At 47.9% G+C, this 72,089-nt stretch overlaps 2 protein-coding genes across 2 annotated transcripts; both read left to right on the forward strand.

The window, feature by feature from the left end:
• Window positions 1–7,003: 7,003 nt before the first annotated feature.
• Window positions 7,004–21,125, forward strand: LOC144938187 (cytochrome c oxidase subunit NDUFA4-like). The gene is made up of 4 exons (XM_078865981.1): window positions 7,004–7,171; window positions 12,961–13,049; window positions 18,411–18,471; window positions 20,362–21,125. Exons 1-4 carry the CDS (start codon window positions 7,130–7,132, stop codon window positions 20,416–20,418), a joined length of 249 nt encoding a protein of 82 aa, XP_078722107.1. The 5' UTR covers window positions 7,004–7,129; the 3' UTR covers window positions 20,419–21,125.
• On the forward strand, window positions 21,057–45,467 carry LOC144938186 (uncharacterized). The gene is made up of 2 exons (XM_078865980.1): window positions 21,057–21,191; window positions 41,929–45,467. Exon 2 carries the CDS (start codon window positions 42,078–42,080, stop codon window positions 44,742–44,744), a length of 2,667 nt encoding a protein of 888 aa, XP_078722106.1. The 5' UTR covers window positions 21,057–21,191; window positions 41,929–42,077; the 3' UTR covers window positions 44,745–45,467.
• Window positions 45,468–72,089: the final 26,622 nt, after the last annotated feature.

Genomic DNA, 72,089 nt, shown 5'->3' on the forward strand with positions numbered 1-72,089 from the left:
CGCCCCGAGTGGCCCCATAGACTTACATTCAAAGATGTTTTTTTTCGAACGGGGGCGCTGCAATGCATTCTCTATGGCTTCCGGGAGGGCATGCACTAACGTGCTTACGTCATCATACGTGCTAACGTCATCATACGTAAGCATGTTTCATCCAACAATATAATGTATCGCCACCTAGTGGAATCTTTAATAAAATAAACTTGAGTGGTTTGTTTTATAGTGAGTATATAAACAAACAAGATGTATTGTAAGAGTCACTTTATTTTTCATTAATATTAAAGAAGTGAAGTTGCCTTTACATGCTTAAGCTGTTAATTTATTCATTGCATGGGTGAACCTTATCAATCATCCAGACATTTGCCCCCCCTGAGAGATTTTGCAGGAGCCGCCACTGCTAATGATATAATTTGGATAGCATACTTGGACTGCAAACAGTTTAAAAAAATATTTATACAAAGGTTTGAATGTGGTCTCTGCAGTTTGTTGACTGTTTAGAAACATTAATTAAAATTACTTAACCAGGTAAAGCCGGACTCATATTTTATTAATGTGTTAGCTGTACATCTGAGATGCGAAGTACATGTACACGTAATGCAAATGAAGCATTTTCTTAAATCAGTTATTTCATTAAATATCAAACCCATATGTTGGGAGGGTTTTGTTCAACTTATTTTTTTATCATTTTAATCTCCACTTTTATTTTCCATTCAAAATCACTAGGACGAGGGAAATCTACTTCGATATGGTCTGAGGTTGAGGTCATGCAGCGTTAGGTTCACCACAAGGCTGTGCATTGTAAGCATATTTACATTATTAACTTATGGATTTCGTATTGGCATTTACACATTGTTCTTTAATCAGCGGTTTAATGGGAACCACAAGGTAGTTTATGCAATGCAATTTTACGATTGGCATGCTAACATAATTATCCAGTAAACATGGAATGTTAGGTCAACAGCCCAATGGTTCCAACCACATGACAAATTGGACCCGACGTTTATAATACTTTCTCGGCCATTGTATACGTTTTCATGAATATTTTGATTATTTATGTTCCGAATATTTATCCTACTTTTTCTATCAGCATCGATGAAAGTCTCTCTGAGTCTTAAGGCTCCTTTGAGAGCAGTGTAAGCTTTATTTTTAGAGAAACAGCCCAAGGAAGGGGACATCACGGAGCCAACTCTGAGATCACTTCAACTGACCTCTGATCAATCTTAATTTGGAGCTTTCGTGACTGCAGGAATTACTCTTTGGTTCTTTCGGTAAAGTCACGTATAAAGATAAATTAATAAATTAAATAATAGCATACTACGACGTTTCGATTGCAACACAAGCAATCGTCATCAGGTATAAAAGAAATAGCAACACAAATCTAACCAGAAAACTATGTCTGTCTATAGTTTCTGGTTAGATTTTTGTTGCTATTTCTTTTATACCTGATGATTGCTTGTGTTGCAATCGAAACGTCGTAGTATGCTATTATTTAATTTATTATTTTATCTTTATACACGTGACTTTACCGAAAGAACCAAAGAGTCGTGACCTTTGATCCACACAGTAGGGGGCACTACTTCCCCCACTGTGCTACCGGAAGTAGTTTGCATCGCATGACAGTCAAATCAATATTAATTAAAGTGTAAAAAACATATTAATGTGTTGGTTTCATTTGTAGTCATTAGTGACCAGGATGAGACCATCGATTCACTGCAGGTGATAGCCCAGTTCAATCACAAACACATCCCAAACAGTGCCCTCCGAAAAATGCTGCTTGAAACTCACTGGAGAGGATTTCCTGGATGTACGTAAACAAAATCCAGCAAGACTACTACCAGAGGTGGGACAAAGTCATTGTTATGCAAGTCCAAGTCGAGTCGCAAGTCATCAAATTCATGACTCGAGTCTGACTCGAGTCCAAGTCACATGACTCGAGTCCACATCTCATAGGTGGGACAAAGTCATTGTTATGCAAGTCCAAGTCGAGTCGCAAGTCATCAAATTCATGACTCGAGTCTGACTCGAGTCCAAGTCACATGACTCGAGTCCACACCTCTGACTACTACCCATTAGCCCCTTAGTGCAAGAAACTAAGAGCTTACGTGATCCGACCAAAAGATGTAATCCCAACATTATTAGACCGCCTTCTAGATACGCCACGTATAAAATATCGTTTAACTGACGATTGCGTAGAATTATCTGATGCTGGTCCTTTGATAAAAAAATGGTTCAAAAAGCCTCCTTAGGTTTAAGTATTGTGCCATCTAGTGGCCACACAAAATACATTGATGCCAGCTTAAGGCACTCTGAATCCCGGCGACCTGAGTTCGATTCGTCACCATGGACAACATCAGTGGCGGGTGACATCTGAGCACGTCCTGCATCCAGTCCTTCTCCATCCACTTGTCAACCCGCTTGTGGATGATGATCTCCCCCTGGCCTGTCGGTCATCTGTTTCACCATAATTCATCACGCTGGTCAGTGCGGGGTTGGTGATGGCAGTGAGCACAGACGTTGTAGCAGAGAGGCCACACCTGTCAACCCCTACTATTTTATTACAGACCGATCCAGGCGTCACCCCGTGCCCTTATACATCTCAACGTTCATCCTACAAAATCCCATCACAAGGGAGAAACGCAAACAAAGAGACAAAACATTTTCTTTCTTTTTTTCGATTTAAAGCTTTCGTGACTGCAGGGATTCATCTTCTTGGTTCTTTCGGTAAAGTCACGTAGAAGGGAAATAATAAAATAATAACAATACAAGATAATAAAATAACATTTTCTTTACTTAATTTCCCTGTACTAGAACACGGGTAACCCGTATGCCGCAGAGGCCCCCAACGTTGTTGGCACCAGGGACCGGCTTCGTGGAAGACAATTTATTCACGGACCAGGGGTGGGGAGGGGGGTAGTTCATCATTGGGTCTTTCCTCCTTTTCAATTAAGCTCTCCAGCGACGTTTGTTTTTGACTCATGTTGGCTACTAGGGCTTAGAGCTCGTGGGCTCACAACAAAACTGTGACTGTGACAAGTGCGCAGTGCGGGCAAGAGGCGCGGATGGAAGTGGTGAATAGTACAACAATGGGGGCGGGTTCCACACACGGACTCACCGCTCACCACTACGCGGTGTGTAGAGTGTGTACACACACGGACTCACCGCTCACCACTATGCGGTGTGTAGAGTGTGTACACACACGGACTCACTGCTCACCACTACGCGGTGTGTAGAGTGTGTACACACACGGACTCACCGCTCACCACTATGCGGTGTGTAGAGTGTGTACACACACGGACTCACCGCTCACCACTATGCGGTGTGTAGAGTGTGTACACACACGGACTCACTGCTCACCACTATGCGGTGTGTAGAGTGTGTACACACACGGACTCACCGCTCACAACTATGTGGTGTGTAGAGTGTGTACACACACGGACTCACCGCTCTCACCTCCTGCTGTTGCGCGGCTCGGTTCCTAACAGGCCACGGACCGGTACCGGTCCACGGCCCGGGGTTTGGGAACCCCTGCCGTATGGGTTGACAGGTATGAGAGGTGCATGCAGCAGCAACGATGCATTTTTCCGCTAAATCTTCTGCTGCTCACAACGTAGCTCCGCTGCATATAACACCTGGTATGCGTGGTGTTGGCGGTGGCCAATCCAAGAGCTACCCATGTTGTATGCGCGTTGAACTTTTGGAACCTCATTTTCCAGTAGAAAAATATGATAATTGGGTTTTTACCCTTTTACCTGGCAACAAAACTGACACCTTATTTTACAAGGAGTCATGTTTGCATAGACCACAATACCTGCAGTCGTAATGCAAACAAAAACATAACTCTGATAATGTATGCACTGTCCTTAAAGTTGATTGTTGCCAGATCAAAGGGTAAAAAAAGAATTATCACGTTGAACTTCTTTCGCAGCGTACGTAGCCAACCGTGATGATCGGAGGTGCGGGGGAAGGACAACACACTAAACGCAACAAAGCATAGAACTGCGAGTCTGTTGTCCACAACACACTAGCCTTTAACTCCTATTACTTTTAATAGTAGCCCATCCAAAAACCACGCAGGCTCAAACCTGCTTAGCTCTTGAGATCTCACGAGATCTGGCGCGTTCTGGGTGATGTGGTCATAAGGCACCGTGACACAAATAGACGTTGTTGGAACCGTTGGACAACAACGTTGGCCCAACGTTCCAATACTTACTTGGGTAATGATCGTGCGTGATGCCGAGCACGTGTTTACCACGGACCGGATACTCGAATACGTAATGCAGGCCGTTCTATGTCACGGGACAGGGAAAAAAAAGAGCGACTGAGTCAGAGGAAGTCGATGTTGGGTGTTTTCTCATGGGGAGTGCGGTACACGTGTGCTTACTGGAAACTGGTCTGGAGGGCATGAAGTTCAATCTCAGTCATGGTTATCTCAGCCCCAAGGGACTGGACAAATGACAAAAAACACAATCGTCAAACAGCACTGGCCCGACATAGAATAAGTATAACCCGTAAAAACAAAGTTTTTCACTATAAATCCTTTATTTGCGTGGCGGCTAGAGTCCTCTCGTCCTTTGGCTTGAGATGGCTGCCACCTATGGGTCAGATGATTGCATTGCACCATTAAGAAATTGGTAATTAAATATAATATTTTTGTCCTAAAAAGTGTAAAATTTTGGAAAAAATTTTTCACGAACATTAATTGTCACGCACAACGAGTCTGTGTGGGAAATGTCAGCTCGATTGGATCACGGGAAGTGGGTTAAAAAACGACCGAAAGATTTGCACGGTCCTAAGCAAGCAAGCGAACTTAATATAAAGGATTTAAAAATAGTTATATAGCGGGCGACGATTACGGGCAATGGTGCTAGATCTTCTTATTTAGTTTGCATCATCAAAATCATGAAGACGAAGAAGAAGAGCCGTTAAGCTGAAACATTAATTACGTGCGTGGCCTAACCTACCCCCCCACCGAAAAATACTATTACCCGAATTAATGAACCGGTGTTCGGAAATGCATTTGAGACGCACTACAGCAGCACCCCCCAGTGGAATGGTTGCGTGTGTGATTGAGTCATCACCACCACGGCAGTGGTGGGTGATGATGTTAAATCCGCCACCTCCCCAACACGGCCAATTCGTTACAAAGCTGTCAACCCGTACGGTTTACCCCTGCATTATTGTGCAGGGAAATTGAGTATGCATGTCCATACGGCGTACAGCCGTTTCAATACGGGCAAAAACATGTCTTTGTGTTTCTCCCTTGTGATGGGACTTTGTAGGATGAACGTTGAGATTTATGAGGGGCACGGGGTGACCAATAAGGTCCTGAATTAGTCTGTAATAAGGTCGGGCAATGATAAGGGGTTGACAGGTATGTAGTGAGGTTTGTCACGTAAATAAAACATGCCCCATTCGTTACTAGTACAGCACACCGGTTGTGTGTTGGAGAGCAAAAACCCACTGCAACGTTTACAATTGGGGTACCGTGGCTTTTCGGCGGTAATTACAACAGCCAGCATCATCAGGCGGATACCCAGAGTGGTGGAGAAATCCTTCTCCTGTTTCGGTCTTAAATAGAGTGATGTCTACACTTGTAAGCCAATCCGTTGCGAAGGCCTTAGGCTGAGGTTAATGTTTGCATAGACACAGTGCCGGATTAAGTTAGTACGTGACCTGTAAATAAACACGTAAATATTAAAACACACAATTTTTACTTGCATAGTAAAGTTATTGTATTTTTTCATTTGCTATTACAGCCAGATAATACGACAAATCGTTAACCTGAAATATCCATTCGTTCGTAAAAGTTGAAGGCGGTATAGTACTATAGTAATAGAGCAAGTGCAGAATCACTGAACCGGAATTGATAGCTTGAAAGCATTTAGCGCGGGGCCCTTGAAAGTGCGGTGCCCGTAGCCGCTACAAATGTAGTAGCTACTACATATGTAGCTATTTTTGCTACAAGGGTAATTATCCGGCACTGCAAATACATTACAACTGATACACATTACTGGTTGGGTCAGTCATAGGGTAATCAACACACATATTGCATGCACAGTATGCACGTACAAAGTATATTGCACAGTGTGCAATATATATACGCGATCTAACGAGAAACAACAACTTAAAAAACAAACCTCTCTTATCATGAACAATTTAAATTTCGATTTAAAGCTTTCGTGACTGCAGGGATTCATATTCTTGGTTCTTTCGGTAAAGTCACGTAGAAGGGAAATAATAAAATAATCAAAATGAAACAATAAAATTATCACGACGTTTCGATTGCAACACAAGCAATCATCATCAGGTGTGAAAACCACAGCAAGAAAAATTGAAAAAAGTGGCGTTTTTCTTGCTGTGGTTTTCACACCTGATAATGATTGCTTGTGTTGCAATCGAAACGTCGTGAGAATGTTATAGTTTCATATTTATTAGTTTATTATTTCCCTCCTACGTGACTTTACCGAAAGAACCAAGAATATGAACAATTTAAACACATTCCTGCGGAGGGAGCTGGTAGTAACGTTGGGTTGCTCGGTCAATGACCAGGGTCAACGGCGGCGTGGTGTATTCCGCAAATATGCCCGACTGTGAGGGCGGGCACAAGCCGGCGTGAGTAGGTTAAACGTTGAGTTTTATAAGGGCACCACGGGGTGACCAGCCCCTCCCCACCCAGCCCCTCCCCACCCAGCCCCACCCCTCCCACCCCCACCCAGCCCCTCATCCCTCCCCACCCAGACCCTCCCCACCCTCCCCTCTCCACCCAGTCCCACCCCTCCCATTTTTTGGATGCACGACGGACGGACGGACACAACAATCCCCTGTGGGCTGGTGTAACCAGGAGGTTCCTACACGTATCAATATAATATCGGTGGCGAATTCCCTGCCACGTGTCAATCTGGTGGGCGTTGACGTGGGATGCCCCGCCTCCTCCGGCTCCTCCCCCTCGCCACGTGACGCTGCTCTGCGTTGGAATGAGAGTGGGTGACGCTGCATCCCCCCCCCGCCCCAGAACCACCATCATCAGCAGCAGCAGCAGAGAGCAGCAGCAGTATCATCAGCATCATCATCAACAGCGGTCGTGTAGTGTCTTGAAGGAGAGAGGAAGACTCGATCCGCATCGGCCGCCGTCATGTTTCGTTTAATGTTCACGCAGGCCAAGAAACATCCAGCCGTGAGTAATGGGCGCACGCGGCTTGACACGGGACATTTTGGGGGCACTTTGGAGGACAGACGACGGTCAAATGGTCATCGTCTGCTGCTGTTGTTGCTGCTGCTGTTGTTGTGGATGATGATGGCACGGCGTGCAATGCCGACGTAGATACGAGGTCCGAAAGCCACGGGACAGATGCGTTGACTGCGTTGCAGGCGGATGGAGAGAGTGGGGCACAGTCGATAGACATTCCAATAGACATTCTCGTATGTACGTAGAGATAGACGGGCAGATGGACAAGCAGGCGCACCAATACAGACATGATGCATAGACACACACATAGACAATACTCTACAGAGGACTAAGGCTTGCTTGCATACAGAGACGAGGCAGAACAGGCGTAACAATATGGTGACATACGACAAAGACACATTTAAACATACAAGGGCAAACGAAGACATATCCTTCGGGGAGACGACGAGACGGACAGACAGACATGCAGGCATACCAATGGATGTTAGATAGACATGTACAGATGAGGTTATTGGCGTATACCGAGTAGAACACATTGTACTGTAACGTCGCGACACATGCGTGGACACACAATGCAATGAAAAGCAGACACACACTCACACGAAGACACACGAAAACACACAAAGACACAAAGACACACAGACACACACACAGACACACACAAAGACACACACACAAAGACACAGACACACACAAAGACACGCACACACACGCAAACACAAAGACACGGCAAACCACACACACACAAAGACACACACAAATACACACAAACACACACACAAAGACACAAACACACAAAGACACACACAGACACTAACACACAAAGACACACACACACAGACACACTAACACACAAAGACACGGCAAACCACACAAAGACAACGTCTGCGTCTAACGCTGGTTGTGCCTCTGGGTCCACACACGCAACTCTTGATATCGACTCACACTGGTTACAAAGACACACGTGTACAGACACACGGATATACAAAGACGCAGAAACAAAGACGCGTAGGCAAAGGCAGTCAGACAGGGACACATTTATACAGACGGGGTTAAAAAAAGGAGTTTAAAAATAAGCAATAATAGAATTAAAACCTCGGAATTATTCGCCCTTGTAAGGTCCGAGCCTGGGGCCTACTCAGAGGTCATTCAACTTCACGAGGGGGGAATTGGTGCGGTCGATCGCACGCATCGCGTCTCTCTCTCTCTGGCGATCGACTTGCCGCCGGTTTAATGTTCGATCAAATGTGTTGCTTCTTTAATCGATGCAACGGTGATCATCGATAGCATCGATTCCGACGCTCCTGACCGCGTGTTTGATGTTGGAGCGCGCCTAAAGATGGGTGGGGCCTCTCCCTCCCCTCGTGTACACGTGCGTTGTCTTGAAATCCTCATCAACATAATCGATAATCGTTACGTCTTCATGATTCCTGGTTGACTTGATCTATATTTGAAACAAACAAGCCATTTGAGGGAGCGGTGTTTCGTACGCGTGTTACGTTAGTGGCACCTAGCCTGGCACCGGCCGATGCGCTTAAGGAGTCGTTTGTGAGCTGGTGCCAACATAATCGATATCTCAGAATAATTGGGGTTTCATTTGAGAGGCTGTATCAGGGAGGGTGTCGTTGATGAGGGGGAGAAGAGGAGAGGCCCCATTTTGCCTCGGCCATCAAATCCCCCGCAGTGCGCTGCTGCTGCTGAGCCTTGTGGCATTCACGTAGAGGAGGGCACTTTGTGCCAGGGAAGACGCCCTCTTGCGGATGTCCTTGGCACAGCAGCGATGTCTCTGTGTGTGTGCTCTTGATCGACGCGTAATGCTCGAAGGGCACCCGCCAGCGAATGAATGTTCGCGGGTGTGTCCGCCGTTCAAATCGGGAGTCAAAAGCCAATTGTTGGCCGGGAAATGTGAACCGGGTTTTTGCCGTTTGTGGGGTTTTTTTTGATGGGCGATGGCGTTTGTACATCTGGATTTGTCTGGTCCGTGATTTGTCTTATGTGTCTGGTCCTCTATCTTTATTGTGCTTAGTAGTAGTAGGGTTTTACCCTTTTATCTGGTACAAAACTGACACCTTTATACAAGGGATCATGTTTGCAATAACCACAACACAAGCAGTCAAAATGCAAACAAAAAGAAACAACTCTGATGATGATAATGATATGCACTGTCCTTGAAGTTGATTGGTCCACACCCGAGACAGCTTTTATTCGAGCTTAGTCTCCATTGGTGTTGGACCAGATGACGCTAAAAGGCTTGTTTACACGGGAACGCCTTGCTGTGTGTGAGTCTCATGGCCGTTTTCATGAGGATCCTGGCGAGTTTTTTTTTTACAGGAGGGGGGTGATCATTTTGTATTCCAATAGATACATTTGCCGGTAATATTTTAAATTCGGCAAGTGTGGACCCGTGACCCACACAGCGAGTGGGACTACGCTGGAGAATGACTTTGGATGATCTTTACTGTCCACTGTGGTGATGCAGGTGGCGCATACACATCTGTGGTCAATCGGGGCACCCGCACTATAAATCAAGGGCAGCCCGCTGGATTTGCCAACTGGAACAGAACGTTGCCCTGACTTAACTGAAACCACATTGTCGACATGTTTTACACCATCGTTCCGAACAATTAAGTGTACTTTGCAGATGTGCTCTGTGTGTACTCGGAACTGATATTGAAAGTTTAGTCTGCCGCCTGTCAAATTCTTCCAAAAACTACATAAAATTGCGCGATTGAATATCTCCAGATGAAAAAAATAATGGGTAAGGTTTGAACAGTGACGTAGTTAAAAATGTTCATCATGGCTCAGTCCGCTGCTTGATGAATGCCTCCCCAAGTCGTCACAAACCCTCGTGGTCTCGTCGGCTGATTCCATCGCTCCATTTCTGCTTGTGCAAGTTCTGTCAGCTGTGACCTCTCTCCTTTGGCTGCCACTTTGTCTTTCATCTCAACTACCAGCCAGAACCCACTTTTTATCGATGTATCCTACCCAAGCCCACTTAAATTTCTTCAGTCAATAATATGATGCAAACTTTCGTTTATTTCTCCAATCCACGTGTTCTTCTTACTGTGTCTCTCGAGTGAAGTTTCCCAAATGCATGTTTCCAAATAGTTTTGTAAATCCAAACTGTTGCATGGTGGTCTTTGTTAATGATGAAGCCTTGAAGGAATGTCCAGCCTTGCTTCGCCCCAAAGCCCCTTTATGGTGTCGAATGGCCAGAACGTGCGTCAACACCCAAGGAAACGTAAACAGCTTGAAGTGCATTGTCAAATTCCAAGGTTACATTGCCTCTGTTTTTTTGCCGGCTGTTCGGAAATCTGCCCTTATTTGTAAAAAGTAGTGCAGTGCCGTGCTTGGCGATGCTTTTAGACATCATCGCCAACCTTTCCGTGGAACAGTTGCACGGCGATTGCTTTTTCAGTGATGTGTTAAATCGGAGCTAAATGTGGTTGACAACGTAGCGGAAGAACACTTTCATAATTTTAATAATGAAGCTGAGAGGATTCAAAATCAATCCGTATGATGTGACCGGGTAGCTCAGAAGCAAGAGCACTGAGCTCATAAAAATAATAAAATAATAATAATATAAATAAAATAATAAATCACGACGTTTCGGAGGCAACACAAGTCTCCGTCATCAGGTGGGACCGTCACAGCTAGATTTACTGTATCAAGTGGTTAACGTTCTCAATCGTAATGATTGTTGCAAAACCGTGGTTGCTCATACAGATGGGCAAAATTACACCTGAGAATGTAGCTTCAGAGCTTAGCAGTTGGACCATGGCTGACGATGAATTTTAGTTAAGTTTCAAGGTAATAAAAAACGCTACTTTGGGATTTGTCATTGTAATAATGGCACAGTTGACATTGGTAATGGTTGGCATTTGAAAACATTTTTACCTTACCTTTTTTCTACAATTGATAAACAATCTTACTTTTGTCCTTCATTAACTTTGTAACCAAGTAAGAAACCATTCAGAAAAGATTATCTCGAGCAAGGGAGACAAGGTTAATATAAAAGTATGTACTGCAATAAGAACATTGGCAGTTACTCACATTGCAATGCAAGCTGCGTGCGTGTAGATGAAATGCGAACTAAAGGATTTATCGCTGATAACATTCGCCATTTGTTTTGTCTTTTTATGCTTCTGTGGGCTTTATCTCCGTTGTCTTGACATTGTGGTCTTAGGGCTGCAGCTGAAGACTTATGGCAGGAGTATCCCCCCCCCACCGCCTCTTGTCTACCCAGCAGTATAAATGGGTACAACCACAGTCAGTCGGCAAAGGCTGCCCTGATGAACTTTAATTTGACTGACTGCGCTATGAACCCTGTTTGACCCCGAGTTTGATTCCCGGCCATAGCAAACATCAGTGGCGAGTGATATCTACACTAGCCCTGGACCTTCCTGAACCAACCCGCACTGACCATCGTGAAGTGTGCTTAAGCAGCCCCCATGACTGATACTGTATGGCGAGGCCTTCATACAGAAGTTGATTGACAGGGCGCTTTGAATTGATTCTTCATTAGTAATTTAATTAACTTATTGTAACTACCAATGACAATGACTACGTTGCAAAGTGGGGCACAAGATAAAATGAGCAAACCAAAAGTCGATTACAGCAAGTTGAGCAAACACATGATTATTTCCACGTGATTATTGCAGTCACTAGAGGCATTACCATTCACCACAAACTTAAACAAATATATAAATAACATCTATTCCCAAATTGTGATGTGACCTTGAATCATGACAATTGGTTGAATCTCCAGGGTGTGTGAATCCTGGACTGTCAAATCCACGGGCTGTACATCTCTATAACCGTACCATGCGTTTAAAACACCCAATGGCTCAATAAACCGAGCCAGTAAAAGTGTAGCCAGCTTTGCACCGTTATTGTAGGTGAATGTTTACATTTGTGCTTTCCCTGGGTGTGTAATGATTATCTGTTTACAATAAACTAAATGAGGGGCCGTTCAGAGGCGATTTGTAACATGGTTATGCTGGATAACCAGATTGCTTTACAGGGCAGCAGGCAATAATATCCTATTATGAGAGACGTATTGCCACAGTTTGACAGCTACAAGTGCCAGTTACGTTCAGGGTAATTCTGGCGAGAAGAGGGGACTGGCCTGTCATGGTTTTTGTCTCGGAACACAGTTATGGAAACAAAGGGACAAATAATCGAGATAACGCCTGTTTGTTTACAAAATGAAACGCATTTTAGCATCATAGTACGTTGGCAGCGTTGCATAAGCATACTGACAAATTGCTCAATATACATGTTTCCTTTTGTGGCAGTGGTACTGGTGAATGTATGTTTCTCTTGGTTTACAGACTTTAGTGATGTGCTTTTAAAATTGTTGTCAGTTGTACTGTTCATAAAACACGAATCAATTCTCATGCAATGGTTTGCCGAACACCCACTTTGTGATTGCCGTTATTAATCGTCACGATTCTGAGGGGGGCAGGAGGGGGGAATGTTTCAAACTAAGGAATGTATTATTTGCCGTGTTTGGTCATGCTGTTTGTTTCACTGCACTACACTAGATGTGTCCGTGCATGTTACTGGTGAAGGTGGTGGGGGGGTGAGGAAGGTGGGGGGGTGTAGGATCAAGTCGGACTGATATCACTCGTCACCGATGTTAGCCGTGGCCGGGAATTAGACTTTGAACTCGGGTCGCTGGCGCTCATACCTCAAGTGTGCTGACGACTCTGTCACACAAGACTGAACGGAGGGAACTTGTTGTCCCCCTGCCCGTGCATGTGTTATCTCTGCAGCTGATTCCGCTGTTCGGCTTCCTTGGCCTGGGCATGATGATGGCGGGCACGTACACCATGCGGCTGGCCCTGTTCAACCCCGACGTCAGGTTTGTGCTCAACGCACCAGCCACCACCAGCTTGCAACAGCTACGCCAACGTCACGTGCCAGCCACCACCAACTTAAAACAGCTGCGCATGCATCACGCGCTAGCTACCACGAGGTTGAAACACAGCTGCATGCTAGGTTTAAGTTCGGTCTTCAGGGTTGGGGTATGTGTTGAGCGGCAGAGTTTCATAGTGGCTAAGACTTGTGCCGCACAGCAAGACGGACCTGTGTTCGATTCCTGACTTGGTTGCCTCTCTGTGTTGAGTTAGTATGGTCTCCCCCTGTTCTACATGGCTTTCATTCGGGTTCTGCGGTTTCCTCCCATAGTTAAAACCATACACGTGCCTTAACCCTGAAGACCACGCTTGGTTTACGAGTGGCTTGGAAAAAAACCTACGCTGCTGTACATTTTCCCAGTTCGATAAGGCATCGAATTTCATGATATGAAGTTCATCGCTATATCAGGACAGCACCCTCGATGGATTTTGCCGCATTGCCGTCCCCTGTCCACCGCATAACCCCATGCAGTTATAGACTCGGTCCGTTGCTTTTCAAAAGAAGTGATGGTGCTCGTGCGATGCAGGGACCTATTTTGCCGTAGGGTTTCTCTGATTGATGCCGGTACGGGGAGACCCGCAGCTCTAAGATGATAGCTGTGTGCAAGATAAGTTTGCTTTGAAACTGGTCTGTGTTATCGTAGGCAGACTGTTCAATATATCTGAGCACTTGACATCGTGTGCCCCTTGCGTAGTACAACATGTACCAGGGGGGGGGGGGGGCCCTTTTGTCAGTCCACGACTGGATGATGGCCTCCCCACGTCAGGCGGGTTTGTTCGGGGTTATTTTTAAATCCTTTATATTAAGTTCACTTGCTTGCATGCTTACGACCGTGCAAATCTTTCGGTCGTTTTTTAACCCACTTCCCGTGATCCAATCGAGCTGACATTTTGCACACAGACTCGTTGTGCGTGACAATTTTTTTTTCCAAAATTTTCCACTTTTTAGGAAAACATTTTTTTCACTAACACAATCATATATTGTTCCTAAACACAGAAATTATTCAAGAAAACAACAAAAATGTACAATATAAACAATCATACAAAAACTGAAAACCTTATAATCCTTATATACGACTTTCCTTATTTAATTTAAAATACCAATGTGATAAAAATGAAACTCTTACTCAAGAAAAACAGAAATGAATAATAAAATAAAACCGATGCCACGCATATAAAGGATTTATAGTGAAAAACTTTGTTTTTACGGGTTAATTGTTTTACAAACGTCAAGATGCCATGGACAAAGCCGGTGATGCCACACTTTGACAACATTTCACACCACATTGGTCAGTGCTGGTTGTTGGGAGGTGGGGAGTGTGAATATGGGGTAACATAGTACAGTATAAGCATGGATTTTGCTACACTGCCCAATGCTGACTACAATATAGCCTCACAAGCTCCAAAGCAATCTCTCTTTTTTCATACGCCATTTGAAAACCACTTGCAACGTATTATGATCGTACACCCGAGTTCGGTCAGCCATTTGATGGGATCACGAGTTGCTTGCTGTGTAGCATCCCTGCCTCCTGTGGAAGCGTATGATGGGCAGTGGGGTCCACTATTTGATGGAACAGATGGACAATTCACCACATTCGCAAAAAGGGAGGACGACTCTTTAAATTTTCCGCGTTGAAGGATCTAGCCACATGCTGCCACATGCTGCCGCATGTTGTTTGGGATCCGATTTAAGTGCGGGCCCATTGTCCTATTGAAAGTGTCGCCAACCTGTTTGTGCATTTTTACACGTAAACTTTGTGACCAATCTTCTTGGTTCTTTCGGTAAAGTCACGTAGAAGGGAAGTAATAAAATAATAAAAATAAAACATAATAAAACAATTCTCACGACGTTTCGGCCACAACGCAAGCAGCCGTCCTCAGGCGAAGAATGAGAACATTATCAAGCTAGGAGCTTATGTAGGTGTAGCGAGGAGGAGCGCCTTAACAAAAGAATGTGCATATGAAGAGGAATTTAGCATACCAATGGGCAATGAGTAGGAGGTGGGCGGAGGGGTTTCAAAGTCCCATTATGCCCATGCATTATGCAGGATAAACAGCACCACGGGGGGGCGCAAGGAACAACGTTAATAAAGGAAAGGAATGTTAATGATATGTAGCTGCATTTACCCAACAACCACGTAGAAAACCAAAGTAAAAACTACATAAAAACTAAAATATAAACTGATACTTACTATACTCTACAATAAGCTGAGTTGCGACTTTACCGAAAGAACCAAGAAGATGAATCCCTGCAGTCACGAAAGCTTTAAATCGAAATTTGTGACCAATATCCATAATACAGGTTATATTTTTTTTGGGTTAGATCGCGTAAATATATAAATGTGTCGTTAAACCCGCCACCACCCGACGCAGCCAATTAGTAAGGTTTGTCACGTAAACAGAGCGTGCCAATTCGTTACTAGTACAGCACCAACCGGTGTGTTGGAGAGCCAAGCCACAAAATTTGCAATTGGAGTACGACGTTTCACCAGTAATTACAACTAGCTTCATCATGCGGCAACCAGATGTTTGTGCATGTTGGTCACACCATCAAGATCTAAAGGAACCCCCCATGCTCAAGGCTAAAATTCAGGAAACCGTTCTGGATACACGCCTCTGCTCTAGCAGCCGAAAATTAAAGACATCGCCACTCGGTGGTCTGAATCGTGGACGGCTATGGACGTGGCAAACAAAAACATCATTCAAGATCCGACGGTGGAAGTACCGGGATTCTCTCTTCCACGACAACTATGGACCACGCTGAACTGCGCTCGAACACGACACGGCAGATGCGCGTACACGTTACATAAATGGAAGATCAAAGAATCGCCCGACTGCGACTGTGGAGAAGTCCAAACCATCAAGCACATCACCGATGAATGCTCCATCCATGCACATCCTGGCGGTATTGCTGAAATCCACACTGCGTCAACCACATCATTGGACTGGATGAGGAACCGTTGCGTTCATTTATGAGGATTATTAAGAACAGGACCCTGCGGGGTGGGCTGGTAGGAACGAATAACCAAAGAATATAAACATAATTTATTATTACACTTGTTTAGCCAGGAAAGCCCCACTGAGTCAAAAGGTTTTTATAGGGTTCTGCCAAGTGTTTGCAGTAGGGGCGATGTTGCTACACCTAATCGGACCATACGAAGGGAGAGATTGAGGCCTAGTTCTAGGCTTTAGGCCTATCTGTAGGCTTTATGGCGCTGCGAGTTAATTTTTAATTTAAATGTTTTAATTATTTATGTAAAAGCTTTAAATTTAAATGTTTCTATTTAAAAACATGAGGGAATGTAACATTGTTAAACATTAACTCCCTTTCACACACGCGGGGGTACGATACGAAGGGAGAGTTTCAGGCCTAGTCCTAGGCTTTAGGCCTAGCTGTAGGCTTTAGGCCGCCGTGAGTTAATTTTTAATTGAAATGTTTTCATTATTAATGTAAAAGCTTTACATTTAAATGTTTCTATTTAAAAACATGAGGGAATGTAACATTGTTAAACATTAACTCCCTTTCACACACGCGGGGGTACGATACGAAGGGAGAGTTTCAGGCCTAGTTCTAGGCTTTAGGCCTAGCTGTAGGCTTTAGGGCGCTGTGAGTTTTTTTATTTAATTTCAAAGTTTTAATTAAAAGCTATCTCAGGGAATTATAAGGGAATGTTACACGTGTTTAGCCAGGAAAGCCTAATTAATTTAAATGTTTTAATTAAAAGCTATCTGAGGGAATTATAAGGGAATGTTACACTTGTTTAGCCAGGAAAGCGTCACTGAGTCTAAAGGTTTTTGTAGGGTCATGCCAAGTGTTTGCAGTAGGGGGCGATGTTGCTACACGGACGGACGGACGGACGGTCGGACGGACGGACGGACAAAATAATCTATTGGTGGCTGGTCCACTTCGTTCCTACCAGTAAAAAAGAATAAACTTGCTTTTCACAATGCCTTGCGAAATGAGAAGAAAACCGATCAACTATCCAGGGGGTCCAACCCTGCTTGGCTTTAGAGGTCTGACGGCATCGGGCGTTTTGATTTTTGGTCATGGGGTGTTGGGAGGAGAATTACGACCGGAGGAATTCGGCAGGTGATGTGTTTCTTTGGAGATGCATTGCAAGTGTGGGCCATTTGCATCTTAGGAATCCTGCTTAAGGACAAACTGGTTCCCAGTGGACAGCCCTGATCTGGTTGAATCTTGTTTACCATTGTTTGTATTTGCTGGGCAAAAATGGTAAAGAAAAGAAAAATGCAATGGGTGCTTAATGCGGCTAATTCACTCATGCTTCACATTTGGTGTAAATGGCAGCGTTATTGCGCAGTCCTTCACCGGCACCTCGTAATTAACCTTATGGAAAGGTTATTGCTGTTCCCAAAATGTAATTGGTGTATTGGCTAATTCTGAAAAATGAGCTGAACAGCTGTTATGCTGCTGCTGTTACACCAAAGTTATTTTTTTTCAACTAAAGTTCCATTTCCACTGATGCTTTAATCATTCTCAAATTTCATTGCAAATGAAATCATGCTGGAAAAAGAAGACAGTAGCGGCAGCAGCAGAAGAAGACTTAATGCAACTCCTGAGCCGGAACGCGATATGCGTTATCGACTGACATTTTACAGAGCGAACCCTTATATCCTTATTGTAAACTAATCCGGGTACATTTGCCAGTTGCTCATATGCAATGTTTGGTAGGTTTCATGTTTCACAGCTTGACCCATTCATTAAGGTGTCTGGTGGTAGGTGACTGGGTGTCCAAGGTCAGAGCTCTGAGAAGGCACCGCTGAGTTCCTAAGTTCAGATCCAGCCGGCCGCATGTGATTAAAACCGGGTTCTCAGGTGTAGCAAGGTGATTGTCACACCAATCGCCCATAACTGCAAAATCCATCAAGGTTGGTTCAATTAATTTGGATAAACACCAGCTATGATAAGTACAAATACAACTGACTGTCTTGTAACGAACATTACTCTGTGGTTGGGCAGGTGTCCCCTGCTTTGTGAACCGGAGGTCACTTGAATGGATCTCAGAGGTAGTTCTACAGTGTTCGCTTCTGCAGGCCGTTTTTAAACATGAATGGATCCACTGCTGTGTGAGAGATCCAAATAGTGACTTTGTCTCTTTCCATTGCAGAATATTTTTGCTTGAGGTGTATGGCCTTTATTGCGTGCCTGCAACTGTCGTCTTGGAGGAAATTTGTGACCCATGTGTACAACTGAAACCGCTCGAGTTTGTAATCCGACTAAATTAAGCGCATGCGTGCTCGGTGCGTGTTGCGCTTGTGCTGATCACGCGCTTCTGTCCCCACAGCTGGGACCGCAAGAACAACCCCGAGCCCTGGAATAAACTGGGACCCACCGACCAGTACAAGGTGAGGCACGGCACACCATACCGGCCTACTGGCCAGCATGACCAGTGGCGTCATCATGCGTTCCTAGTTTCGCCTCCTTGTGGGGGCTCCTGTGATAGTGCGAGATGGGTATCGCGTGACATGTTTTGCAACGCTGTAGACTATTTCGGTGACCCGCACGCTCGATGCGACATTGTTGTTTGTGGGCGGGGGCTCACGGTTTATTGGCAACAAAATAAATCATCATGCATTCTAGATTTGAAGTTTTCGTGACTGCAAGGATCCATATTCTTGGTTATTTCGGTCAAGTCACGTAGGTAAAAAAATAAATAAATCATCATGCGTCCATTCCATCGATGCAAAGACAGGAATCGTGTGACCAGGGGCCCGTGTGATTTTGATGGAAACGCTCATCCAAATAACATCTGGCAACACAGCAGTATTTGCATAACATGCTGGTGAGGTCTTATAGGTTGAAGCAAGTCTAGATTTGTTCTTGTTTTAAACATGCTGTTGGATATAATTGGTCTGAAAGCCCGTACATACGTATTTTATGTGTTTGTGGCAAAGATGGAATGCAAGTCCGTTTTTAACGATGCCTGTGGTTTTTACAATTACCTACTATAATCGCCCAGAAATGTCTGTCCGCCCCGCGCGTGACGTCACTCCACATGAGGCCCACACCCCCTCATTAATATTCATGAGTGGGTGTATTTTTACACTAACGCAGAGGAAGGTTGAGCTGAATTAAATAATTTTTTACGCAAAGTCGCTTCAAATATGACGTTTCTTTGCAGAAAGTGACGGTACAAAATTAATCTACGCAGCACAGTGCTACATCCGTGCGTGACGTCACTGCAAAAGAGCCCCCCCCCCCCCCCTTAATTAATATTCATGCCCGCGTGGAAATTCACACTGACGCACAAGAAGGTCGCTCACTCCACTTGCCGCACCCCTCCACAATAACCATGAGGGGGTGACGTCACTCCACATGCGGCAACTCCCCCTAATTAATAATCATGAGCAGGTGACGTCACTCCACATGGGGCAACTCCCCCTCATTAATAATCATGAGCAGGTGACGTCACTCCACATGGGGCAACTCCCCCTCATTAATAATCATGAGCAGGTGACGTCACTCCACATGGGGCAACTCCCCCTAATTAATAATCATGAGCAGGTGACGTCACTCCACATGGGGCAACTCCCCCTCATTAATAACCATGAGCAGGTGATGTCACTCCACATGGGGCAACTCCCCCTCATTAATAACCGTGAGGGGGTGACGTCACTCCACTGGGGCAACTCCCCCTCATTAATAATCATGAGCAGGTGATGTCATCCCACATGGGGCAACTCCCCCTCATTAATAACCGTGAGGGGGTGACGTCACTCCACTGGGGCAACTCCCCCTCATTAATAACCGTGAGGGGGTGACGTCACTCCACTGGGGCAACTCCCCCTAATTAATAATCATGAGCAGGTGACGTCATCCCACATGGGGCAACTCCCCCTCATTAATAATCATGAGCTGAACAATTTTTCTATTTTTCTAAATTTACTGCAATCTACACCCGTCCTTGGACGGGCAATAAAGCTGGTTTATGATAATAGTCCGTCTGCTTTCTCCATTAGCTTGCAGATTCCTACCCTACCCAACCTGCCCGACCTCCCTCCCTATCCCCTACAGCTGATAGATATTTGATCAAAATTAATTTGACCAAAACATTTGCTTATCTACTGAATGTTGCACAGGATATTGAACATCTCCCCGGGTCCAACATTAGTAAACTAACACAGCCTTCTCTCGCTGTAAATATAGTTTAAAACAAAACTAAGTGTTTTACCTTGCCGATTATAATTGTATTTAATGACGTTTTCTCGGCCCCCCCCCCTTCCTTGTTTCCCCAGTTTATGGCTGTCAACATCGACTACAGCAAGCTGAAGAAGGATCGCCCAGACTTCTAAAGCAATATCTGATACAGGCTCAGCACTTGGGGCATATAATTGGAATTTAGATGATTTGCGCTTTATTTAAGTATCCGGCTGTCATTCTCTCACACTCTTTGACTGCCACCTGACCACCAAATCTTTTGGGGTATATTTTATTATTTTATTTCAAATGATTTCAAGGGTGGGGTTTGGGGGTGTCAGTCGATTTAATCTTTCAAAGTTCGGTACAGAATTCAACTTGCACCTGGTGCACCTTTCTCTCTTGATTTCATTCATCACCACCGCTCTTTCTTCTCGCTTGATTTTGCTACATATTGCTCTAATCAATTCCCAATTTGAGCACCGTATCCTTATTCTTAAACTTGTTCCAAATTGTTGGAAGGAAGCAAAATCCGCACAAATCCCTTCCTTATGTTGAAAAAGCCCAGTGTTGTTTTACAAATGTTTCTGAAACGTTTGGAGGAAGCAGACCCGCACAGTTGTATTGCTTTGAACGTTGCCATCGAAGGGCACCAGATTTTGTTTGTTTTTTTCCCTTTCCCCGCTGTAGATTTTAAAGGCTGTGGAGTACACTTGAGTTATTGCTACGGCCCAGTGCTCAGCTTGATTTGTGAGCTGTACTGTTTGCCCCATGGCCTCTTGAAACCATGTTTGGGCTCCTAAAGCATTTCAGCTGTATGCTAACCTTGATGCCCTAATAATAAACGCCTGTTTAACTGGAACATATTTCTTGCAGAGCCTGATTTCTTGGAGTGCAGCGGTGGCAGGATGTTAACTACCCTCGCCTGGTATGCAGGAGGTCGTGCGCTCAATCCCAACCCTGACACCTGCATATTTCAAGATTTTGCATATTTCCCCCCGTGGTTGCATGGATTTTTTCCGGATCCTTCAGTTTCGCCCTCCACGTTTAGAAATGTGCTTTTGGAGTTTTTGGCTGCTCTAAATTTCCACACGGTAAGCCCCTTTGTTGAGTTATAATTTGAGGCCAGGGCGCAGTGGGCCTTACCTGGTAAGATAAAGAATAGCCTGTGCACTTTGTGTGGTGTACATGTCTGGGGATCAGATTTTAAATACAATTTTACAGGTAGGAACAACAGGTTCCACACTGCCCACCAGGGATTATCTGTCTGTCGTGCATACTACAACCTCCAACACGACTACGGTATCCAACACAGATCGCACAAATGCACTGTCCAACCAAGTTCCTACCTGCCCACCCCGAAGGGACGTGCTTGGGTCTTGATATTTTTAGGGGTAATTCAAGATTTTTGTTTTCACAGCCATTTACACAGTTATTTAATGTGGCCGCCTGCAAACAAATGATGTCACCCGGTGCCACGTGACGCCACTCGGCAGGAAATGAGCCGCCGTGACTTCACCAGGGACCTTGCGTTTGGTGAGGTAGACGCCCCACCACCCAAACGCATCTTTCAGAAGTGCAAGGAGAAATAGGTGGGCGGTGAGGGAGGGGTACTGCTCCCGGTGAGAACGTGGGCTCCCTATTGGCTGGGGTGTTGAAAAGTAATTTCTTAAGAACTGCCCGGTTGGCTACGCACAATGTGAAAGAAGTTCAACATTCAACAATGCAAAATTTTACATGCGTATTCAAATTGATGCACCCAATGTGAAAGCTGTGCTTTTCCTGCATCCGTAGCATGTGAATTCCTCAATTAAAAATGCAAACAATTTGACATCAAATTAAAATGGAAATTGACGTGATAGTGCATAAAATTGCATGTGTGAATACATTATGCAAAAGTAGAAACAACATGCCTTTGGCTATTGAAGCTGTATACATTAATCTAGAACAATTTTGAGTGTTTAAAAAAAAAATTAACCCGTAAAAACAGTTTTTCACTAGAAATTTTTTATATGCGTGGCATCGGGGCGGCTAGAGTCCTCTCGTCCTCTGGCTTGAGATGGCTGCCACCTATGGGTCAGATGATTGTGTGCCAGCATTAACCAATTGGTAAATAAATATTAAAAAATGTTTCCCTAAACAGTGTAAAATTTTGGAAATTTATTTTCACGAAAATTCATTGTCACGCACAACGAGTCTGTGCAAAATATCAGCTCGATTGGATCACGGGAAGTGGGTTAAAAAAATACTGAAAGATTCGCACGGTCCTAAGCAAGCAAGCAAGCGAACTTACTATAAAGTAAATTCTCTAGTCGAATCGCAACGATTAATTAAATCGCTAGGGCACTGAACCGATAGAAGCCTTGTTTCATACTCTTTTTGGACTCGTTTCAAAAGCAACTTTGCGCACACACGCACCAAAAAAAAAGACACGGGCAAAGAATAACTTTTTGTTGAACAGGTTCGTTCTCAATTTGTCCTGCGCGCATGCCCCCCCCCCACCCTCTTGTAATGGATCTCGAGTACCCGAAGCGTGCCCCAACCTGCTGCTACGGGCCCTCTCGTCCAAGTTTATTTTAGAACAGTCAACATGTGCAACTTGATTTGTGTGCCGCAACCAAAGAGAGCAGCTTTTACTTTGTTTCTCCCAGCGGAAGATTGCTCTTGACGTATTAGGACTGATCGTACCAATTTAAAAGTGGCTTTTTTGTTGTTACAGCTCGCACAGGTTTCTCGAGATGCCTCGGCGTTGCTGTGTTTGTATGCGTTACTTTTGAGTTCATGGTCGTAGGCACCGCGGGTTTGTAATGACTTTGGGGCGAAAATGATTGAACCTCGATGAATTGTGACCATCGCTGCGTCGCATCTTTCTCCGCAAAAGCCATTGATGGTGGCGACTCGACCCCTTGCTGGTTTGTGTTGCACGTTGCCAGTCGTACACAGAATGTCTAATGCGATTGTTTGGGCTTGGAGAACGAATTTTATTTTTTAATGCCAAAAGCCTCATCTTGAGCTCTTTGTTTCTAGGTGGATTAACCACGGGCTTAATGTTTAGTGGATTGTTATCCAAGTTGCGAGTAGCCTCGGGTATAGGCCACAGTTTTTGTGTAAGTTATACTGGATGTGGTGTGCTGTGGGTGCAGAAATATTTTCCAGGTAATCTGACCTGAACACTCAGCTAAAAATTAAGCCCTCGTTTTAACCCAGAAGAGCTTCACCAAATTAATATTCAACATATTTTTAAGGGCTGTCCCTGTTTTGTTCATTACAAAGTTCGCTTTTTCAAACCTAGATAGCATTTTTAAGGAAACTGCTTGGAATAGAATGTGGCACAACAACAAAAATGTGGAGGAAAAAAAAAGTGAATTAAGGTTGTGATCAAGCTTCATATCTGCAGCACACAACGGGAAGGGGAGTTCACTCAACGATGCAATGCAGCGAAAAAGATAAAAGGGAAAGCGTGGAATGGCAGTGCCCATTACAAAGAGATAATCAGCTGGAAGAAGGAGTGTTGGGGTGGGAAGGGGAGGAGGTGGAGAAAGGATGACTGCGCCAAGATGATGGGGATGAGAGTGAGCGAGCAGAAGTGAGCTGCACTGAGCAGCGTCTATTTCCACGGTGGGGGGGGGGCAGGGAGAGGCGAAGGATTCATAGTGGAAGTGACCGCACAGGTCACGTGATTCACGGCAGGCTTGATCTGATCTCGATACGATGTGTAGATGGGTAGGACGTGCAGGGTGGAGGAGGGCAGGTTCAGGGTGGCAATTGGAGTGGTACCTACATCGCAATAACCACGGGGGTGGGGGGGAGACCGAAATGTTGAACTTTTTTGCACCATACGTAGCTAATCGTGCTAATCGGAGGTGCGGGAAAGCCAGGGAGTGGTCGTGATGAGAACTGTGAGAAGGGTGCTTGAGGGCTGTGTTGACTGTATGACAAGAATAAGAGACATTCTGTTTTATAATGTAAGGGCAGAGCTTTGAAGTCGCATTCTGACTTTGCAACAGCGCTGGTAATTTGTAGAAGAAAGGACACGATGGCGAGGTGTGGGTAACGTCTATGGCATTGGCCGTCATGACCTTTTGGGCCTGACCTTTAGGGCCTGGAGTAGACCAGGCCTGAGGCTTGCAATGAGTCACTCCCACCTGGCGATCGGATTGCAACGATTGGGGTCGCTCTGAGATGCATCGTGATTGGTTTCAGTTACGTGCCGAATGTAACGCCCTCTAGTGGTGGCAGAGGTCATGTAAACACGTGACGTGAAGAGTGATACACAGGGCCCATCAACAACAACAAATTAGGGGCCGTCCATAAATGACGTCACGCACTTAGAAATACTCTACGTTTTTTTTTACAGATACATCTTGATTTAAAGCTTTCGTGACGGCAGGAATTCATATTCTTTGGGTCTTTCGGTAAAGTCACGTAGATAGGTTCAAAGAAAATAACATTTCGATCGCAACACAAGCGGTCCTCATCAGGACGAGCCTATCTACGTGACTTTACCGAAAGGCCCAAATAATATGAATTCCTGCCGTCACGAAAGCTTTAAATGAAGATGTATTTGGAAAAAAAAAACCGTAGAGTATTTCTTACACAACCCATGAGCCACACAACGCCTGCTGTCAGTGCATAATTTCAGCGGCGTTGATTCAGGGCCACACTCTGAACCGGTTCCGACACGCGTGGCCTCATCAGCGGAAGCAGCCTTGCTTGAATCAATGTCGGTGAACTTCCGATTTTAGCGAACAAGGACCCCTCCTTTTACGATACGGGTCACTCGAATTATATAACTCAATGTAACCACTCGCGTCGTTGCGGAGAATATGAATTGCAAAGTAAAAAAAGCAATTTGCCTCCACCATATAACCGGCTCTTTGTATACAAATTCAACTATTTGGTTACACAGCATGTCGGACGCACGACCCTGTGGAAGTGCACGATTGCAACAGCTCGGATTCGTACAGATCACGTTGCCGGTAACCTATTTGCTGTACTGTCTGCTCCGTGCACTTTTGCCGTCCGGCATTCTAATTCATCATCAGCAAGTCGCGATCTACCCACTGCTGGATGACTGCCTCCCCACGGCGAGGGAGGTTGGTTGTTTGGCTATACTTTACCACGGTGGGCAATGCGGGTTAGTGAAAGTGGGGAAGCGGGCACGCGGCACCATTGAAGTAGAGTACAGCAGTGGATTTAACTAGAATGCCCGCTACTGTCCACCACGGATATCACTGCAGTCGATCGTCTGAAACAACCAGTCGAGCATGGTTGACACCCATCCAAGCAATCTTCAGGCTTGAACCTATTATAGTAATAGGTTTTTACCCTTTCAACTGGTACAAAAACTGACACCTTTATACAAGACAGTGCATATCATTATCATTTTCAGAGTTGTTTCTTTTTGTTTGCATTTTGACTGCTTGTGTTGTGGTTATTGCAAACATGATGCCTTGTATAAAGGTGTCAGTTTTTGTACCAGTAGAAAGGGTAAAAACCTATTACTATATTTTGGCACTGGTAAATGAGATGTCTCATAGTGTAAATGCTTGACCCTTAGTTGTCTGAGATTCGCGGTGATTTTGTCGTCGGCAATGCCTGTAACAGTAATTCCTAATCGATCACGAGAAACCTTATACAGTACTTTTAAACTGGGGTCGCTAATCATCAGCAAAGACTGCAGCGCGCCACACTCAACACTGCCCATGGCAAAGGCTCACGGACCAAAGGGCAGACGTCAATTGCTACTGGGGGGCCAAACTGCCACAGAGCAATACTTGACGGCGCATGGCTGACAACTTAGAATGACACATCTCGAGAGTTAGACACGATGGTGCCTCGCTGTGTAATACGAATCGTCAACAGAAATGGCCCATCCATTGCTGGTTCAATGTCCTTTAATTCACCGTTGCCATCCCTCTCGTGCAGCGGTTCTTAACCTGGGGGTGGTGCGAGACACGGCCAGATATTTTAAAATCCTTTATATTAAGTTCACTTGCTTGCTTGCTTGCGTGCTTACGACCGTGCAATTCTTTCGGTCGTTTTTTAACCCACTTCCCGTGATCCAATCGAGCTGACATTTTGCACACAGACTCGTTGTGCGTGACAATTTATTTTCCTGAATTTTTTTTCTCCAAAATGTTACACTTTTTAGGAAAAAAAAATTATATTTAATTACCAATTGCTTAATGGTGCCAGGCAATCATCTGACCCATAGGTGGCAGCCATCTCAAGCCAGAGGACGAGAGGACTCTAGCCGCCCGTTTCAAAGACCAATGTGGCCCATTGAACACGCATATAAAGGATTTATAGTGAAAAACTTAGTTTTTACGGGTTAATTTTTTCGAAGGTAAATAATCGAAAACACATATTAAGCACGGGCACGTAAGCACAACTACAGTAAAACCTTGGGATTGCGAGCATAATTCGTTCCGGAAACGTGTTTGTAATCCAAAGCACTCGTATATCAAAGCACTCGTACATCAGTTGTGATCACGTGACGCTCGGCAGACAAAGCGTATACACGTGCTACTCGTATTGCAAGACCTCGCTCGTTTTGTCAAATTAATATTTATTAAAACATTTTGCTCGTCTTGAAAAACAATCGCAGACCAAGTTACTCGCAATCCAATGTTTTATTGTACTTTGTTTCATCAAACTCTGCGTGTTTATTAACAGTTTATGGTCATTTTTTAACGCTTGAGAATCAAAGGGGTGCAAGGCTGCAGCAAAGGTTAAGAGCCACGGCGCTTGTGTCTCAAATCCTGTTTGGAAGAGTTGACTCGGCATTTCATTTTTGTGGTGGTGGATAAAACGAGTACATGGATTACATTGTGGGGCAGTCACCAGCGGGTGGCTTTTCTGTTAGAGTTACGATTCACGTATGTATGAATGTATGTTGAACTTCTTTCGCACCGTATGTATGAGCCATCCGTACTCATTGGAGGTGTTGGAACGCGTGGAATTTCCACGAAAAGCTCGGGGCTGTTAACAAGCCGAGCCCTGCCCCCGCGAAGTATGAACTAAAAAACCCCTCTTCAAAAAAGTGTATTTTTAATCATTATGACAGTGGACCCTCCTGTACAGGATTGGCCAGATGTCTCGTGACCACCATTTCATTCTCTAAAACGTCACATTTTGAAAGTGAGACTTAATCGTTCGTTCGTTCGTTTCTCAGTCCGTTTGTGCTGGTGAGGGTCGCGGCGGCAGCATGTTGAGTAGTGGCGGTCCAGACCTCCCCTTTCCCTGGCGACAGATCCTAGCTCTTCTTGGGGAATTCCCAGGCGTTCCCAGGTCAGCTGAGCGACGTAGTCTCGCCAGCGTGTCCTGGACCAGCCCTGGAGTCGTCGTCCAGTGGCACGTGCCCGGTAGCGTTCCAGGGGGAGTCTACCGTGGGGCGTCCTTACCAGGTGCCCGAACCACCTTAGCTGGCTCCTCTCGATCCGAAGGAGCAGCGGCTCTCACAGATACTCCTACTGATGCTCCTGCTGCTGTTGTGGAGTGACTCATGTAGCCAGCTATGGCTGCAGGGTTTGGTGGTACATGTTGTTTATGTCGTTTATTGTGAAATTTCGGTCACAGTTCCTATGATCACTGTTACATTGCTTTTATGGCTTTATTTTGGTAATTTAATCTAAGTTGTCTTGTGGTTGTTGTTGTTGTTTGACTTGCATCCCATTGGGATTTTTGCACAGCGTTGGTGTATGGTGCTTTTTTTTCTGGAAGACTTTGCAGTTTTTTCCTGGATTTTTCTGTTTGCACATAGTCACTTTAAGATGTTTTCTTGTTCTTGTTCATGTTTTTGTTTTTTGTTTGTTGCGGTTGCACCCGATTCAAGAGCCGAATGGCTCACAGGGCTATACCAAATAACTGAAACAGATTACCGTGCTCCTCATCCGATCACGGAGAGTGAGCCCGGCAAGCCTGCGGAAAAACCTAATTTCTGCCCCTTGTACCTGCGCTCTCATCCTTTCGGTGATTACTCAAAGCTCATGACCATAGGTGAGGGTGTGAACGTCGATCGACCTGTAAACCGAGAGCTTTGTTCGAGAACTCAGCTCCCGCTTCACCACCACGGAACAGCACGGTGCCCACAACACTGCGGACGCCGCACCGAACCGCCGGCCAATCTCCCACTCCCACTTACCATCACTCGTGAAAGAGACCCCGAGGTACTTAAACTCCTCCACTAAGGGCAGCTGTTCCCCCCTCACCTGGAGAGCACACTCCACCGTCTCCTGGGAGTCAACCACGACCTCAGATTTGTAGGTGCTGATACTCATCCCAGGCGCTTCGCACTCGGCATCAAACCGTCCAAGTGCCCGCTGGAGATCACAGACTGACGAGGCAAAGAGGATAACGTCGTCTGCAAAAAGCAGCGACGCCACCCACCTCCATGCCCCCGTACCGGATACTCTCCGTACCTCGGCTGCGCCTTGATATCCTGTCCATGAAAATCACAAACAGGAGTGGAGACATGACGCACCCTTGATGGAGACCAACACACGCAGTGAACGACTTTGATTTAACATACTTTTTGGTTCTTTCGGTAAAGTCACGTAGGTATAAAATAAAATTAATGAAATCACGACGTTTCGGCCGCAACACAAGCATCCGTCATCATTGCGCCCGTAACGTGGTGATTTTTTTTTTTTATACCCACGTGACTTTACCGAAAGAACCAAAGAGTATGGATCCCTGCAGTCACGAAAGCTTCAAATCTACTTTGATTTAACACCAAGAATACAGACACAGCTCTGACTCTGATATCGGCTTTACCTGGGACGCTGAGGAGTGTGGTCCCTCTGTAGTTGAAGCCCACCCTCTGGTCCCCTTTTGAAAAAAGAATGTGAACCACGATCGCAGTTTGCCAATCCAGAGGTACTGTACCCGCCTTCCATGCAACATTGAAGAGGCGTGTTAACCACGACACTCCTACACTGTCCAGCGCTTTCAACAAATCTGGGAGATTTTCGTCCACCCCAGCAGCTTTGCCACTACGAAGGCCCTACACCGCCGCTGCGACTTCAGCAGCCGTGATGGATCCGAACCCCCCCCCCCCAGCTGTTTCCATGGCTGCCTTCTGAGAGGAGCGCATTGTCCAGTGGGTGGAGGAGCTCCTCAAAGTGTTCCTTCCACCTCACGACTATCTCCTTAGTTGAGGTCAAGCTTACGTCACCTTTACTGAAAAGAGCCTGGGCCACGTCCCGTCGACCCTTCCTAAGGCGATTTTTCTTGAACATATTCGAGACTTTTTCGATTTAAAGCTTTCGTGACTGCAGGGATTGGTCTTCTTGGTTCTTTCGGTAATGTTCACGTAGAATGGAAATAATAAAATAATAAAATAAAAATAATAAAATAATTCTCACGACGTTTCGGCCACAACGCAAGCAGCCGTCCTCAGGTGAAAACCAGGTCTGTCGGGGAGACAGCGTCTGAATGAAACAGCACCACGCTTGGAGCGTATATTTAAGCTGGGTTGGAGGCTGCCTGGTAATCTCTCTCCATGGCCTATTCAAACTCCTCCCACGCCCCAGGACTTTTGCTTCAGCGACTGCTGCAGCTGCCGCCCTCTCGGCAAGCCGGCACCTCTCAATCGAGTCGGGAGACCTTTTTCTGAGCATAGCTCGGAAAAGCTTCCTTCAACTTAACAGCTTCTCTCACCACTGGTGTCCACCAGTGGGTCCTAGGGTTGGAGCCGTGGAAGGCACCAACTGCCTTCAGGCCACAGCTTTTCGCAGCTGCATGCACAATCGAGGTCCTGGACATCGTCCACTCGGACTCAATGTCCACGACTTCCGCTAGAGTGCAGGAGAAGTTTTCCCGGAGGTGGACGCTGAAATATTTATGCACTGGGTCTTCTGCCAGACGTTCCCAGAAAACCCGCACTCGTCGTTTGGGCCTTCCACGTCTATCTGGTCGGTGCCCCAAGCGTCAGATACAACTTACCATCAGTTGGTGGTCAGTTGACACCTCTGCCCCTCTCTTCAACCGAGTGTGCAGAACATACGGCCTTAGGTCCGATGACACAACTATAAAGTGAATCGTTGACCTTCGGCCCAAGGTGCTGTGGTACCAAGTACACTTGTGAGCATCCTTGTGTTCGAACGTGGTGTTTGTTATCGACATTCCATGACTAGCGTAGAATTCAAATAGCTTACCGTTCGGGTTCAGATCAGGGGGGGCATTCATCTCAATCACGCCTCTCCAGGTACTGTATCTCCATCGTTTCCCACGTGAGCATTGACGTCACCCAGTAGGACTGTGGAGCCGGTAGGCACCACTTTGTCGAGCACTGCACCCACCGTCTCCAAGAAGGCCGAATACTCTGAACTATTGTTTGGTGCAAACCCACAGACAACATTCAGAGTTTTCCTTTCCGAGACCAGAAATCTCATTGAGGCGACCCTCTCATCCACTGAGACAAACTCCAACTGAACAGCACCCAGCCGGGGGCTTGTGAGTATCCCCACACCCACCCGGGACCTCTCACCAGGGGTTACTCCAGAATAGGAGAGAGACCACCCCCGATCGAGAAGTTTGGTTCCAGTACCAATGCTGTGTGTGGAGGAGACACGGACTTTATCTAGTCGGTAGCTTTCCACCTCCTCCACCAGTTCTGGCTCCTTCCCCCCCCAATAGCGAGTGTCCATCGCCAAGGTCCAGTCCGTCTGAGACCATCTATCTCCCTGCCAAACTGGCATCGCACCCACCCCTCTCCCTTCGTCCTGCGGATCGTGGGACCCACAGGACGGCACCACGTGGCCATGCCAGGCTGGGCCCGACCTGGTTAAGTGGGTCACCCGGCCACCCGGCGCTTGCCGACGAACACCACCATCAGGCCTGGCTCCAGGGGTGTGTCCCGTTATCCCTTGTCCCGGTGAGATTCTCTGATTTATTTTTTTATTTTTGAACCATTCACCAGAGGCTTTATTTGATTTAAAACAGAAATTAATATGCATTGGAAAAACACATGTTTGGCGTCAATTAATAGGGGGGGGGGGGGTCACGCAGATATCTGGACCACCCTGTACGATTTAAAGGCCATGGCAAACCCCACCGTCAATGCGCCCCAAATCGGATCTCGTAAGTTCAGCAGATTTGGGCCTCGACAATAGGGCATAGATCGGGGACAAACATGCGGACTGCGGGCGCTCGCACTGCTGACGAGCGCGGTGAGGTATGGTCAAGCAACCCCCGCGGGGTGGGGAACGCCCTCGATTGTCGCAGCGGATTGACAAACTCTGGCTGCGACGTGCCACGCGCGCGCACGATGGTATCGTGGACGCGCGTGCGAAGTTACAATCGCCTTCTCGCGGTGCTACGTAAACAAGCGAACAAAAAAATCACGCTTTAAAGCAGGGGGTGGGGAACGTCCGGCCCGCGGGCCGTATGAGGCCCGCGAAATCATTTGGTGTCTGGCCCTGCCAAGGCAACCGCAGGGGGGACTATAACTTCAATAAATCTAGGAGCAAACCTGGAAAAGCAGTTGCGAGTAGCAACATCTTCTACGTGACTTTACCGAAAGAACCAAGAAGATAAATCCCTGCAGTCACGAAAGCTTTACATCGAAAAGTAGCAACATCATCAATAACCAGCTAACATCACACGCCTCACCAAAGAGAAGCAGTTCCAGCCATCACATTAGGGGTGAGTTTGACCAAATATAACAGGCTAATTTTTAAGTCGATAATGTTGTATGGCCCGCGAATGATGTTATAAATATCCAAATAGCCCTTGGCAGAAAAAAGGTTCCCCGCCCCTGCTTTAAAGAATCACGCCGAGTGTTCAATTTGTGATTAATCAGAGTCGGGGAGTCGTATGTCAAAGATTGGATCGTAAGCATACTCGTGCCGTGCTCGCTATCAGTGACGTCGAGTGGTGCAATTAATACAATGGGGCGGATGGTGTCCCTGTCAAGTGTCTCCTCTTCGTAGCCCGCCGCCTGAGCCAACCCCATAGCGTGAGATTACGTACAAGGTGGTCGCGCATGAAGGAGCTTCCATGGGGTGTTGTTTGTTAGCAATTCTGAGGTCACAGAATCGGAATATGCATTCATGGAGGATGAATCCGATGAGCTATGAAGCTATTTTGTCACAAATGTCCAGCGGGGACGGGTCAGAACGTTGCAGAGCCACAAACACAACACGGCAGGGGTATAGGAGAGGCAAACAAATCGTTTAAACAAATATAAAAGTAAAATACTGTTATAGTAGTAGGTTTTTACCCTTTAAACTGGTACAAAACTGACACCTTTATACAAGGCATCATGTTTGCAATAACCGCAACACAAGCAGTCAAAATGCAAACAAAAAGAAACAACTCTGATAATGGTAATGATATGCACTGTCCTTGAAGTTGATTGGTCCACACCCGAGACAGCTTTTCTTAGAGCCTCGTCTCACATGGTGTTGGACCAGATGACGCCAAAATGAGTACAACTCAAAAACAGTGCACTATCAGAGTATTGAGAGCTTCAAGGACAGTGCATATCATTACCATTATCAGAGTTGTTTCTTTTTGTTTGCATTTTGACTGCTTGTGTTGCGGTTATTGCAAACATGATGCCTTGTATAAAGGTGTCAGTTTTGTACCAGATAAAAGGGTAAACACCTACTACTATATTTTGCCACTGGTAAAGGAGGTCTCATAGTGTAAAATACTGTTGTTTAATCTTACAAGGTAAAGTCCACTGAGCTATCAACAGGTTCAAGTCCACCTCCCTGCACCCAAGGGTTGGCTGGGGAGTTAATTTCCTAAATCCCTCACACCTCTGGCCACCCAGCAGCAGCAGTGCAACTGGGCACATCCACAGCGAGTGTGGACATCTGTGAAGCTACTGGACGTCTGTGGAAAAAAGAGCTTTATTGCTCATCGGATTCTTCCGGTATAAATAAATATTCTGATTCTGATAGTCGCATCGGCAGGTCGCGTGGTGGGTTACAGCGTGGGTACTCCACAACTTAATCCAACACACGTCTAGCCAGTGTGGAATAGGAAGAGTAGGCCAAATATAATCCGGAACTCCTTGCAGCGGAGGCCATTACGCCAGCAGTGGCTTGAGCGAACAATTGCAGGGCTGGGCCATACATCCCATTTGTCTTGCTGCTGCTGTTGTTGTTGTTTAAACAATATGTATTGATGATAAACATTCAGGGAGGGCACCGCAGTGTAGACGCGAAACAAACCGTCAAAAACAAATGTTGAATGCGAAAAAACAACAAACGGAACGGTACGTACGTCTGCTTTTGTTTGTTTGTCTGGTCATTCTGCGACGAAATATTCCAGCAACATAGTTTTGACGTGACGATAACAATTTAAAGGGGTGACCTGCGTGTCTTCGCCGGAGGGGAGAAGAAGAGAATGGGGTGGGTGGGTGGGGGGGGCGGCGCAGAGCCGAGCCGAGAGCACGGCGAATCGGGGCGACAGCCCCGGGCCCCGCGCTTTGGGGGGAGCCCCGCGTTTTGACATCACGGTGTGTGAGATGTAATACTGCCGGTTAAGTGTGAGTTGCCCCCCCCAACCCCCACTTAGAGACAGATAGTGAGGGGGGGGGGGTCACTCAGGGTCCCATCCCCCACGGCGCGGCTGCCCCCCCACCCCCCCATCACCGGCGCAGTTGCACCGCCTACACACAACAAAGACAAAGATCCCCCGTATAGCCTCGACAGACTGTCGGGGCAAGTGCTGTTAGCGAGCACCTATGAAGGTCGGCACGGCGCACGAGGGGGTGGGTGGCCAGTACCATGCCCGGCCGCCTTTGTGTCCCCGGTGGCGATGTTTACTGCACACCGCAACGGGTTGTCATTTGAGGCAGAGTCGACCTAGGGGAGGAGGCGCAGGACCGGTTCCCATAATTGTCACCGGTGTTAGCCGTGAGCGGGAATCGAACTTGGGTTGCCGAGGTTTGTAGTGCAGCGCGCTAACCACTACCGCCACACACCCACCCACACACACCCACACACCCACTCACACACACACTCACACACACCACACACCCACACACCACACACCCACACACCACACACCCACACACCACACACCCACACACCACACACCCACACACCACACACACACACACCACACACACACACCCTCCCACCTACACACCACACGCCCACCCACCCACACACCACACACCTACCCACCCACCCACACCACCACACACCCACACACACCACACACCCACCACGATGATGATAACTCCACCACCGCATTTGCACCTATGCGTAAGACGCGCGTGTTCTCCGACACATTTGCATGCTCCATATTACACTCCCACACTCGCGCAAACACAACACACACGGACCAGCGCTGTGTCATAGTCACCGCGCAGGATTCCTATACCAGTCGGGTCACATTGTTGAAGAATACTAGAAAAAAAGGCGTTGTGGTGTTTTTGTGTTGCTGCTGCTCGTCGCGATCGTTAAGACAATACCAAGGCAATGGCTCGGCTTTCGCGATTCATTCGCGGATAACAAAATCGACGAACCTGCCAGGACGTAGCAGCCTCCTTCAGCCAAGCTTGTGTCCTCAACACCCAAGCCGGTAAGCGACTGTCCACGTGAGCCTTTTTTGTAAAACCTGTTACAAATAATAGCTCGTTTTTGTCTGTCGGTCCGTCAGTGTGTCGAGTGTGTGGAGGTGGGGAGCGGTGGTGTAGAGGTTAGCGCCACGCTGCGCTACGAACCCGGCGACCCGAGTTCGATTCCGGCTCACGGCCACCACCAACACCGGTGACGATTATCTAAAACTGGTCCTGGGCCTCCTCCCCTAGGTCGACTCAGCCTGAAATGAGTACCTGGCGCGGTGTGTAAACATCGACCACTAGGGAGGCAAAGGCGGTCGGGCGTCGTGCTGACCACCTACCCCCCTCGTGTGCCGTTCCGGCCTTAATAGGTGCTCGCTAACAGCACTTGCCCCAACAGTCTGTTAAGGCTACACGGAAAATATTTTATATGTGGTTATACCTGCACGAGAACGGGTGAGCCGGGGGCGTACGTGGTGTGCATTTGTGTGGAGCGGTGGCAGTGCGGTTAGCGCACTGCGCCACGAACACCGACCACCTCGGTTTGATTCCCGACCACGGCTAACATCAGTGGCGAGCGCTATCTAAACCCAGTCTTGTGCCTCGCGTAGGTTGACTCAGCCTCGAATGAGAAACCCAGTGGGGTGCGTACAACATCAGCGATGGTGAAACAAAGGCGGTCCGGCGTGGTGCTGACCACCCATCTCCTCGTGTGCCGTGCCAGCCTTAATAGGCGCTCGCTAACAGTGCTTGCCCCAACAGTCTGTTAAAGGCTATACGGGGGAGCTTCGTCTTCGTATGGTGTTTAGGGGTGTACTTCTGTATACCTGTGGCTGTGCGGAAGTGTGTATCCTCTGGTTGTACTGGACATCTGCGAAAAAGATCTTTAAAGCTCATCGGATTCCTCCAGTATAAATTAATATTTTTATTCTGATTTGTTTGTGTCATGGGTGGAAAAAACCCCGATTTTTCCAGCGGCAGGCATCGGGTTTTTTCTTTAATACAATTAAACCCGATTTCGGGGAATTAAAACCTGGTTTAATGAATACGAAACTCTGATCCAAGGCTTATTCTGCTTCCTCGTCGGTGCTGCTATCGTACTCGGGGCCGTCGGGCACGGGGTAGTCGTAGAATGCGGCGGGCAGGTTGGTCTTGATGAACACGAGCTTCTCCTCCACAATCGTGGGCGCCAGTGAGTTCCTTAGCTTGGAATGGATGAAGCCCATCGTTGAGAAGTTGGCGAAGTGCGGTTCTGCAATTAAAACCAATTAAACCGGATTTCTCCCAATCTCAGATGATCGGGTTTAATATAAAAAGACAATTAAACACGGTTTTAAAAAACCCGACTGTGCCACCCTTGGGTTGTGTGTATGTATGTATGTGTAATATCTGCGTGTGCATATATCTCTATCACAATCAATCGGCTGTTACAATCAGTGCAGTGAACCCAGGCGTTGGAATCGTGTAAGATCCTGGCAAGGATGATGATTCAACATCGTCTTGCCAGGCAGCATGCCGAGGAGGTGTCAGACCGGGGCGCGAATGCCAGCCGGAGTCTCTGTCCATCTGCGCCAGCAGAGGTGTAGGGAATTTCAACAGGAGCTAAAATCTTCTTGGTTCTTTTGGTAAAGTCACGTAGAATGGGAATAATAAAAATAATAAAAATAAAACATAATAAAATAATTCTCACGACGTTTCGGCCACAACGCAAGCAGCCGTCCTCAGGTGGAGAACATGTCTGTCATTCAGACTGTCTTCTCGACAGACCTGTTCTCCACCTGAGGACGGCTGCTTGTGTTGTGGCCGAAACGTCGTGAGAATTATTTTATTATGTTTTATTTGTATTATTTCCATTCTACGTGACTTTACCGAAAGAACCAAGAAGATGAATCCCTGCAGTCACGAAAGCTTTAAATCGAAAAGGAGCTAACATCTCTTCCTTTAAATGGCTAAGGCCGATGGTAGCATCCGGAGGTATTCGGCCTTGGGGTTGTTCATTGTGCTTTTGCGGTACCTGGCCCTCTGCTCACGATCATTTTGGACCTTCACGTTGGATAAAGCTGCGCGCCCTGGCAGTCCGAGAACATTTCCTGTTGACACGTTACGATGGCGCATACTCTTTGGTTCTTTCGGTAAAGTCACGTGGGTAGAAAAATAATAGATTACGACGTTTCGATCGCAACACAAGCAATCGTCATCAGGTGGGACAACCACTGCTGTGGTTGAAATAACTGCTGTGGTTGAAAAAACTTAGGAAGATTTTTTTGCTGTGGTTGAAAAAATGTCAGCAGTTTTTTTTCTTGCTGTGGGTGTCCCACCTGATGACGATTGCTTGTGTTGCGATCGACAAATCGTGATCTATTTTTTTTTTATACCTACGGGACTTTACCGAAAGAATCAAAGAGTATGGATTCCTGCAGTCGCGAAAGCTTCAAATTACGATGGCATAGTTTCGAGTAGCGTTTAATGTCTGTACCAGTCGAAGTTGCATCTGTTACAGCACGCAAAGTTGGGTGGCTGATCAATGTTTGGGTGCAGTCCAGAGATAGCGCCTTACTGGACATCCATGTGTATGCGTGCCGATGTCCTGGCAATTGTTGCCAATTCTTCGGAGTTGGAGACTCTGCTGTTGAACCCGGAGCTTGTTACGGAGAGTTCTGGACCTTCAGAAATCAGAATATATATTTATTCTGGAGGAATCCGATGAATTGCAAAGCTCATTTTCACATGTGTCCAGTAAGAGCAGATCAGCACGTTACAGAACAACAAACAATACAACACACGGCAGCAGTGCAGAGTATAGGTAAGGTAAGCAAATCGCTTAAAAAAATTCAAAAACTAAACTATTTTTGTCCTACAGATAAAGCTTACTGAGCTACGGTGGCGAGATGTGAACTACCTCGCATGGTATACAGGTGGTCTTGAGTTTGATCCCGACCTTGACTACTGCTGTATATTTAGGGCTCGCATGTTCTCTCTTCCCGTAGTGGCGTGGATTTTTTCTCTGGGCCCTCCGGGTTTTCCCTCGACATTTATAATCAACATCACGAGTTCAGAGTACTCGGCCGCTATGCGTTTGCACAGGATAAGCAACTTCGTTGAGTTCTCGTTTGTGATAGCCAAGTCGCTTCTGAAAAAAGAGCCATATAGCCCAGTCGGCATTACCTGGTTAAATAAAAAAAGATATATATTCTTGGTTCTTTCGGTCAAGTCACGTAGAAGGGAAATAATAAAATAATACAATTTTTTTTACAAAAAATTTAGTTTCGTTTTAGCTTCTTTTTCAGAAGCGACCAGGCCACAAACAATGGCTCAACACTAAATACACTGATTCTACAGCCAAAATGCTTCCGAAGTAAATGTATTCTAACTTTACTAATTCTGGGTCACTGAGAATGAAAATGATGCTTACAATTGTTGATTGGCTCTAGTCTTCAAGAGATGCTACTGGGTCAGTATGTACGACCCTTGACTTGGGAATGGCGGAGGATAAGTGAGTTATAAAGGGAAAATATCTCAATTTAAACCAGAAATGACTAAAATACATCTTTGACTGGATCTATGAATAAATCTATGACTGGGTTTGGACAGTACTTGCTTTTTGAGCAAAACAATGAATGATGCAATCTGAACTTGGTATTGTGTAATACATGATATCATGATCCAGATGAGTGGAGACTGTTCATTGATTCATCGAAGATGAGTCTTAAAGCTGTTTTGCTGCATAATGGAAATGTTTTGCCATCAATTCCAGTTGGTCATAAAGTTCATATGAAGGAAACCTATGACAACATGAAACAAATTTCGATTTAAAGCTTTCGTGACTGCAGGGATTCATCTTCTTGGTTCTTTCGGTAAAGTCACGTAGAAGGGAAATAATAAAATAATAAAAATAAAACATAATAAAATAATTCTCACGACGTTTCGGCCACAACGCAAGCAGCCGTCCTCACCTGAGGACGGCTGCTTGCGTTCTACGTGACTTTACCGAAAGAACCAAGAACATGAAACAACTTTTGAGGTGCATAAACTCTGACCAACATCAGTGGCAGCTTTGTGGCAATTTGAAGGTTGTTACTCTCTTGCTCGGTCTGCAGACTGGATACACAAACTACTGCTGTTTTCTCTGCGAATGGGATAGTTGTGCGAGAGATTCCCGCTATATCAAAATAGATTGGCCACTCCGACAGTCATTGGAGCCTGGGAGGAAAAGTGTTCAGCACCCACCACTTGTTGAATCAATGAAGATTGTGTTACCACCCTTACACATCAAGCTGGGTCTGATGAAGAACTTTGTCAAAGCCACAAGCAGCTTTCAAGTACTTCCGTGGAAAATGTCCAAGGTTAAGTGAAGAAGCTAAAATCCAGGAAGGTGTCTTTGTTGGTCCTCAGATTCGTGAACTTCTTCGAGATGATGCATTTGACAGCGCGCTGCGTGGCAAGGAAAAGACGGCACGGAACGCCTTCCAGTTAGTGGCAACACATTTTCTCGGGAACAGCAAGGCAGACAACTACAGGGAGTTGGTGGAAAACCTTCTCAAGGCATACAAAAGCCTTTGTTGCAACATGTCACTCAAGATACATTTTTTGCACTCTCATCGAGATTTTTTTCCCACCAAACTGCGGAGCAGTGAGGGATGAGCGTGGTGAGCGATTCCACCAGGACTTTGCAACAATGGAGAAACGCTATCAGGGCAAATGGAGCCCTGATAGCGGACTATTGCTGGACAGTGGATAAGAGATGCTCCATTTAATGGATACAAGAGACAAGCCAAGAAGCGCCGAGTAGACACTGAATAAGGACTAAACTCTGTACTTATTTATACCTAATAGTGTTTTGCCTTTTGTTTCATAATACATTTTATTTATACAACCCTTTTGCTGATTTTTTAAGTGTTACATGGACAGGACAGGCGACATGTGATCATGTAAAGCAACCACAAACACATGAAATGACATGGCTTTAAAATGTATGAGTAAAACTCTACTATCTACACAATATACATAAACGTAAAATGTAAAAAAACAAAAATCTTGTGAACAGTAGTCAATCAGTTGTTTTAATTGTCATATTTAAATTTAGCACGTAAAAATCCATAATAAACAGCACATTTCATCTCTGCAGCAGACGACATCTAAACAATTGTAGACCAGCGGTGCCTGGGTACTGGGTGACACCTTACACCGCGCAGCGACGTGACCCTCGCGGTACTGTAGCACGTTGGCCCCCTGTTGCAGAGAGAGGTTCGTGGTTTGAATCCAGCAGCCGCCCTGGTTAATACTGCGGCACTCGTGCCATTCTGCTTCACAGTGGACACGTTAAAGATCGCCCCCACCCCCCAACGTTATTCGCAAGAGTAAGCCATTGTGTGTGGGTCCACAATTACCGAATATATCAAATGTAGCCAAAAATTTAGCAATCACCTTCCCCTACTCTTGCAAACGAGAATGGTCATGGTATCTTTGAGGTCTTCGTGGCCAATGCAGTCACCTCTCTTCTCTGTGGCCGTGAAGGAACCACTGCTGGGGCATAATGTTCCAGCTGGCCTGCCTACTCGTTGATCTGTTTCAAGATCTATTACTGCGGTGGCGAGATGTGAACTACCTCGCCTGGTATGAAGGAGGTTGTGGGTTCGATTCTGACCCTGACGCTTGTATATTAGGAGTTTGCGTGTCTCTCCCCGTGGTGGCGTGGATTTTTCTCCGGGTCCTCCGGTTTTTTCCTCCACATTTAGAAACATGCGCTTTGAATATGTGGCTGCTATAGATTTCCACATGATAAGCCACTTTGTTGAGCCATCATTTGTGACCAGGTCGCTTCTAACAAAGAGCTATATAGTGGGCCTTACCTGGTAAAATAAAAAAAAATGTGTTTAGAATTGTTTAGTTTATCTGGCAGGCGAGAATGCTGATCCGCAGGCCAGTCTGCCGTATGTATCCATAGAGGGGGCTAACACAGCTGCAGCATGGGATAGAGAAGAGGGGCACCAGTGGTTTTAGAATTGGCCTTTACGGAGGAGGCACGTTCAGGACGCCACTGGGCAGTTGGTGGCAGCCGCTATCTATGAACAATGTAGGGAGGAGAAGAGACGCTCACGACAGCGAGCAGAGCACTCAACGGAAGAGTTGGGGAGCGCAGGTGGTGCATCTGCCGGTTATCTCGATCAATTATTCCGTAACACCTGGGGTCTGTTCCGTGATCTCCTGCCAGCAAAGCCTTTCAGAAACTTCCCATGGCCTCAAAGTGCACTTAGCCGAGCACCAATGCCGCGGTGACGTCGCCACCGCTCCGTTGTGAATGGCGGTTGTGTTTGTGTGTCTTTGTTGTTGTTGTCTTTGTGTGTGTGTATGGGTATCTTTGTGGGGAGTGGTGGTGCAGTGGTTTTGCGCACTGCACTCGGAGCCAGACGAGCTGAGTTATAATCACGCTCCGGGCCAAAAACTGGTGATTATTTTAACCGGTCTTGGGCCTCCCCTAGGTCGACTCAGCCTTTAAATAAATATCGGGTGCTGTGTGTAAACATCAGGGAAGCAAAAGTGGCCAGCCTTGGTGTTGGACACCACCACCAATCTCGGGTTCCGTGCCGGCTTTCAAAGGTGCTCGCTAACGACACTTGCCTCAACAGTATATTGAGGCTAATCGGGGGATCTTTGTCTTTGTGTGGTGTGAAGCTCCGAATCTTCTCGTCCACAGTGACGCCCTCCCTTCTCTACGTTTACGGAACGTAGAGCCTTTTAAAGGAACGTTTTTTCGTCTCGTCCTTGCGACAGAGCTGCTAAGCTCAACGGGGGTCTAACCAGCTTCGGCAATAATGAAGCCCCGAGTCTACGAGTCTCGGCTTGGGAACCACTTGCTCTATAGGCCACGTTTAAGGGAACCCTCTGGCCCGCGGGTCCGACGCGGCCCGCGGGTCCAATGTGCGGCCCACGATTTAACTTCACGAGGCCCGTGACCACACGAGGCCCACCACTGCCATACAGACAATATCTATCCGTCACCGTCAGCACCCGCAGCCGCCTGCCTACCAACTAACACGTCAGCAGCCGTTGCTCAAAGCCTCCCGGGTAACCCTCCCGCGCTCACCGCCAAAATCACCCCCTTCATTCCCCGTTCCCCGTTCCCGTTCCGTGCGGGCAGGTGGGGGCGACTCGCAACCGACGACTTGGGGACACCGAAGCCACGCACGCGGTCGCGAGCCGCGACGACACTCGGGCGGCCGGGCGCTGCTGCGGGAAACCGTTGAACGCCTCCGCGCCGAAGCGCCGCGAGTCCTCCCGGCGGCGGCGATGTCCGGTGGCGACGGCGAGCCGCCGCTGGGGTTCGTGCGGGTCCTCTACGAGTTCTCCTACGAGGACAGCGACGGCGGCCGCGGCCGGGTCACGCCCGGCGAGCGCTACTCGCTGCTGCAAACCAGCACGGCCGAGTGGTGGCTGGTGGGGCCCCTCGGTGGCGGCGGGGCAATGTTCTACCTGCCGGCCAGGTACGTGCAGAGGACTGCGGCGGCGGCGGCGGCGGCGGCGGCGGCGGCGGCGGTGGTGGTGGGCCCGAAGCGCGTGGAGGTCGTGCGCAAGCGCGTGCCACCCATGCCTCCTCCACGGTGCCGGACGGTGCGGAGGAACCACGTGGAGCCGCGCGTCCGCTCGGAGGAGAGCGGAGATGGATCGTTCTCTGTGGAGGAGGAGGAGGAGGAGGAGGGGTGGCGGTCGAGACTGGACGTCAATTCCAACGATCACCACAACCACCACCACAACCACCACCACAACGACCACAACCACCACAACCACCACCACAACGACCACAACCACCACAATCACCAGCAGCAGCAGGACCACGACCAACGTCGCCACGACCACCAGAGTGACCATCACGATGATCGTGACCAACACGATGATCGTGACCACCACGACCAGCACTACCACCACGACCAGTACCAGCACCATGACCAGCACCACGAGCAATACCAGCATCACGTCCAGTACCAGCCCCACAACCACGACCACGACAACCACCACCGCCATCACGACCACGACCAGGACCCCCACGACTCCCAAGATCACGTCGACTCGAGCGCCCGCGAGGACGCGGCGCTAACGGCGCTCTACACGAGCGTGTACACGGTGCACGGCCGTGCGCTCTCCACGGTGGCCGGCGAGCGGCTGCTGCTGGTGGAGAGGGCGTCGAGCGACTGGTGGGTCGTGTGCCGGCCAGAGCGGCGGGACGAGGCGTTCTACACGCCGGCGTCCTACGTCGCTCGCGGAGATGCGCCGGGCGTGGCGATGGCGGCGAGTGATGGTCACCGCGGATCCGCCGTCGGCCAGAGCAGCGGCAACAGCAGCAACGCCAACAACGACAGCGGCGTCATCGGCAGCAGCAGCAGCAACAGCGCGAGCATAGGCGGCTTCAACCACAATATCAGCAGCAGCAGCATGAACAGCAGCAGCGACAGCAGGGGTATTAGCAGCATTGACTATAACAGCAGCAGCAACAGCAAGGGCATAGGCAGCTACAACAGCAACAGCAAGATCAGCAACATCGCGGGCATTAGCAGCTTCAACCATTACAACAGCAGCATGAACAGCAGCAACGACATTGGCAGCATTAACCATAGCAGCCCCATCAGCAACAGCAGCACGGGCATTAACAGCGTCAACCACAACAACAGCAGCAACAGCAACACGGGCGTTAGCAGATTTAATCACAACATCAGCAGCAAGGGCATTAGGAGATTCAACAACAACAACAGCAGCAGCAACGGCACGGGCATAGGCAGCTATAACCACAACAGTAGCAGCATGAACAGCAGCAGCAACAACAGCAAGGGCATTAACAGCGTCAACCACAACAGCAGCAGCAGCAACAGCACAGGCATAGCAAGCGTCATGCACAACAGCAGTAGCAATAGCACAGGCATAGCAAGCGTCATCCACAACAGCAGTAGCAATAGCACAGGCATAGCAAGGGTCATCCACAACAGCAGTAGCAATAGCACAGGCATAGCAAGCGTCATGCACAACAGCAGTAGCAATAGCACAGGCATAGCAAGCGCCATCCACAACAGCAGTAGCAATAGCACAGGCATTGACAGCATCAACCACAACAGCAGCAGCAACAACAGCAGCAGCAACAACAGCAGCAGCAACAGCAAGGGCATTAACAGCGTCACCCACAACAGCAATAACAGCAACAGCACTGTCAGCGTCACCCACAACAACAGCAGCAGCAGCAGCACGAACAGCAGTGTGAGGGCGCAGGTGGCCGTGGCGGTGGGCAGCGCGCCGCTCTCGCGACCCGCGCCGCGCGCCTCGACCCCGCGGCGCATTCACCCCGGCACCGTCACGCGACCTCCACTGCCGCCACCCTCGCCATCGTCACCGACATCACCGACATCACCGACATCACCGACATCACCGAAATCGCCGAAGTCGCCGGCGTCGCCGACGTTGGTGCGCGTCGTGCACCCGTGCGACTACACGAGCGAGCGGGGCCGCCGCGTGCGCATCGCGCGGGGCGAGCTCTTCGTGCTGTCGCGCAAGACCGACGCCTTCTGGTGGCGGGTGAGGCGTCTGGGCGAGCGCAAGCCCTTCTACGTGCCCACGGGCTACGTGCGGGAGGTGTGCGGCGGCGGCGGCGGCCTCGGGAACGCGGCCCCAACCGACAGCGGAGGCCTCCGAGTTCCGCCGCAGCCGTCGGGCGGAACGGCGGCACCCGCGCAGTCGTCCCACCGAGGCCCCGGCGACCCCCGGCGTGCCGCTCTGCGGGTGCTCTTCAACTTCGAGTACGCGGGGCGCGCGAGCGGGCAGCCCGTGCGCATCGCGGAGGGCGAGGAGCTGGAGCTGGTGAGCAAGGAGAGCGCCGAGTGGTGGAGGGCCGCTCGGCCCGGCGGCGCGACGCTGCTGGTGCCGTCGGCGTACGTGGACGAGGTGGCGGCAGCGGCGCCGTCACGTTGCTCGTGATCGAGGCAGATGGAGCGCACGCGCAAGCGCGCGCACGCGGAAAAAACAAGAGACTTGGAGCTTTCCCGATGAGCAAGCTGGAAGTCATCCCAAGGAGCGTGTTTGTGATTCCACTGAGAGACAAAGAGGAACGTCGGTTTAACACGTAGGCTTTCGCGACCGATATTATTCATAATAAACGTTTTTGGGTTCGATCATTGCGTTATTTATAAATGTGTCGTAACCCTCCACCACCCGACACGGCCAATCAGCACACACCGGTGGGATAAAGTAATGAACTATTTGTCTTTTGTCTACGTGACACTTTTTTTTGCTGATTGGCCGTGTCGGATGGTGAAGGGTTACGACACATTTATAAATAATGCGATCTAACCCAAAAACGTTTATCATGAAAGAGGAACGTGTGGAACGGAGCAAATTGCAAGTTGGAGACGGCAAATCTTAAGAGACAGAAGTGGGATTGGCCAGGGCAGATGACAACGCGAGACGATGGTCAAGGCCAAGGGTCGGCAACCGACTTAACAAGAAGAGGCTTTCTTTTTGTTTTCGAATTCGGTATAAAACTCAATATTTCAAGAGCCGCAGTGCACGTGAACATATCAGACCAAGACAAAGACCCCCCGTGTAGCCTTAACCGCACCAGGTACTCATTTCACCCTAAGTTGGCGCTCAAACGCCGACGTTGTCGACCAGAGCCCTCCCCGACCACGGCTACGTTGTACAAAGTGCACATCTGGTGGCGGTGGCGGTGGCGGTGGGTGGGTGAGTGGGTGGGTGAGTGGGTGGGTGGGTGGGTGGGTGAGTGGGTGGGTGGGTGGGTGAGTGGGTGGGTGGGTGAGTGGGTGGGTGGGTGGGATTTGATGTAAATGGTCACCCTGTGTGAACAAAAGAATATATTTTTTGTTTATTCACGAAACAAACCGTCCGGCCACATGCCCCCCCTCCCCCCCCCCCCCCCCCCCCCGTGATTTTTTTTCCACCGTGTGTACCCATGCGCATCAGTGTCGCAGATGGACGCGCACGGGCACAGGCAGAGTTACCCACGACTTAACACGATAGGCGCTTTCTTGAAAATCTTCGCGGAAGGCGAAAATCGCGTTCGTTCGACGCGAATTCCCCATGAATTTCCCCATCAAAAAATAAGCACTTCAAGTTGTTGCTCTAACGTTACCACGTGGAAACTTTTCTTACTTGCACTACCGCTCGCAGCATCGCCGCCACGCTTCTCACCCTCGCCACGCATTATGAATGTGCACCTCTCTTTGAATGTCAAAGTAAATGCAAAGCCATGGCAACAGCCCACCCGCACCCTCTGCGTGATGCGTCCGCGATCCATGAATGGGAAAATCAAAGAAAATCAAAGATTCGCCAATCTGCGGCTGCGGCAAAGCCCGAACCATCGAAGGCATCGCCGACGAATGACGCCATCACTGGGCACATCGTGGCGGCATCGCTGCAGTCCGTACGGCCGCCGCGGATTGGTTGAAGGACCTCGGCATTCGACTGTGACGTCATTGAAAACTGCTGCTTACGTGCCATAGGCAAGATGAAGACGAGTGGCCGCTACATTCGGCAGGGCGTAAAAAAAAACGAAAAATTATTCGGTTTTTTGTTAATCGATATTGTGACCTCCCCCCCCCCCGCTGAGAGTTTGTTACACGTCGCTAGTTGTGGGGGGTGGGCCCCCCCCCGGGTGGGCCCCCCCCACTGTCAAACCTCTCCAGTCACGTGGTTGCCATCGTGAGTCGATGTTAGTGGAACCTGGGTCAGCCTCAGCGACGCGGGTGACCGTCGCTTGTCGTGACGTTGAAGCCTCCCCGAGTGGAGACCCACAGGGACGCTGCCACGGAGGTTGTACGACGGTTCGCGCGCTGGGCCTTCACGACCCGGGCGTCGGCGTGGAAGAGTAGGCCAAATAACCCGCCTCTGGAGAGTTGCTCATCGCGAATGGAGGCCTTTATTGCCAGCGGTGGGCACGAGCAAGCGATTGAAGGGCTGCACCTTTATCTTTTTTTTTTTACTTTTGACGAATTATAAATACGATGCCAAGCATGTAATCGAATTGCAATCGATTGTAATTAATTTCCCACACCTCCTCTTAGCACGGTTGGCTACGCATGGTGCAGAAGAAGTTCCACATGCGTACAATCTACCTTTTTAGGTCGGAACGGATCATTGCCTCTCGTCTTTGCAGCTCCCGAATGGCGCTGGCCAAACATCCCAATATGCAGGACCTCCTCGAACATTAATCTTGTGTGGATGTTGGACGTCTTTCGCAGCGTACGTAGCCAACCATACTCATCGGAGACACTTCCCTGGGTACAAAAATTAGCGCCGTTGTTTATTATTGTATTGCTGTTCTAAAGAGCATCTGTTTACAACTAAATAAGTAAATATGCCCACGTGCATGCTTACAACGATTAAGTACGGTACTTACTTAAATCGAGGACAGCGGTGGCACCGCGGTCGGCACGCAGCGCTGTGAACGAGCCATGGCTCACACGAGGGGCGAGTGAATTGAGCAACCAGTCCTGCCCCCCCCCACTTCCCCAACAACGCACTAAGCGGCATGGCGAAGTACGGCCATAGAACTTCCACAACTGACATGGCATGGAGTGGGCCCTCATTCGTCAATACTGTGGACTAACCAAGGATTGAAACGTAAATATTGTTATTGTATCAAAGAGCCACCCCCACCCCCCCTTATAGCATTGACGACTGTTGGGGCAAGTGCTGTCAGAGTGGCGCACGAGGAGATGGTGCGGCTAGAACCAGGCCCGGCCGCCTTTGTCTTCCCAGACCTGATGTCCCCGGTACTAATTTTAGTCCGAGTCAACTTAGGGGAATCACAGACGGGTTGCGGACAAAACACGCCACTGATATTGGCCGTGGCAGGAATCGAACTCAGGTCACCGGGTTTGTAGAGCAGTGCACTAACCACTGCACTTCTGCTCCCCAAATACATAGACAAAGATCCCCTCCGTGTAGCCTTAACAGACTTTTAGGGGCAAGTGCTGCTTGCGAGCCCCTAATGAAGGCCAGCACGGCACACGAGGAGGTGGGTGGCCAACACCACGCCCAGCCGCCTTTGTCTCCCCAGCGGCGATGTTTACACCAATTTGAGGCTGAGTAGACCTAGGGGAGGCCCAGGACCGCTTCAGATAATCGTCACAGGTGTTGTTGGGCGTGAGCGGGGAATTGAACTCGGAGTTGTCGGGTTTGTAGCGCAGCGCGCCAACCACTGCCCCACCACTCCCCACACGCATACTCGGGCTGATATTGCCAGAGGCAATGGATCCTAGTGAGCGCTGCTGTGGGTCTCTACAGGACAGAGATTCGTTGGATTTAATTGATGGATTCATTGACACTTGCTGCGTAGAGCAATTGTATCGAGCAGATTGAATCGACGCACGGTTTATCTCGTCACTCATTCGTTCATCATGTTTTTGGCATTTTGACGTAAAGTTCGTCTCAATCATCCCCGATGCAAATCCTTGCCCGACATTGACCGAGTGAAATTAATAACAACAATAATAATCCATTGAGTAAAATTATTGATGGCGCTGCGTCGGCAGTGGTGCACAAGTGCAGTCGACGTACAAACACAACGTGACACATATCGGCAGAGAGACGAACGTATAATCGGCGACGTTTCGGGCAATGTCCCTTCGTTTCGAGCAGTGGATGTGTTTGTGAAGAAGGGTCATTGCCTTGAGACATCGCCTCTATGTGTTTATGTTTAATCGTGTTCCTCTTATTGACATTGCGCTGTCGACGAGCGTGCGCGCGTGTCGTGCACGATCAGCACGCGCCATCCACGGCACTGCCCACTAGAGGCCACTGTGCATTTTTTAATGTTTAATTCACGGCAGAGGTCGCAAACGGGTTTTGATTCCTTACCCGTACCCGGCCGCACCAGGGTCGCAAATGGGTACCCGTACCCGTACCCGGCCGGGTATGGGTAGCCGGGTATCGGGTAGGGTACGAGTATCGGGTACCCGGTTGCGACCTCTGATTGACGGGCAGGTTTTTTTTATATCCCTCAAACCTTCTAGGTTGGAGCAAAGCCCCACCACCACCAAACGTCCCGGTTTTGATTTTCTTCCCCCGGGACAGGGACCCGGTGGGTTTTAGGCTGTCCACGGTGCCAACCCCTCGAAGCTTTTTGTGAACGTGGGAGATTCTCTTTGTTTTTGTCCTCCAGATTTTTTTATGATGTTATTGGTCTCGTTCCCTCACGATGAGAAAGCAGTGTGAAGTTGAAGTTGCATTTTTTGTTTAGCCACGTGAGACATGGAGGCATGCGGGGCGAGTCTCATTAGGCAAAAACAGCAGCCTGGGTCACCAAAATGACAACGGCAAACCAACTGAACGAAAGTGCAGCAACGAAGCAGAGAGAATTATACGGGTTAAAAACAACCGTGTCACGTGAGAAAATCAGAATATGCATTTATACTGGAGGAATCCGATGAGCTATGATGCTCTTCTTCTTGGTTCTTTCGGTAAAGTCACGTAGAATGGAAATAATAAAATAATAATAAAAATAAAACATAATAAAATAATTCTCACGACGTTTCGCCCACAACGCAAGCAGCCATCCTCAGGTGGAGAACAGGTCATTCCACCTAACCAAACAAATAGGGCTGGGTGCAGAGGACAGGACGAGCGGGCGTGGTCACGAGCAAGTGGGCGGTGTTAGCGATTTAGTGGGCGTGGTCACGAGCAAGTGGGTGGCGCTAGCGATTTGGTGGGCGTGTCCATGTACAAGTCGGTGGAGCTGACGTAGAGAATGGCTGCCAGCTCCCCCACGTGTGTTTAGTTTGAGCCTCCCAGAAATGTGATCGCTTTTCGGAATTTAAAGTGTTGTGAAAATCGCTCCACAACGTTGGGGGTGGGGGGGGTAAATGTAAATAACTAAAGAAAATCACCACACAGCCATACTGTGTATGGACGTATGCAGGCACACAATGCACACGCAAACAGATGAGAGCACTTAAATTCATTATCACTTTTCATCATCGTTCCTATCCATCGAACAAAGATGGTCACTTGCATCGCGCGCTTTCAGAAACACTTCCGTGGCCGTCTGGAACGCTCTTCCTTCCAATATTAGGAAGCCACTGGAACTACGCACTTTTACATCTAGATCGTCAACTTATTTCATTAGAACTGCTTTGTTTGTGCTTAGTTTGTTGTGCTTCCCCTGCACCTCCAAATAGCACGGTTGGCTACGTACGGTGCGAAAGAAGTTTGACGTACATACACACCTTGACTCCCTGCTGCTGCGGACTTTGTGAGGAATTACTCGCTAGGCTCTCTGATGTCCTCAGTCTACCCTTCCCTTAGCCCTCCTTGTTTCTCCCATAAATTGAAACTCATTTTTCACCGAGCCAGAACATACTCTAATCGAGTTAATAAATCAGGGAAAGACTCCCGTGTTTTGCAGGGCGGCGATGTAACGCGTGTCTATTGAAGTTTTAATAAAAAAACACTTTTTTTTTCACGTATTGATGTCCCCGTTGTCACATCACCCCTGGATGGATACCCCCCCACCCCCGCCCGCCCCGCCCCGCCCCGCCCCGCGTCGGTGACGGGGGTTCGTTTGACCATACTTCACCACACCGGTCAGTGCAAGGCGCGCTGTGCTAGTGACAAATTGGCACGTTCTGTTTACGCGACAACCCTTACTAGTTGGCTGTGTCGGGTGGTGGGCGGGTTTAACGACACATTTATATTTACGCGATCTAACCCAAAAAAAGACTTATCGGTGAAGCTGTGTGGGGGTGACACACGGAGAGGACTGATCGGATATCAACCGCCAACGATGTTTGCCGTGGCTGGGGACTCATGCTTGTGTGCAGTGCCGGATGAAGCTAGTGCTGGGCCTGTAGCATATGTTACAAAGGTGCCCTAAATTTAATAAAACACGTAAATAATAAAGCACATTTTTTTTTACTTGCATAGTAAAGTAATTGTATTTTCTTATTTGCTATACAGCCAGATAATACGACAAGTCGCTAACCTTAAACACCTAGTCGTTCATAAAAGTTGAAGGCAGTATAGTACTATAGTAATAGAGCAAGTGCAGAATCACTGAACCGGAATTGATAGCTTGAAAGCATTTAGCGCGGGGCCCTTGCAAATGCGGGGGCCCGTAGCATTTGTAGCTACTTTTGCTACGAGGATAATCCGGCACTGCTTGTGTGTTTCCGTGCAATACAGAACTTGAAGGTCCGAATTTTCTGGCCGGATTACATTTCGTCGGACCGAACTGACTTCTCCCCTACCCCCAAATGTCAGAATTCAGGCCGAGCATAAATACGCCACCAACACGCGTTACACTCGGAGCGCGGTGTCCCAACGGTGCAGGGGCACACATCTCCTTCATGAAGGGAGACATTTGAAGACGCGAGCCCCAACAGCAGTGCGCGCGTGGCCATGCAGCCCAAAACTGTGGACCCATATCGTAAACCCACTGTCGTCTGCACTCCTTAAACGAAACTATAAACCATCCTACGGTTTTTATTTTACCCATATGAGGTCCACTGAGCTATTTTATCTCTTTTATTTTTAGAAGCGATCTGGGCACGAATGATATTTTAACGAAGTTGATTCTCGCGTGGGAAATTCATTTCTCCTTCAACTGAGAAGGAACAGCGACACTCCACGACCCAACTTCTCTCCCGAAGCCCTCTCATGGTGGCCAGCCACACCTCCATATTAGCATTTGTCTTCTGAACATCCAACGGTGGACAGAGCGTGGCTGATGATCGTGACGATATGTCAAAAGGCGATATGTGACGCAGCTTTTGTTTACGCGGCATCTGCTCGCGCAAGTCGCTCCCCGCCTTCTCCAACACGATAACCCCCTGGTGTCTTCACGACACACGCGCACAATTGTGTTGGATCACAGGGGTCGACAAATAACATCTGTCGAGCTATGAAAAAACAAGAATAGCTTTCACCCTTGCTGGCAATAAAACAGGTACACTGGTGAGACTAGGCCCAAAAGAAGGCTGTCTCTGTTGTAGACTAATCAGTTTCAAAGGCAATGCCGTAGATTATCAGAGCATGTTTTTGTTTATTGTATGTTCACCACAATTACGTGTGGTTAATGCGGGCATGATTCCTTGCGAAAGGTTTCCATTTGGTGTTTGAGCATCTTCATTGCCAGAAAGGGTCAAACCAATTCTTGTTGTTTTCTAAATACGTTTGTAATTACCGAAATTTCACCCCTAGCAAATATGCAGCCTCACGGCTAATCTCCATATATATAAAAGGCAAAGTTCAACTTCTTGGTTCTTTCGGTAAAGTCACGTAGAAGCGAAATAATAAAATTATAAAAATAAAACAATAAAATACAATTCTCATGACGTTTCGGCCACAACGCAAGCAGCCGTCCGTGGCCGAAACGTCGTGAGAATTGTATTTTATTATTATGTTTTGTATTATTTTATTATTTCCCTTCTACGTGACTTTACCGAAAGAACCAAGAAGATGAATCCCTGCAGTCACGAAAGCTTTAAATCGAAATGTTTTGTTTGTTATTTTTATTTTCTTTGAACCTATCTACGTGACTTTACCGCAAGACCCAAAGAATGTGAATTCCTGCAGTCACGAAAGCTTTAAGTCAAGGACAAGAAGGTTCGAGAAAGGGGACTGATGAATATAAATGGGGGGGGGGGGGTGCGGCGGGAACACGAGGAGTGGGGACGTTCAGAGGAGGTCACAAGCTGGACGACAAGAAACGGAGCCTCGGGGGTCCCTTCTTGTGGCTGTGTCCAAATCAAAAGTGCCTCTTACTGTGATACGTCGTCGTCGTCACAGTCGTTGCACTTTGATACCGGCAAATAACTCCCCCAAAAAAAGGTCCACATTGAACGTCTGTCGACTGGGCGCACGCGTTGAGGGAGCTCGCCGCGAGTGTCGTGCGATGGGGGCGTGCGAGCACCATGGCGATTTTATCTGAACCGGTCCTGGGACCCCCCCCCCCTCGGACGCCTTTGTCTCCCCCCCCCCCCCACGAGTGGTGAGGATTTGAGGAGGCCGGACCGGTTTCGGGTCATCGTCGGTGATGTTGGGCGTGAGCGGGAATCGAACTCGCCCAGCCGGGTTCGTAGCACTTCTTCATATGAATTCAGAAGTTCAAAAGTGAATGACACACCCCATGAGTATAGCCCGTGGAGCAAAAGGGGATATTTTTTTTCAAGGGCGACTGGGTCGGCAGTCAACATGAAAGCATTGCACGATTACAGATTTTTTTAAAGGGAAAACGTAATATATATAATAAGAAGAGCAATTATGTTGTAAAATTACATTCACGCTTTAACTTTCGTGATTTTAATAACATTTTAAAATGAGGACAGAGTTGGCACAATGGAGGTGCCAAGAGGAGAAAACGAGGTGGTTAAAAAAACGATTTGGGGCAGTCGCATTAAACGCCTTTGCTCCAAATTGCGTGCGAAATCTGTGAACTATTACGGGACAATTATTCAACAAAGGAGGAGGCCAGAAATGTCTTGCTCTCTCCACTGCCAGCAGAAGGGCCTCCACTCAAATGGGCTCTGGTCAGTCCCTCTAGAGGGGACTTAGGCCTACTCTTCCACACCGGCCAAGCGTCTTGGAATGGGTGGAGGGGTACCCACCGACACGGACACAAACATAAATGATTAAATTATATCATCATCTGGTGTGGACCAATCAGTTTCAAGGGCAATGCATAAATTAGCAGAGTGTTGTTTTTTGTTTGCATTTCGACTGCAAGAATTGTGGTTAATGTAAACATGATCCCTTGCAAAAGCTTCCAGTTTTGTTGCCAGAAAAAAAGGGGAAAAAACCTCTATTATTATAATAAATTATAATCATTCTCCACGTTATCTCCGTTTATCATCGAGTTTCTATTTTTTTTTTATTGCCGTTTAAAATCTCAAAACAATTGAGTTCGGCCTCGTTAGCCCGATTCTGCACGGATGGCTACGCGCGGTGCGAAATAAGTTCAACATGCATGCGTACAAACGGAACGTGATGCGTAAACATCTTCATACGATTTGCGTATCCAACCAGAAATTATCGATTCTAAACGCACGCGCGCGCGCGCCACAGCCATTCACTCGACTCCATTCATCCTCGGCACGACGGCGTGAGCGTGAAACTTTGAGAACTGTGCCTTTACCTCTCAAGAGAGCTTGTGCCCCCACCTCACCCCCCCCCCCCCCTTTACACTCCCCCCATATGCAACCTTCGTTGAGCGGCGCGAGAACACCGAGACGTCTGATTTACTGCATTAATTCTATCAGAGACCACTCCGGGCTCCATTTACACGGCGGGGCAAAGTGATCGACTGCGGCACCTCTCTCTCTCTCTAATCCAGCACGCAGGACGTGTCCCAGAGAGATAGTGGCATTGTGCGCGCTGACTTACGGCTACAGTCATAGCCTCGTCTGCACTTCCCACAGAATATTGCCGGCGCTGGCTTCGCGGGATAAACCGCCGAGCGCGAGAGAATTCGAAGCTCTCTCCAGCTTTAACGGCAACTCTCTCAATGTGCGCACGTTGAACTTCTTTCGCACCGTACGTAGCCAACCGCGCTAGTCGGAGGTGCGGGGGAAGGACAACAAACTAAACACAAACAGCAGTTGTAAAGAAATTCGTTTTTCAAGCGAGATGATGATTTAAAAGTTGATTAGCTTCCAAGTGGATTCCTAATATCGGAAGGAAGAACGTTCCAGACGGCCTCAGAAGCAGCGCATCTGAAAGCGCGCGATGCGGTGGCCACCGTCTTTGTTCGATGGCCAGCAGCCAAAAGCCGCTGGAAGGATTACCCGAGTTTTAAGGAGATCAGCAAGGCATTGTGGTTCATTCGTGCCAAGCACATTGACCGAAGCGTCGCCTCTTATGTGCATTTTTTTACGGAGGTGTTTCAGTTGTTCTGCTTTCCTGTGAGGCTCATTAGATTAAAATACCGCGTCAGAGGCGACTGAAAACGATTTTAAAGGGTTTTATTTATTTATTTCACCAGTTAAAGCCCACTGAGCTATACAGCTCTATTTCAGAAGCCACCTGGCCACAAACGGTAGCTCAGCGAAGTGGCTTTACTCTAAACGCTTGATGTTGATTCTAAACGTGGAGGGAAAAAAACGGAGGACCTGGAGAAAAATCCACGTAACCACGGGGAGACCTCCGGTATATCAGGCGAGGTAGTTAACATCTCGCCACCGAGAGGCTGGGCTCAGTCAGCCACCCCGCGGCAGAATGGGGAGACGCCTACTCCCAGCCGGCTGAAGTGGCTGCCTGGTCATTAACCATTCCAGGTCAGTTTGCCTCGGTTTCGTGTGATGTCTTTGTGTCTGGTGAGCTGTCCATTTAAAAACAAAAAACTAAAAAAAGAACATCAATTCTCTCGATCCACAAACGTAAACACATTCGCCACACTCGAGGCAAATTGCTTTTCCCCCATCGCGGCAGAATTAATTAAATTCCGAGCATATTAACCCGACGCGCATGCTGCCCCGTTGCGGATATTGTCTCGTTAAAATTGCATCAAAAATAAGAATAATAATGATGCAAAATAGATGCAATAAACTCGTACGCGGCAGAAACAGCAGCCCGTCAATGATATTGCATTCATTGTTGTGTGCGGTGGTGTGATTACTCGCACAATGGACGGGCCATCTACAGGTCACCGGTTTCAATCTCCAGGCGCGGCAGTCGTAACAAGGGTGAGCGCATCTATCCACCCGGGCAGCCGTCCACACGTGGGCACTGCCGCAGTCAACCAAATCGGCTGTGGGTCGCGCGCTTTTTGCGTAAAGTGTGGGCACTTCCAATACCACTTATTTTCACTATTTTTTGACGTTACCAAGCAAGGCCCCACTGACCTTTAGAGCTCTATTTTAAAATCCTTTATATTAAGTTCACTTGCTTGCTTGCTTGCGCGCTTACGACCGTGCAAATCTTTCGGTCGTTTTTGAACCAACTTCCCGTGATCCAATCGAGCTGACATTTGCACACAGACTCGTTGTGCGTGCCAATTTATTTTCGTGAAAAAAATGTTCCAAAATTTTCCACTTTTTAGGATTTTTTTTTCATGTTTAATTTAAAATACAGTACCAATGTGATAAAAATGAAACTCTTACTCAAGAAAAACAGAAATGAATAATAAAATAAAACCGATGCCACGCATATAAAGGATTTATAGTGAAAAACTTTGTTTTTACGGGTTAATTTTTTCAGAAGCGACCTGTCGTAAATGATAGCTCAACGAAGTGGCTTATCATCACGTGGACATTTACAGCAGCCAAATACGCTGAAGTCTAAACCGCGTGATGTTGAGTCTAAATGTGGAGGAAACAACTGGGTGACCCGGACCACGGAGACAGAGATGCACACCGCAAATATACAGCGGCAGGCGTCACGGTCGGGATCGCACCCACGACCTCCTGCGTACCAGGCGAGAGAGTCAACATCTTATCGTCACCGTGACGCCCCCTTAATCTGGGCAGCCTGTAAAAGCAGGCCAACCACCCTCGTCTTCCTGCTCCCTCCCTCCCTCTCTTAGCAGCGGAAGCCCTTCCGCCAGCGGTGGCAAGAGCAAGCAATTGCAGGGATGCGCCTTTGCCCCTTTTTTTTGGAACTCTGCGATGCCGCGCGATTTGTATGTCGCGTGCATGTCCGCTCACGTGCGGTGGCTCTGTGATTATGTTGTTAACGGAGCAATTTACCGCCGGGGTCCCCCGAGGTGGGGGTAGGTGGCGGAGGATGGGTGGCGGGATTGGTCGGAAAGGCTTTCAGACGCCACTTGCACACCCCCCCCCACTCACCAGAGCGACCAGCTACGGGTCAGAGGTTGTACGCGGATTTTTCACTTAGCGAGCGCTACCGGCGTCGTGGCGAATTGGCGAGCGAGCGAGGGGGGGTGTCGGCGTGGCGGTCAGCGCGCTGCGCAAGCTGGCCATGCGAGGTCGACTCGTGCAAACGAAGTGCCTCGTCTAAAAGTCCCCACTCAGGGAGACGAGGGGCGACCCGGGCGTGGCTGCTGGCCACCCTCCCCCCTACACGCAGCACGCCGTGGCTACTGCGCGCTCATGGCACTTGGCCCAACAGTCTGTTCAAGGCTATTCGGTGTTTTTTGTGAGCGCGGGCCACTTCGTTAAGATATCATTTGTGTTCTTAGGTTTTTTCGGTAAAGTCACGTAGGTAAAAATTAAAATTAATTTTAAAATTAATTTTAAAAGGTTTTTTTCGGTAAAGTCACGTAGGTAAAAATTCAAATAAATTTTAAAATTAAATTAAAATTAATTTTAAAATTAAATTTAAATTAATTTAAAATAAATTGTATTTTTTACCTACTTGACTTTACCGAAAAAACCTAAGAATATGAATCCTTGCAGTCACGAAAGCTTCAAATCTAGAATATCATTTGTGGCCAGGTCGCTTCTGAAAAAGAGCTACGCAACTCAGTGGGCCTTACTTGGGTAAAAAATTAAACAAAAATGTGTTTAGTTTCATGGGCAGAAGGAAGGAGCGCCAGTGCGGGAAAGAAATGTGGAGGTGGAGGAGGTGGAATGACCGGGCCAAGATGATGGAAATGAGATGGTGCTGACGCTGATGACGATGAGAGGGGGGAGTGGAAGAGAGCGAGGAGGAGCGAGTAGGAGTGACGTGCACGGAGCGGCGTCTGTTTCCACTGGGGGAGAAGCCGCGGACTCCAAATGTCCAACAACATCAACAACAACAGGCATCGGTAGGGTCCGGGATTGAACCCATGTGCCTCCTCCTGCGGTCCCAGGCGAGCAAAATAACGATGTGAACTCGCTTGTCAGTGGCTATCGCACGATCCGCTGGTCTTGGCCACGTCAATGACGTCGTGAGCTCTAAAGCGATGCCACCTCGGGTGATGCCACCAACGAGCGAGTGAGATGTGTGGACTGACTCGTGGACTGACACGTGGACTGACTGACTGTCACGTGGACAGTCACGTGGCCTGACTCGTGGACTGACTGTCACGTGGCCTGTCACGTGGCCTGACTCGTGGACTGACACGTGGACTAACACGTGGACCACGTGGTCACGCAGCGCTTCTCGCTAATCACCCTCCCTTACGAAAGAGCAAAGAAATACAATACATTAAAAAAGTGGGACAGTCTTTTATTAAAAAAAGATAGAATTGAAAGGCCAACTTTATCGTGCTAATTATACGTTAATGGAATACAACAATTGCAAAATGAAATGTAATAAAATATGCACGCGTGAATAATCGTCCAATCATAACGTGGCAAAGAAACTCAACGTGGTCGTCAATAACGCCGTGTGGCCGCCTTTCAAGGAAACAATTAATCTATATCCAGTATACCAGACGACGTTTGAGGAAATGGTCCTTATTTGATGTTTTTGGGGAATTTGCCAATGGTGTTCTCCTGTTTCTCCAGCCCGGCAGAGCCAATGGCTTGACAAATGGGGCTGGAAATGCTCGCCCGCTCTGTGCGCGCCGCTTGTAGCTAATTGGGTCCAGGAGGAAGCGGGGTTTTTGCTAATTGATTATGCACGTGCTTCATATGCTCCAATTTGTCACACGCCTTCCGCCGTAATTAACTACGACTGCAACATTGCCGCACTCTTCCCACCTCCACATTCCCCTCCACCAAAGACAAAGATCCCCCGTGTAGCCCTAACAGACTGTTGGGGCAGCAGCAGCAACAGCAGCAGCTGCAGCTGCTGCAGCTACAGCAGCTCTAGCGCAACTGCAGCAGCGCTACAGCAGCTGCAGCTGCGCTACAGCTACAGCAGCAGCAGCAGCAGCTACAACAGCAGCAGCAGCTACAACAGCAGCAGCAGCAGCTACAACAGCAGCAGCAGCAGCTACAACAGCAGCAGCAGCAGCTACAACAGCAGCAGCAGCAGCTACAACAGCAGCAGCAGCAGCTACAACAGCAGCAGCAGCAGCTACAACAGCAGCAGCAGCTACAACAGCAGCAGCAGCAGCTACAACAGCAGCAGCAGCAGCTACAACAGCAGCAGCAGCAGCTACAACAGCAGCAGCAGCAGCTACAACAGCAGCAGCAGCAGCTACAACAGCAGCAGCAGCAGCTACAACAGCAGCAGCAGCAGCTACAACAGCAGCAGCAGCAGCTACAACAGCAGCAGCAGCAGCTACAACAGCAGCAGCAGCAGCTACAACAGCAGCAGCAGCAGCAGCTACAACAGCAGCAGCAGCAGCTACAACAGCAGCAGCAGCAGCTACAACAGCAGCAGCTACAGCAGCAGCAGCAGCTGCAACAGCAGCAGCAGCTGCAACAGCAGCAGCAGCAACAGCAGCAGCAGCAGCTACAACAGCAGCAGCAGCTACAACAGCAGCAGCTACAACAGCAGCAGCAGCAGCTACAACAGCAGCAGCAGCAGCTACAACAGCAGCAGCAGCAGCAGCTACAACAACAGCAGCAGCAGCTACAACAGCAGCAGCAGCAGCTACAACAGCAGCAGCAGCAGCTACAACAGCAGCAGCAGCAGCAGCTACAACAGCAGCAGCAGCAGCTACAACAGCAGCAGCAGCAGCTACAACAGCAGCAGCAGCAGCAGCTACAACAGCAGCAGCAGCAGCTACAACAGCAGCAGCAGCTACAACAGCAGCAGCAGCAGCTACAACAGCAGCTACAGCAGCAGCTGCAGCAGCAGGAGGCGTGGATTAGGGTCGAGGGGTTATTTACGATGCCAGGAGGTTGCGCCTTCCTTTTCCTCCCTCCGCGCAGTCAAAAAAGAAATTGCAGGCGCCAATAAATTGTTTGACAAAGTCAATTAGCCAATGCTTAACAAAAGTTGATGGCTATGAATCAGTGTACGACCTCTAGACCGCCACCCTCTATAGTATTGTGTGTGTGGTGGGGGGGGGCAATGTAGCGGTTAGCGCGCTACGCTACGAACCCGGCGACCCCAGTTCGATTCCCGCTCACGGCCAACACCAGTGACGATTATTTGAACCGATTATGGGCCTCCCATAACCGGTTCAACTAAGTTTCTTGTGTGGTGTATAAACATCGCCACTGGGGAGACAAAGGCGGCTGGACGTGGTGTTGGCCACCCACCCCCTCGTGTGCCATGCCGGCCTTTATATGTGCTCGCTAACAGCACTTGACCCAACAGTCTGTTCAGGCTATACCGGGGGATCTTTGTCTTTGTGGGGAGCGGTGGCGCAGCAGTTAGCGCACTGCGCGATGATCCTGAATCGCGCTCACGCTGAACACCACTGACGATCATCAGAATCGGTCTTGGATCTTACTCAGGTTTGACTCCCCCTCGAATGTGATCATAATAAATCGTAATTATTGTAATAATCCATCAATCGCAATGATAATAATCAATTATCCAGACATTGTAATTGTACTAAATCGTCATTACAATAACTATTCATCCAAAAAAATCGTAATTATAATCATCAATCAATTTTAATTAGAATCCTCAATCATCCAGAAATGAATTCTGGATTTGAAGCTTTCGCGACTGCAAGGACCCATACTCTTTGTTTTTTTCGGTAAAGTCACGTAGGTGAAAAAAGTTGTCTGAAGACAGAGGCTTGTGTTGCCTCCGAAACGTCGTGATTTAATGTATTTGTTTTCTTTTTTAACCTACGTGGCTTTACCGAAATAACCAAAGAGTATACATCCAGAAATTGTAATTGTGGCCAATCCTAATGATAACACTGGTCAACACACTTTTTCTGGCACAAGGTATTCCAACGGTTTTAAGGTAATTTTGAGGGTGCTGATTCCAAATCTGGCATCAGTTTTTGGCTATCTCATCAGGTTTTTGAGATATCAAATATTGCATTTTCAATAAAAACTGCAGAAGAAAAATATTAAATAAATGTGGATATCTACATAAAATTATATTATAAACACACTATCCTAAAAATACAGCACCATATTTTAACACTAAAGCTGACTCGCAACAACTTGCAATCATAAGTGACAGAGTTAATTTCGGGTAAAATCAATGAAAATGGGGTATGCCGATAGCATAAAAATGTCATGTGATAGAGCAAATCTGAGATCAGATTTGGAATCCGCACCCTGAAATTAGTCTAAAACAGCTGCAAAAGTCCAGGCCAGAATTTTGTTGTTGTTGTTGTTGACCAATCGTCCATCAATCCCAATTAGAATCATCAATCATCACAATGGCTCCCCAGCATGCTCTCTTGGTGGTGTTGTACTGCACGGATCACACGTGGCACCCTCCCCCTTCACATTCCTTCTCTGAGCCTCCCTTCACTAAGCATATGGCCCGTCCAGCGTGGGGACGAGGCACTCATCTAGCAGTGGATTGATAGAGGGGCTGTAAACATTGATTTTATTTAATCTAGAATTGAAGCTTTCGTGACTGCAGAAATGACTGTACTCATTGGTTCTTTCGGTAAAGTCACGTATGCAGAAATAAAATAAAATCACCAGGTTAGTGTCTAACTGTGTTGTTGGCCGACTGGTTTGCTACGCATTATATTTCTAAGGTTTGCCGAGTTCGCGTCTCCCATCTTCTTGCTGAGCAGTTTGCCGTTCTCTGTGTGCTCTGTGTGTGATGTCCCTCTGTGTGTTCCCTCGCTATGTGTTTTGCCCCATTTCCACCTGATGATGAGCGCTCGTGTTGCGTTCGAAACGTCGTGATTAATTTTATTTTATTTGTAATTTATTTAAATTTTATTTTATTTCTACATACGTGACTTTACCGAAAGAACCAATGCGTATTGTTTTTATTTTATTTTATTGTAACGACAAATGGAAAGAGAACGAGCAAGTCAAAACAAAAGTCCGGCCAGCGTAGATTTCCTTACCAAATGACAATTGAGGCATTGGTGATCATCTGCGGGTTAGAGCCCTGCAGAGCCAGTGGCGGAAATTCAACATTCCTCTTCTTGGTTTTTTCGGCAAAGTCACGTAGAATGGAAATAATAAAATAATAAAACTAAAACATTTATTATGTTAACGTTTTGTTATTTAATTATTATTATTTAACATTTATCATGTTTTATTTTTTATTATTTTATTATTTCCATTCTACGTGACTTTACCGAAAGAACCAAGAAGATGAATCCCTGCAGTCACGAAAGCTTTAAATCGAAATTCAACATTCCTGTTGCCGAAGTGCGTGGCGGGCGGGGGGGTCTATCACATGAGCCAACCACGGTGTACTTCTTCACAACGTGGTACTTATTTAATTGACCGTGTAAGGGATGATGGGCTGAGCCAAGGGTCGACAACCAAAATAGCAAGAAGAGACATTTTTTTTTAATCTCCCAATTCGATGCATAAACACCCCCCCCGCCGTCAATATTTCACGAGACCCACGCAGGTTGCCCTACCCCCTGGCCGCTGAGTCAACCAGATTTGAACTTCAGATTGAGGGTCGGTCGCTCGCTCGTTCGTCTACAGCTCAGCCACCTGGTCCCGATAGTGCAGATTACCTAAGTAACCAGAGGAAATGAACCTCAATTGGCTCTCTCTCTCTCTGCACTGCCCTATCGTAGCAACAACAACAACAAAAGACATTGCATTTAAATGCTGCCGCATAAATTGGATGATTCATGAGCTCAATGACCACGAGTTTTCCATTAGAAATCTTTGAACACTCAGACATGAAGCGCAACGTCGTACAAAAGGACATCCACATGCACTTTGCGTGTCCTTTGATTGCATTATAACATGTACTACTCTCCATCATACAGCACTTAGTTCAGATGCACGACCATTATTGCGAGTTAAACTCTGTATTTGGCTGGGAAGTCGACTAGACCCATCATCCATCCCTCCGTGGTCGATGATTTTCAGCAGTACCACAACACATTCCTGCAGATGGAGCTGGTAGGAACGTTGGGTTGCTCGGTCAATGACCAGGGTCAAAGGCGGCGTGGTGTATTCCGCAAATATGGCTGACTGTGAGGGCGGGCACAAGCCGGCGTGAGTAGGTTAAACGTTGAGTTTTGTAAGGGCACCACGGCGTGACCAGCAAATCCCCACCCATCCCCACCCCACCCTCCCCACCCTCCCCTCCCCTACCCACCCAGCCCCTCCCTACCCATCCAGCCTCTCCCCACCCAGCCCCTCCCCACCCCTCCCATTTTTGGATGCACGACGGACGCACACAATAATCTCCCGTGGGCTGGTGGAACCTGGTGGTTCCTACCAGTATTAACTGAGGATGTGACTCGCTCTCGCCATTGTAGCGTGGAATTCCCACCACTGGCTCTACAGGGCTGTACGGTAATTGGGACGTGAGCGTCGCCTCTCAATCGATGTTCGCTCGCTTGAGCAGGAAATCTCACTCGGACTCGCGCGTGTGTGGGTGGCCATGAAGCATAATACCACGTGTTGTGTGACTCACCACGTTACGGTGCTAATAGAAATTGTCGGTACAGTGTTCCCTTGTTATTCGCGAAAATGCTAGTCCACGAATTGCTCCGAAAACTCTACACGGCTGCATCGAGAGAGAAACAAAGTGATGAGATAAAGTGGTGAGAGATTCAGTGTATTTATTGAAGGTATTTCATTCAAGGTTTTTTTAAGCCAATTATTTCATTATTTGCGAATTTAGCTCTTTCGTGAAAAACGAGGGATTACTGTATTATCATTACTCTCAGGAACCCGCGGAACCTCCGCGCGCAAAGAATAGCGAATATTTACATAGACTGATGATTTCATACCTTTAAATTAATTAAAAAAATTTGATAAAAGTATACACGAGAACAAAACAAAACAATCTACCCAATTGTTTGCAGTAACACTGGCAGAGAGCATTAGAGAGACGCGCACATGGACAAGACTCATATAGGAGGATGAAGCAAAGCTTCAGGAAACAAACTCTTTTTTTAATCCTTTATATTAAATTCGCTTGCTTGCTTGCTTGCGTGCTTGCGTGCTTGCGTGCTTGCTTGCTTGCGTGCTTGCTTGCTTGCTTATGACCGTGCAAATCTTTCGGTAGTGTTTTAACCCACTTCCCGTGATCTAATCGAGCTGACATTTTCGACACAGACTCGTTGTGCGTGACAATTAATTTTCGTGAAATTTTTTTTCCAAAACTTTACACTGTTTAGGGAAAAAAATATATTTAATTACCAATTGCTTAATGCTGGCAGATAATCATCTGACCCATAGGTGGCAGCCATCTCAAGCCAGAGGACGAGAGGACTCTAGCCGCCACGCATATAAAGGATTTAGAGTGAAAAACTTTGTTTTTACGGGTAAATTTTTTTTATTTTACCAGGTAAGGCCCACTGAGCCATATAGCTCGTTTTCAGAAGCAACCTGGCTGCAAATGGCATCTCAATGAAGGGGCTTATCACTTGGAAATTTAGAGCATCCAAATGACTCTAAACGTGTGACATTGATTCTCGATGTGGAGGGAAAAACCAGAGGACGCGGAGAAAAATCCACGCGACCACAGAGAGAGAGAGAGAGACACGTAAGTAGTGACGACTTCGACGTGCTTGTCTTGAGATAGTTTCTTTACGAAGGAACCACGTGCTCCCACTGGAACAGGCAGAAACCCCACTGCAACAGCCCCGAGTCTCCCGTGCGTCTCCTTTATATACCAACACGAGGCCACGCCCCCCTTCTCGATTATTCTCGCTGACTCTGGACGCTCACCAGAGGTCGCAAACGGGTTTTGATTCCTTACCCGTACCCGTACCCGGCCGCACCACGGTCGCAAACGGGTACCCGTACCCATACCTGGCCAGGTACGGGTAGCCGGGTATCGGGTAGGGTACGGATATCGGGTACCCGGTTGCGACCTCTGCTTTACCCCGTCTGAAAATGAGTGGAAGAACACGCAGCTGTAGAGTTTGGTGTCAGTGTTGGCTCGAAGGTTGTAGATCACAGGAGACGTGAGTCGGGTTAAATGTAGCGTCGCGTTCAAGGGAGCGTAGGATGGTGGCCGCGGGTGGATGGTGGAGGTCCACACACCGCTGAGAAAGCTGGGTTTAAATCCAGGTGATGGTCTCAGCGTGGCCACTAAATGACTGCATTTGACACATTCGTCAATAACACTGCGGTCTGTGAGAAGAAAAATAATAGTCGACGCTTCGGGCAATGGCCTTTCTGCAGAGACAGGCCGGAGTGGTCTTTCTGGCAACACAGACACACAGATACAAAGACACATACACAAGTACGCAGATTCAGACACACACGCATAATTGTGCATGCCTGGATGTCAAAGGTCAGAGTGGCCTCTGCGTGCTGTGCAAGTGCTGTTGTAAGCGAGCACCTCGGAAGGCCGACACTGCACGCAAGGGAGTGGGTGGCAATACCACACTCGGCTGCCTTTGTCTCCCCTCTGACGTTTACACACCGCACCAATTACTCATTTACGGTTAAGTGGACCTAGAGGAGGCCCAGAACGGGTTCAGATAGTCACCGATGTTGGCCGTGAGCTGGAAATCGAACTCGGATGGTCGGGTTTGTAGCGCAGCGCGCTAACCCACTGCACTAGCGCTCCCCATACACAGAGAGACACACAAATACCCACACCAATACAGACACACAGATGCAAAAACAAAGATCCCTCCTACAGCCTTAACAAACTGTGGGGACAAGTGCTGTCAGCAAGCACCTATAAAGGCCGGCGCAACACACGACGGGGTGGGTGCAGACACAAAGACACACACAGACACAGATACAAAAACAAAGATCCCCCGTATAGCCTGAACAAACGATTGGGGAAAGTGCTCTTAGCGAGCACAGATACAGACACACACAGACAAACAGATACAGATACACACATAGAGACACCGATTCAGACACACAAATACAGACACATATAGAGACACACAGATTCAGACACACATACACGAATACAGACACAGAGATACCGATACAGACACACACAGATACAGACACAAATTCAGACACACACAGATACAGAGACAAATACAAACACACACAGATACAGACACATACACAGATACAAACACACACATAGAGACACCGATTGAGACACACAGATACAGACACATATAGAGACACAGATTGAGACACACAAAATACAGATACACAGATTGAAACACACAATAAATACAGACACACAGATTGAGACACACACAAAATACAGATACACAGATTGAGACACACACAAAATACAGACACACAGATTGAGACACACAAAATACAGACACACAGATTGAGACACACACAACATACAGACACAGACACACACAGAATACAGACACAGACACACACACAGACACACACACACACACAAATACAGACACATAGACACACACAACAACAACAACAACAACAACCGCCATTCGCCACTAAGTGGCGGTGACGTCACCACGACGCTTGTGCCAGGCCATGTGCACCCTGAGGCCACGTGAAGTGTCGAACGCCCGCTGGCAGGAGGTCACGGGGCAGACCCAGGTGCCACGGGTCGACTGACCGAGATGACCGAGATGACTGGCTGATGCACCACCTGTGCCCCCTACTGTGCCAACTTGCTGTGCTTTAGCCACCCGGCGCTCCGCTCGTTGTTGTGAGCGTCGCTCCTCCGCCCTCCGTTGTTGTTGGAGGGCGACTGCCTCCAACTGCCCAGTAGCGTCCTTCACGAGCCTCCTCCACTGAGGCCGATCTTGACACCGCTGGTACCAGTCATCGGCAAGTCCACTCAGCTCCACATCCTCCTGTACCACATCACTCCATCTCTTCTCTAGCCCGTGCCGCGCCCGTTTAGCCCCCTCGATCCGGCCGAACAGAAGCTGTTTAGGCATGCGGTGGCTGGGCATGCGGGCTACATGACCCAGCCAACGCAGCCTTGCCTGCCGGAGGAGCTCACTGATGGGACTTTGCCCAGATCTTTCAAGGACTTGTGAGCTCCTCACACAATCCAGCCTGGTTAAACCCAGGATGGATCGTAGGCAGGCCAGCCTAAATGTTTCCAACCGGCGAAGATGCTCCACTAGGGGGGTCCACGTTTCGCAAGCGTAGAGAAGGGAGGGAATGACCGTGGCCGAGAAGACCTGAAGCTTCGTGCGGAGCGACAGACCAGGTAGCTTCCACACAGCGTTACGCAACCGATGAAAAGATATTGCCGCTCGACTGATTCGGAGTGAGACCTCTGCTGATAAACTGGAGCCGGTCATGAGCACACTGCCCAGGTATGGGAAACTCTCTACTCTCTCCACAACTGCCCCATCACCGATTGGGAGTTGTGGGGGCGGAGTGCCCGATGGTACAAAATACCCAGGCAGGTGCTTAGTTTTGGTGGGGCTGATGGTAAGGCCCCACCTCTTAGTGGCACACTCTAGACACACACACACACAGACACACAGACACACACACAAATACAAACACACGCACACACAGACACCCACACACAGACACCCACACACAGACACGCACACACAGACACCCACACACAGACACCCACACACAGACACGCACACACAGACACGCACACACAGACACACGCAAATACAGACACACACACAAATACAGACACACACACAGATACAGACACAGACACAAATACAGACAGACACACACACACATAATTGCCCATGTCGGGATGACAAAGGAACAACAAAGTTGAACCACCACCGGCCACCCGCCCCGGGGGGTTGGGGAGGGAGAGTCGCGCGTGACGGAGTCGCGGCCTCCTCGAGCAGTGGCAGTCTAGTCCTCATCGCTCACGGTCGGACATTCACAACAACAACAACAACGACAACAACGACAACAACTACTATGGCGACAACAAGTTCAAGTTTCAAGTTCATGTATTAGTTCAAGTTCATTTATTGGGTATAGCCTTGTGAGCCATTCGGCTCTTGAATCGGGTGCAACCGCAACAAACAACAAACTTAAACATGAACAAAAAACATCTTAAAGTGAATATGTGACTAAGTGCAAACAGAGAATCCAAGAAAAGACAGCAAAATGTTGCAGAAAACAACACCGTACACCAACGCTGTGTGCAAAAAATCACAACGAGTTGACAGCAGCAAAGCAAGCAGCAGCAGCAGACAATCAACAACAACAAAAACGAGCACAATCCGATCATCAACAGAAAACCAAACATCACCACGAAGCAATCAAGATCAGAAACCGAACAACAGCATAAACACAAGTCAATTAACAACACAAACCAACCCACAACAACACAAACCAATTAACAAACTAATTTACAATACAAGCCAAACAAGAATAAACAAATCACCACCACAACAACAACAATAAAAACGCTAACACAAACTAAACAACAACAAACATCACAACTTCAACGATTCACCACAACGGTACCAACAACAACAACAGCAGCAGCAGCAACAGCCGACAGTAAATAAACAACGACACAAAACAACGAGAGTAAAAAAAAAATACGTCAACGGATTGTACCAACATTGAACAAAAAATCTCATATCGCTCACAACCGCGTGCCACAAAAACGGCCTAATATTTTTCGATTTAAAGCTTTCGTGACTGCAGGGATTCATCTTCTTGGTTCTTTCGGTAAAGTCACAGAAGAAGCGAAATAATAAAATAATGAAAATAAAAGATGATAAAATTATTCTCACGACGTTTCGGCCACAACGCAAGCAGCCGTCCTCAGGTGAAGAACAGGTCTGTCGGAAAGACAGCGTAGAAGGGAAATAATAAAATAAAACAAATAAAACATAATAAAATAATTCTCACGACGTTTCAGGACGGCTGCTTGCGTTGTGGCCGAAACGTCGTGATAATTATTTTATTATGTTTTATATTTTTTATTTTATTATTTCCCTTCTACGCTGTCTTTCCGACAGACCTGTTCTTCACCTGAGGACGGCTGCTTGCGTTGTGGCCGAAACGTCGTGATAATTATTTTATTATGTTTCATTCCCTTCTACGTGACTTTACCGAAAGAACCAAGACAACGGCCAAATAGATTGCGCCCAATTTCAACCAAAGCCATTAAATGCAAATTGATAATTATAGCAGCGATTAAATGCTAATCAGTCTGCCACTCGTGGCCCCTTCAGAGTGGCCTAGACACTTGCCTCGCACGGGGTTTGAACCTTTCCCGTTCATTCGCGACTTGCCGCCAATGAGCAGCCGCATGCAATCATTGTCATTGTTTATGTATTCGGATTTATTTTCATCTTCATTTGAGGCTTTCGTGACCGCAGGAATCCATACGCTTTGGTTCTTTCGGTAAAGTCACGTGGGTAGAAAATAAAATAAATCACGACGTTTCGGGCGCAATCGTTCGCTTTCCCACCTGTTGACGGACGCTTGTGTTGCGCCCGAAACGTCGTGATTTATTTTATTTTCTACATTTTAAAATTAATTTTATTTTACACCTACGTGACTTTACCGAAAAAGCCAAAGAGTAGAGATGGTTTTTTTTGGACCCCAGCAAAGGCCTCGCTGAGTCCTAGCGTCTGGTTTTTCTTCTTCCTGCCTTCCTTCCATGAGTCTAAAGAGCGTCATCATGACTGAACATCAGCATCGTCGTCAAATATACATCATCATGTAATGCAGCAGCAGTGGACCTCATCAACTACATGATCAGCTCGGGGGGGGGGGGGACATTCGGTCCGGTGGGGACCTCTATATGGGGCCGTCCATAAATGACGTCACGCACCTGGGGGGGGGGTCAGACATTTGTGACGATGTGTGACGAGGGGGGGGTTTGAGAAATGTGACGTCACATCAAAATGCGCAACTTTAAATAAATATAGACAACACGTTCTACTTAATTAAATAGACTTTTAAATACATGTTTTCTCCTACAACATCAGAGTGCAGCGCCACATTAAATACGCACTACAATGACAATAGTTTACAGCGATTTGAAGCACGTTTTATTTTGGGTGGGGGGGGCAGAGCTTTGTGACGTCATATTTGAGGGGGGGTCTGACTTTTTGTGACGCCGTGTGACGATGGGGGAGGAGGGTCAAAAATCGTCCAAAATCGCGTGACGTCATTTATGGACGGCCCCTTACGCTCACGGTCTCGGACATTTAACGCTGCCGGGGCGCGCTCCGTTATTCGCAAAGCGTTGAAAACGCCTCTCTCGTGGTGTTTGTCAAGGGGGGCCCACAACCCGTAGCTTTGGCCACCAGGGGGCGGAAGGTGGTGGGTGCAATGCACCCCTCTGCCCCCACGCGAGTTACGCGACTTAGCAGCGGCAATCAGAGCCGTCTCAAGGGTAGGTGCGAATCGGGGTGACCGCCCCGGGCCCCGCGCTTTGGGGGGGGTGGGTGGGTTGGGGGTGCCCCCAAGCGAGTTACGCTACTTAGCAGCGGCAATCAGAGCCGTCCCTACGATACGGCGAATCGGGGCGAGCGCCCCGGGCCCCGCGCTTTGGGGGGGGTGGGCTCCGCACTTCGACGTCACAGTGTCAGATGCGATTCTACCGGTTTAGTTTGACGGCTTCCACCCGGGGGGGGTGGGGGGCGCACAGCGTGAGAGGCCCCGGGCCCCGCACCCTCTGCCCCCCACTCCCTAAGGACGACCCTGGCAACGAGAACGTTGATTCATCTCGTTACCATCAGCAGCAGCAGCAGCAGCGTGAGTAGCGGACAGTCGTTGGATGAATTATCATCAAAGGCATCAGCAGCAAGCGTGACGCACTCCTCCAGATTCGCTTTAACTCTCCGGCCTTTATATGTGCTGCGAATAAGGGTCGTTACCCGAAACGTCTACTACGATATTTTGTATTTATTTTTGTCAGGCCGTATCGTTCTTGACGAACGCGTTGAGTGTGTTTCGTTGTCTTGCTGTTGCTGTTGTTGTTGTCGATGGTGGTTGTTGCAGCATTGCCAACGCAGAAGCAGCAGCAGCAGCAGCATCGCCACGTAATTGGTTTAAATTCACCACCGTTCTATTATTGTACAGCCGTCGCTCCGGCAGACGTCGTCAATCCCTTGAGCGGCAGTATCATGGACCGCACGTGTCAATTATGGTGATGAGATGAATCGGCCTTTAATTAGCACGTGGCCACGCAAGCACAGACTCCGGTTAAAGATTAGATTTGCATTCAGAGACGCTCGCTCGGAGTGAAATAATTTACGCAGTGGTTGACATGTTTATGTATATACACTGCAAAGACAGATTATTGGCAAAGAGTGATTAGGGAATCTATTGAGATGGAGAAAATATAAAAAAACACACGTTGCTTTAATCAATATGCACGCACGGTATTTAAGGATATAAACTCGCTGTGCGTGATGTGTTCATGCGGGGGGAGCGGCAGTGTCGTGCTTGGCGCGCTACACTGCGAACCCGGGCAGCCGAGTTCGATGCCAACACCGGCGACGATTATCTGAACCGGTCATGGGCCTCCCCTAGGTCGACTCGGCCTCAAATGAGTACCTGGTGCGGTGTGTAAACATCGCCACTGGGGAGACAAAGGCGGCCGGGCGTGGTGCTGGCCACACACCCCTTCCGTGTGCCGTGCCGGCCTTTATAGGTGCTCGCTAACAGCACTTGACCCCAACAGTCTGTTAAGGATACACGGGGGATCTTTGTCTTTGGGGAGGGGAGTGGGGAGGGGAGTGGGGGGAGGGGAGGGGGGGGAGTGGGGAGGGGGGAGGGGAGGGAAGTGGGGTGGGGTGGGGAAGGTGGGGTCGGGGGAGCTACCTTTATCCAGCAGTGGATAAATCACGGCTGGCGATGATTGCGATATAAATCAATCGGCCACATCACATTTGTGTCGAGGGGAGGCGCGCGGCGGTGTTTACGCAACTGCGGCGAGAGTGATGGTGCCAGGATGGGTGGGTGGGGGGTGCATCCGCGCGCGACACGCAGGGTAGACAACCATAGCTCTTGGCACGTCCCGAGATTAAACTCTTTCCTCCTGGGCTATCCCCGCATCTCTCTGGCCACAGCGACAGGTAAAGGAGCAGCCCTGCAATTGCTGGGCTCACTCCACTGCTGGCGGAAGACGTCTCCGCTAGAGGAAGCTGTGGCGAGCCTCCCGCAACAACATTCGTGAGCAGCAAAGGGTAAATTGTTTGTATGTGTTTTGAACTTCTTTCGCACCGAACGTAGCCAACCGCGCTAATAGGAGGTGTGGTAAATTGATTACACTGGTCAGCTGTTTTAGACTAATTTCAGGGTGCTGATTCCAAATCTGATCTCAGATTTGCTCTATCACATCTCATTTTATGCTATCGGCATACCCCATTTTTATTGATTTTACTCGAAATTAACTCTGTCACTTATGATTGCAAGTTGTTGCGAGTCAGTGACTGCTTCAGTGTTAAAATATGGTGCTGTATTTTTAGGACGGTGTGTTTATAATCTAATTTTATGTAGATATCCACATTTATTTTATATTTTTCTTCTGCAGTTTTTTATTGAAAATGGTTATGACGGAGCGACAAGA

This window comes from Lampetra fluviatilis, chromosome 21 (assembly GCF_964198595.1).
Source record: "Lampetra fluviatilis chromosome 21, kcLamFluv1.1, whole genome shotgun sequence".
Taxonomy (NCBI): Eukaryota; Metazoa; Chordata; class Hyperoartia; order Petromyzontiformes; family Petromyzontidae; genus Lampetra; species Lampetra fluviatilis.

Bases quoted from the DNA above. Each gene is read 5' to 3' on its own strand.
- LOC144938187 (XM_078865981.1), top strand. From the start codon at position 7,130: ATGTTTCGTTTAATGTTCACGCAGGCCAAGAAACATCCAGCC. The intron at 7,172-12,960 runs GTGAGTAATGGG...TTATCTCTGCAG, and splicing joins AGGCCAAGAAACATCCAGCC to CTGATTCCGCTGTTCGGCTT. The intron at 18,472-20,361 runs GTGAGGCACGGC...TTGTTTCCCCAG, and splicing joins GACCCACCGACCAGTACAAG to TTTATGGCTGTCAACATCGA.
- LOC144938186 (XM_078865980.1), top strand. From the start codon at position 42,078: ATGTCCGGTGGCGACGGCGAGCCGCCGCTGGGGTTCGTGCGGGTCCTC.